The following is a 72,089-nucleotide window of genomic DNA, read 5'->3' as shown; positions in this document are numbered from 1 at the left end:
AACTGTCGACTATTTCTATAAACGATCAACTAATTTTCCCTAAAGGGAGAAATGATCAACTATTTAAGGAGTCAGTTGACCGTTTTCCCAAATAGCTGAGAAACGGTCAATAGCTCGGATCAAACGGTCAATCATTTTTGCCACCTTAGCTCAAATTAGTGGCTTATATGTGTTGTCTTGGTGGTTATCCTTTGGGTGGCACGTGGAGGTTGTTGGAGGTTTCAATAAGAGGCAAAAATTAAGGAGAATTGAGAGATGGACGAAGGTTGTCTTCTTCCTTTTGGTTTGTTCTTCTTTGCTCTATTGTTCCATGCTTTTGCTTCTGTTTTGGTTGCAAATTTCTCATTCGTTGAGTTGGGAATTTCCAAATAGTCCAAGAAAGACTAATGGGTGCAAGTGACTTAGCATATCCTTTGGCTAGCATGGGACAAGGATAACAAGTTGATATCGGAAGGCTTGCTAGGTGTGGACTGTAACATCCGAGAAATTATTAAAAGTATAAATGATATTTAATGAAGGGTATAACTGGAATTATCGAAAGAATAAGGCTATATGACACACACTAACATAGTTTTAGACAATCGAATCAGTCGAAGGGAGTAACCCGGACCTTAGATAGCCAAAGAAAATTGTACAGTACCGACAAGTGATTCGAATTATGATTTTTAGTGATGAAAGAAGTGGGATCGGGAACAGTTTTTGGTACAGCTGTCGACCGGGCTGAGAAAACCAAATCGACGTAAGAAACGTCCGACAAGTCAACGGAGTATATCAAAGACCTATATTCTATGTATAGAACAACCCTTAAGTGATTTCGGGTTGAAACGAATGGATTTGAGGTCAAATCGATCAGTCGGGCCTAAGTATAATTTTCTAATTTTGCCCGAGGGAGGTCAAAACAGTAATTTTTCAAAAGTTTCAAGGACCAAATGAAGAATACAAGTCTTGTGGGACTTAGTGGTATATTTGGATAGTTTAGGGCCTCAAGGAAAAGGGCAGAAATGTCAGTTGAAGAAGTTAGGGGGCTAAAATGCAAATTATCAAAAATTGGTGGTGTGAACGTAGCAAGCCAAAGTCGGCCGCCGCCTTCTGCCGCACGTGGAGCTGCCTCCGACGATGGGATGGCCGCGGTAGGACCTGGGGGAGGTGTTATACGGCGTGAGGTTGCTTGTAGGCCAAGTTGTGGTCGGTGATTGGCCGGATTTTGGCCGAATTTTGAGTATAAAATGAGGCCGAGGGTTTTGGTTTTTGACGTCAAGATTGGCCATTTTTTTGAATGATTTCAGGAGAGTGAATAAGGGGGTTTTCATCCCCGTGTCAAGGAGAAGAGAATGGGATCGTTTGGGAGAATTTTGGGTGAGTTTTATGGCCGATTCAAACTCGGCCGAGAGAGGGTGGCAGACCGCCACTGGCTGCCTGCAACTGCCTGTTAAAAGGCTTTTCTGGCGTCTTTTCGGCCGGAAAATGGCACATCTTGGATCGACTTTGAGAGGGCTTTCAGGGGGTACCCTCGGATCTGGAATCGGAGTCGTCGACGGCGGTCGAAAAATTGGAGAAGATGGTGGCGCGTGGTTGCACACGCCAGCCTTCACACGCAGTCACGCGCCGAGCGCATGAGGGCACATGCGATAGGGGTTTTTCTGGTATTTTCTTCCAGTATTTTTATTAATTTATTTTAGGATTTATTGTGTTGAAATATGTTGGAAAATAGTTGAAGAAATAATGATTTTGGAATTATCAAGGTGAAAATTGGGAGAAAATAGAGAAAATTATGGAAAATTTGGGGAAAATGGATTTTAATGCTTCCTTAATTAAATATGGTGTTTAGGAAGTATTGTGGCTCGAGGTTGAGTATAAGTTCAAGTATTTGGGATTTGGCACGCAAATCGAGGCATTGCACGAGGATCGAGGCGATCTGAATACATTCGAGGTGAGTGGTATGATCCTATCTTTATCTTATCTTGAAAATATGTTGGAAGCTGTATAGTGGGTTCAGGTGGGCGGTGTTACCCTCCCGAACTTAGGTTACACGCAAATGGGACCAGTTCTAGTGAGCGGTTTTACCCTCCAAAACTTGGGTTGTTCTGCAAAAGCGTTTTACTTATGTGTTTGTAGCATCATTTGCATATTGAACATGTGGTATATTATATGAACTATTTTTACTTATGAAAGAGTCGGTGCATGGCGTGTGATTTCATGTCATCGGGGTATTGATGTTCGTGTTGGTATTGTGTTCGTGTGGGACAGGATAGGGTCTACTTGAGAATGGGACAATGTTAAACCAGGTGAATGGGTGTCATACTGGGGCACTCGAGGGAATAATGTTAAACCAGGTGAACGGGTGTCACGACGGTGCACTCGAGGGATTAACGTTAAACCAGGTGAACGGGTGTCACAGTGGGGCATTCGAGGGATTAAGTATGTCAGGGAAATTTCTCAAGTTAGACGTGTCTTGCATGTTGTCGCTTGTCTGAGTATGCCATGCTCGTGTGTCTCTCATGCATTGTATAAATTGTTCAATACCGTCACTTAGATGTTTTATCATCTAACCTGGGCTATGCCCCTGGAACGTTTAATGTTCCAGCCAGGTACTGCTACGAGGGCAAGGATGTGGCCGGTTGAGATCCAATGGTACTTAGTTTGTTAAGTCGTCATAACGTTTGAGGCTTTAGTATGTATTTCAGGTTGCAAATGAACAGTCGTATAATAGCAATGTTCTCATTTGATCTATATTATGTATTTTGCTATGGAAACGCAATGTAAGAACTACAGTGTTTGATATTAATGTATCCGCTGCGTTGTATTAAGTCTCGTTTAGTTTAAGATTATTGATCTTGATAGTTAAACGGGCAAGGCTAGGGTTCGCAGGGTTTGTAACTGCATGTGAAGATTGTTCTTGATACACCGCGCGTGTTGAACTTGAAGAAAAAAAAAGAAATCCCGGGAATACCCTTATAGTGACACGCCTGGCGAGACGGGGTGTTACATGGACAGACTAGAGCCTCCACAAATTGAGAAGGATTCAGTCTCAATGTAGAAACAATTTCTACACCCACCTGACTAATCAACTAGGCCCTTCATAGATTGACATGCTTTTAGGTACGTTGTATATTGTACTACTTATGAAGTAATATCGTGTTGCATAAATATCCAAGCTACATATGGTTAGTGTAGAATCCTGCTTTCGTTGTGTATATTTGATACACACAATACCATATGACTATTCCAACACATACACTAGTAAAAGAGAAACCACACATAGAGCATTCTCATCCGTAATTGGACGATTTCGCTCAATGACAAATCCCTGACACTAGTATACAAGACAACCGTGTTATCTCAAGTGTGAGGATCAATTACATAATTTCAACTAATAACAAATCATTAATTCTCTCAAGCATGTGATCTATTATTTTTGTCACATTCAGTATATGTTCTCCAACACTCACCATCATGTTTACCATCTGTATCTTATGTTATATGATATGTGACTTACCATCTTTTATCATTAGTATCTCATAATAATTAAAATAGTAAATTATCAGTCAGCCCATAATTGACTAATCGAGATCCCCATTGACGAAGCTTAAGGACAAGGAATTGTTTAAGATTCTTGTACCAAAGAATCTCTCACATATTCTTAAAAACTTAAGAAAGTGAATCATTAACAAAACATATAGGGACTCAATCATAAGAACAAACAACATAAATGGAGAAATAACTATTTTATTAATAATATTAAAAATACATCATGACATCTTCTAAATCTAGTATTAGATTATATCACTAACAATAACATCAATATAGAGTGTCAAACTTAAGTGTTCAAATAAAATGATATAACTAACCTTCTATCTTTTATTTTTTTTTTGTCTTTTAGTGCATGAATAATTCCTCTCTAAAGTATTTAAGACCCATTTGAGTTTGAGTTTTGAAGTTAACTAGATCGGGATGGTTTAAAGTCAAACTTAGCAACTTATAATGCACTACCAATATTTTGGCCAACTCAATTGAGTTGGAATGATTTTAAGACTTCAAACTCAACTTGAGGAACTTATAATAATTTTTGAAAATTAATTAATATTGTGAAACAGGTTCACTAATTTTTAGTTGTTGTGGAAGAACACTTACCAAAACAGAGGGTTAGAAAAGATTATAAGCAAAACCAAAGAAATATCGAAACAACCAAGAACACAAAAGAGTAAAAAATAGTACTCCCTATAAAATAGCGTTTCAAGGCTCAGATTTGGATCTATCCAGTTTGTACCACCTAGGTAACTCCAAAGAATAGGGACACCAAGCCTCATGGAAGCCCACAAGAACCAAGCCACGAAAACCCCCAAATCGGACCCCAAACCCTCTCGGCCAGAACGCAAAATCTCTTACCCAAACCACACAGGTAATGCTCACAGCAAGATCCACCAAGGAACAAGAGCAATCACTAAGATATGGGACAAAGAGTAGTGACTGAAAGCTTACCTCTAAGGGATTTGCCGAAACGTATAAATAAAGGCTACTCATCGATCGACCAAGGGCTTCCAAAGGAAAGGAAAACCACTGCCATCAAAAGGGAGATCTGGCCGAAAGAAAAAGAACTAACTCACGAAGATCGACCATCAAAGGAAACTATCGGGTGAGCAAAGAGAAAGAGAGAGAGAGAGAAACTGCCGACAATAAAGGCAACCAAAAAAGGTAAGCGCCATTTTATATGACAAAGCTAGGGCATGGCTGGGGAGCAAATGGGCTTGGGCTTGGGCTTCCTTAAGCCTTAAGCAAATGGGCTCGACCCATTTCTCATCCAAAGGCTTAATAAAGGGCTTATGGCCCGATTTCTTTAATGGACTACCAATGAGTGGTACTTTTTGGACTATACTTCAATCCCGGGCTGAAGCCTATGAAGATAAACCCGAATCTTCATCATTAATTTTTTCAAATATGTAAAATTAATTTAGATGGAGTGTGTTCATACTAATTTAGTATATAGTGAAATAATAATATAATAATAATATAATTTTTTATTTTTTTTTACTTATATGTATATAATAATATTTTTTTATATTTTTTTATTCTTTTTACTTATATGTATATATAAGTCTCACAAATATTATTATTATATAATACCTGACATATCAAATCAATATGAACACACTTTTTTTTAAATCGATTTTATATATTGAATAAAATTATATTTAATTAAGTCAATTTGAATCTAATTATCAACGTATTCAATAAAATTATAAATTCATAAAAATGATTAAATTATTTTCATTATTAACCCATTAAAATTAGTCAAATCATTCCTTGAAAGGGCTTAGGATCAGTGGGTGTATTCATTGATTCAATGGGTGTTATGACTAATTTTGTAAAGTTGAATGACAAATTGAGCTATTTTTAAAATTCAAGGAGTGTGAAGCCAAATCACTAAGCTTCAGGAAACCTTGACTCAATTTATCATGTTTTTAGTTAAATAAGCTCAATTTCAAAAGATAGCTCAACATGATAATTTGAATTAGTTCAATCGAGTTGAAACTAAATCTTAAACCCTAAATTGCAAACGTGATTTACATATTCATGTAACACCCCTTCACTCAATCTACCCGAGACTATTCAAGAAGTTTACCAGACCCTTGTTAGGCTTCAATTGTAGTGCTGTACGTTGGCCTCCTCATCCCTTAAACCCAACTAATTAATAATGATGATAGAAGATTAATTGGAACTAATTGGAACAGTTATAAGCATCAAGTCAAGATGGAAATCAAGAGATAAATATATACTACTGGATGAAGATTAATTAATGTCACTGTGGAGATTGCATTAACGGAAATTTGGGTATTAAATTAAATAAGATGGATTTGGAGTAAGAAACAGATTAGAGGTAATATACATGTATACATATATATATATATATATGATTTTTTATTTTGCAGGTAGCGTGTGGCAATGTTAGCTTGAGTTTTGTATCTATTAATTAATCAGTGGGTAAGACAAAGAAATGTCAACATAATAGTATTACAACATAATAATCATATTATCAATAAAGTAATACTGTTACTAGAATTGTAATATTAGTAACATGGTAATGCTATTTGTATATGGAGTTTGTACATAATTTGACAACCCAAAATTAGTATTATATTTACTAATGTTGTTTTTTGTTTCCCAATGAGGCATACGGCAAATTAAATCAATTTGAATATAATTAAAAAAATTAAATAAAATTATAAATTTATAAAAAATAAATTATTTTCATGATTAACTCAATTTTAAAAAGTTCAGGCATATGCTTTGTTTGACCCAAAGTTCATAAGTGCACCATAATTTACCCACCCAAAAAAAAAAAAAAAATAGAAAAGACAGAAATTTGAATAGATGTTAAACAACACACACACACATATATATATTACCTGTGCTTTTTCCACATCTCTTTCATCTTCAACCTCACAAAAGAGACAAAACAATAGCCAAACTTGCGTAAATGCAATCTCTACACTTACCTTAATGTCTCTTTCATCTACTATCTCTTTGACTTCAATTTCATCTTGATATATACTTAAATATATACCGCTCTCGTTCATAATATCTTTATGATCGCTCACATTCAATGATCTCTCAGTCCCTTTGAAGATGGCATTGGCAGGACGCAAAGCTTCCCATAAAGGCCTCAAAATCTGCTTGGCCACGACCATCATCTTCCTGCTCCTCATCATTGCAGTTTCAGTCACCTTGTTCTTCACTGTCTTCAAGCCCAAGCAGCCCCAGGTTACAGCCCACCCCGCAAGCATCGACACCATTCAACTCCAAATCTACCCTACTTTCAGCCTCAACGCCACACTCGGCTTAGTCATCACCATCAACAACCGCAACTATGGCAGCTTTAAGTACAAGAACACCACGGCTTCCATCAGCTACCATGGAGCTTCAATTGCAGAAATTCCAATCGAGCATGATATGGTGCCTGCTCGAGGCCAGCTTAACATCACGACTTATGCGAATGTTACTGGAGAGAAGATGGTTTCTAGCCCTTATTTCTGGGACGATGTTCGTGGGGGCAGATTGGAGTTCTCGTCGGTGGCAACTTTGCATGGGAAAGTGAGTGTCATGAAGATATTCAAGCTGGGTGCAGAGGTGGTTAGTACCTGTGAGATTTCTATGGTTATTCAAACCCTAGCTTTGGAGTCCAAGTGCACTTCCAAGATCAAGCTGTGAAGATTTTGGTTTTGTATATATAAAAACATCTTCTTATTTTGCGTGTCCTATAGCTTAACCTTTCTCCTTTTAATTGAAACGAAATGGTCAGCTCAGTTTTTCTTTCTTTTTTTCTTTTCCTTTTTGGGAGAGATGGAGTTGATTGAAGTAGCGAAATGAATTGCCTTTAGGGCATAGGTCAAGCAGTCGGGTAAGTGATATGTAAATGTTAATACAGTGGATTAGAGTTCGATTTTGACCCTACACAGTGAGGCGAAATTTTATACCTGCAATTTATCTCCCTTGATATGATGAAGGGTACGAGTATCGAAAGCCGCACAAGGGTGGTCATCCCAAGTAACGAAGTGAATTATGTGTCGAAGCACAAATCATATTGTATTACAAACCGCTACTATAAAAAATTTGCCTACGATGATACAAAGCACGACTTCTAGGCATGTGTACTCACTTTCCTTAAAACTTAATTCACTCTAACCATAAAATGAATTGGTGGGCACAGGATATCTCGAAATTAATAATCTTTAGGATATAAAGAAATTTGTTTTGAATGTGTTTTGCGCAATAGGTACTCAAATCCTTGAGTAATCCACCAATGACAAGAAGACTATTCAACTCTTAAAGATTGTTTCTACAAGAAACAAGCTTTAAGAATGATTAAAAGTATGGGAAATAATTCCCTCCAGCTAACTTTTGAACCAAATGAAAACACTATTTATAGAGTTGTTTTTACCACTTGAAAAGTTAGAACTTTTCCGAACAGTCACAATCATAACTGTAAGACTCCGCTCCCAAGGGATGTCACAGCCTTGGAAAATTAAGTTTTTTTTTTTTATATATACCTAATTTTTCCAAAATAACAGCACCAAGTAAGAAAAGTGACTGATCAAAGCTAAATATTAATTAGGATTTTGCTAAATGACTAGAATCTATCGAGATAGAAAGTTATTTAATACTTGTTTTATATTATTTTATAATATTTTAACGATATTTAACAAAATAAAAAGATAATTTTAACCTTATAAAAAATTCAAAAGATATACTAAACCTTTTTCACTCATATGCTTCCCTCCTAAAACTACTCCCCAACACATTAAAGCTACACATTTCCAAAGCAAAAAAATTAGTTATGAAAATAATTGTAATCAATGTTCAACTTTATTCTTTTTGCATTCTCTTTTTATTCTATTTCATTCCACAAGTTGGCCGGAGAAGAGCTTCTTAACCAAAAAAAAAAAAATGAAAATGAGAGAAATTATATTGAGCATAGAAGTAATTTATTGGAAGAGCTCTTTGGTTTCAAAGAAGATGATAGTTTGATTGGCGAAAAATCATAAGGTGAAGAACAATCTGATTTTGTGGCAACTAATTCTATTAACAACCATTTAGAAGAATTTAATAACGTCAATGGGGAAGAATGACCTCTATTAGGTATGATATTTAACAATATTGAGAGTCTGATGAATGCTTATCAAGAATATGCAAGAGTTTTAGGTTTCTTCGGTGTTGCCAAGAGATCAACTCATAAAAACAGCGGTGAAAGTTACGAGTATGTTACAATTTGTTGTGACAGATGAAGGAAACAACAATGTGACAAGTCTACAAAGAGGATAAATTGTCTTGTATGAATAAATGCAATTAGGAGAGACAATCGAGTTTGGCAAGTTTCAAAAACAATATTAGGACACAGCCATGAATTGCAACCTAATATGTCTATTTTGATACTTGCTCATAGGAATCTGACAATTAACATGAAGAGACAATTAGAAGCCAATAATATTGCAGGCATAAGACCGTGTAAGAATGTTAGAATGCTAGAAGTTCAAGCTAGTGGGCCACAAAATTTAGAATGCTTGCCTAAAGACTGCAGAAATTTCATTGAGAGTAGGAGAAGGCTAAGACTAAGTGATTGAGATGCAAAAGCCATTCAGAAGTTGTTTGTAATTAAGGATGTAACAAAAAGATAGGGATTTTTTTCATTTGATGGACTTTAACAACAAAGGCAGGCTAACTAATGCATTGTGGGTCCATGCTTGTGCAAAAGCTGCTTATGAAGAATTTCATGACGTTGTCAGTTTTGACACAACATACCTTGTGAACAGGCATAGAATGCCTTTTGCTACAATTGTAGGTATAAATCATCACTGACAATCAATTCTTTTAGGCTGTGCACTGGTTACACATGAGGACACAAGATCATTCAAGTGGTTTTTTATGAATTAGCTCAAAGTAATGGAAAATATTCATCCTAATGCTATTTTAACTGATAAATGCAAAAACTTCAAGTTAGCTATCATTGATGTTATGCCTAACACTATTCATCAGTATTGCTTGTGGCATATCCTTTGCAAACTGCCTCAAAATTTTAGGAATGTTGTTGAATTTGACAAGGCAATTATCGAATTCAAAGATCTCATCTATGATAGCCTCACTATTGAACTGTTTGAGAGGAACTGGAATGAGTTATTGAGGAAGCAAGGATTGGAAAGGAATGATTGGCTAAAGGACCTTTTTAATCAAATGCAAAGTTGGGCACCAGTTTATCTGCATCACAATTTCTGGATTGGTACAGTTTCTACTCAAAGAAGTGAAGGAATACATGTATTTTTTTATGGTTATGTTCACTCTATGAGCAAGCTTAAACAATTTGTTGAACAATATGAGATTGCAATCGAGTAGAGTATCTCATCCTTCGAAATGTTGGTATTGACCAACTGTAAAGAAGGTACAGGAATTGTTCCATAATCCTCAAGTTGACGTTGTCACATTTTATGAGAATATTTTGAAGCATTATTCCATAATCCTCAAGTTGATGTTTTATCCAAAGAATTTGTGCACAACAACTTCCAACTGCTACATATTTAGCTTCGATGGATGATAGGAAAACTGTATTTTGTTTTCTACTAGACCAAAATACCAAAGAACTACCTAAAAATTGACATGAACTAATAGTGTTCTTCCTATCAATCTTACATCCATCATAATCAGCATCGGTGTAGGAAAATAAATCAAACCTATTTAACTTAGGATAGAATAATGCAAGATTGGATGATTCTTTTAAGTATCTAAAAATTCTTTTGACAGCTTTTAAATGAGACTCCTTGGGATTGGATTAGAATCTTCCGGCTTACTTGTAGTTAAATAAAGCAAAGATCCAATCATACTTTTATATATTTTTATATCAACTGACTTACCTATTTCATCCTTATCTAGGTGTGATGAGCTACCTATGGGAGTAGAAATAGGCTTGTTATCATGTATGTTAAATCTCTTAAGAATATCCTTTATATATTTTTGTTGAGATATAAAATGCCCTCATACCCTTATCTATTTTGTAAACCAAGAAAATACTTCAATTCTCCTATCATACTCATTTTTAATTCCCCTTGCATTAGTTTTCCAAATTCATCACATAGGGTTCCATTTGAGGCTCCAAAGATTATTTATGTCATCTACATAGATTTGAACCAATAAGATATCCTTGTCGTGTGTTTTAATGAAAATGGTTGTATCCATATTTCCTTTTTTAAAGTCTTTGTCTAATAATAATTTCCTAAGTCTTTCATACCAAACCGTAAGGGGTTGTTTCAAACCATATAAGGCCTTGATAAGTTGATAAGTTTGAACACATGATATTCGTGATGAGGATTTTCAAATCGAGAGGTTGTTCTACATAAACTTCCTCATTTATATATCCATTTAGGCAAGCATTTTTTACATCAATTTGAAAAATTTTAAAATTCTTATGATATTCAAATGCTAATAACATCCTAATTGCTTCTAATCTAGCTACAAGGGCATAAATTTCATCATAATTTATTCATTCTTCTTGACTATATCTTTGCACTACCAATCTTGCTTTGTTTCTAATTACATCTCCACTTTCATCCATTTTGTTTCTAAATACCCACTTAGTTCCTATTGTTGGGTGATCTTTAGGTCGTGGTATTAATTTACATACTTCATTTCTTTCAAATTGATTTAGCTCCTTTTGCCTGGCAATGATCTAACTTTCATCTTCTAGGGATTACTTTATGTTTTTAGGTTCCATTTGAGATAAGAAAGCAATGAACCTACATTCATTTCTAATGGAAGACCTAGTTCTTATGTCTTTACATGGATCTCCAATAATTTCATTGTTTTCTACATAATTTCTTTCTTTAGGAAATGTTGGTTCTCTTTGTTCTAGTTCCACATTTTCTCCAAAAGGATTTTCACTAGATGGTGATTCTTCCTTGTCTTCCAAAGATAATTTTTCAAAATTTTGATTCAAATCATCATTTGCTTCCTCATAAGACTTTGGTAGATATAATAGTTTGAATCATCAACACTACATGGATTGATTCTTCTATTATTATTGTTATTTTGTTAAATACCCTATAAGCCTTACTTTGAGAGGAATATTCTAGAAAAATGCCTTCATCATTTTTCGTATCAAACTTCCTTGAGGCATCTTTTCTATTATTTAGAATAAAACATTTTCTCTCAAATATATGGAAATAAGAAATATTTGGATTTTTTTTCTTTGAAAAGTTCATAAGAGGTTTTCTTTAAGATAGGTCTTATGGAAATCCTATTCAAAATATAGTAAGAAGTGTTTACGGTTTCGACCCAAACGTTTTAGGTAGGTTTTTGTCTACAAGCATGGTTCTTGCCATTTCTTGCAATGTCTTATTCTTTCTTTCAACAACCTTATTTTGTTGAGGTGTTCTAGCATAAAATTGTGCTCAAAACCATTTTCATTACAAAAGTTTTTGAAATATTCATTTTCAAATTCTCGCTCATGGTCACTTCTAATTTTTGAAATAGCAAAACCTTTTTCATTTTGGATTCTTTTGCAAAACTTTTCAAATGCTTTAATAGTTTCATTTTTAGAAGCAAGGAACATCACCTAAGTGAATCTAGAATAATCATCTACAACTACAAATGCATATTGCTTTTCTCCTAAAATTTGAGTTCTCATAGGACCAAAGAGATCTAAATGAAGCAAAGTTAATGGTCTAGATGTTGAAATTAACCTCATTTTTAGGCTTGAATGATTCACTTATTTGTTTCCCTTTATACATGCATTACAAATGTTATCTCTTTCATATTTTAATTTTTTCAATCCTTTAACAATATTATTTTTGGATAGTTTAGCAAGAACACTCATGCTAGCATGTCCTAACCTATTGTGCCATAACCATGTATTTTGGGTAATATAAGCTACTAGGCAACTTTCTATGTTTGATGATGATAAGTCTAAGTACACAATGTAAATATTTTCTATCCTATTGCCTATTAACTTTGATTCATTTGATTTTAAACACGTAACTTCACAATAATTTGAACCAAAACAAATTTTATGTCATTTGTCATATAATTGGCGTATACTAATCAAATTGTGTTTTAGACCTTCTACCAAGAACACATTTTCTAAAATGAGGTTGGGGAAAGAGATTCTACCTATACCAAGGATCTTACCCTTGGAATTGTCTCCATAGATGACATTTCCTCCACTTTTGTAAGTGATGTTGTTGAAGAGATATTCATCCCCCATCATGTGCTTGGAGCAACTACTAACAAGGAACCATTTGCTCCTTACTTGATTCGATACCAATGCGACCTATCAAAGAACAAATTATGTTGCTCCCTTTGGTACCCATACCTTCTTGGGTCATTTTTGGCTAGCATAAATATCCTTCTTGGGAACCCAAATTTGTTTAAATCTTGTGGGATTGTTTCTAATGAAACATTTGTTAATTGAATCACCAGTTTCCCACAATAATGACAAACTACATTTCTTTTTGTGAAATATCTTTTTGATAAGAATCTTTGATTTGTAGCTCTAATCAATGTAGTTTTTCCAACCTTATTTTGAAATAGATCAAATTCTTTTTTTTTTCCAAAATTTCTTTTATTGCCTAAAATCATCTCAAGTTTCTTTTTACCCTCAACTAGTTTTTCTAGAGACTTTTTCAAATCTATATCTTGTTTTTGAAGGCTTTCCTTTTCATTGCTTAAAATTTCCTTTTCATTATGCCATGAGTCTTTGTTTTTTTTCAAAGAAATAATTTCCTCTTCAAGAGATTCAATTTTCTTTTTAAACAAGTTGTTTTTCAAACTTACTCTTTCAAAATCATCTATTAGTTCATGAAATGCATCATATAACTCATTTAAGGTAAATTTTGAATTAGAGAGATTTGATACACTTGATGATACCTCACCCTCTTCCTTGGCCATGAGACATAAATTTGCCACTTCTTGATCACTTGCCTTCTCACTTCATGAATCTTCATCACTCAATGCGACAAGTGCTTTCTTTGTCCCTTTCTTTTAACTTTTCTTCAAGGAAGGACATTCGGTCCTTATATGGTCTGGTTTCTTACACTCATAACATTGAATTTCATTTGTGGTATCCTCTCTATGAGCTTTATCTTTCTTGAAATTTTTCTTTTGGTTAAATCTACTTCTTTTGAGAAACTTATTGAATTTCCTAACTAATAAAGTCATATCCTCATTATCACTATCAAGATTTTCATCTTGATCTTTATGTACTTTAAAAGCTACATTTTTCATTTTTTTTGAATCTTCTCTTACATCTCTTTTCATCATAATTTCATGAGTCATTAATGAGCCTAGTGAATTATCAAAAGATAAAGTATCTAAGTCTGTAGCTTCGATTATAGAAGTTACTCTAGGATCCCAAACCCTTGGAAGGCTTCTCTAGCTGTTTAGGATTTTTCTTACGTTTTCACCATTGGAGTAGACTTTTCCTAATGACTCCATTTTGGTAACAATGTCATTGAATTGGGTGAACATTTCTTCTATTGTCTCATCCTCATTCATGGAAAACAATTCATAATCATGAGTTAGTAAATTGATTTTGGTTTCTTTTTCCTATTTTGTACCTTCATGTGTCACTTCTAACTTATCCCAAATTTCTTTGGCAGTTTTGCATGTTGACACACAATTAAATTCTTTGGGGCTTTAAGAACAAAACAATGTGTTCATTGCTTTGGTATTCATCTCCACTGCCCTTCTTTCCTCATCAATCCAATCTTTAATTCTTTCAACTAATGGTAGATATACTCCTTTCATTATAACCTGCAAAATGTTAGTACCTTGCATAAGAAAACACATAATTCTCTTTTACTAATACCAGTAGTTTGATCCATTAAAAAATGAAGGTTGAGAGGTACTTTGGCCTTCAACCTGCAATGACCCAAAGTGATGTGTCATTTTTGTAAAACTTTCCTTAGGTGAGTAAACTTGAATTGCAAGGCAGCTTGCTCTAATACCAATTGTTAGGTTGTGTAAATAATAACACCGCACACCTAAGAGAAGGGTAAATTGGATGTTTTTAAAAATTGTTGAAGCTTAAAAAAAATTGCTTATTAATGAGGTTTTAGTGCAATAATATAACGAGTATAAGATGATGCTTGTAAAGATTGAATAAATGAATGATAAATATGAAATGACACAGACAATATATAGTGGTTTGTCTCAACCAACCCAATCTACTATCTTAATTCCTCACTAAGGATTTTTTTAAAATCACTAAAACCTCCTACTTAATCCCAAGTAGGCCCTCTAGTACAACCACTAGGATTAAAACCTTTTACTTAATTATGCAAAGTAGGACCTCTAGCAATGTAACATCCCATCCCCCAAGTTATCCCATTCCAAGGCAACCTGGAATAGGGGGTGCTAGGGAACATAGACAAAACAACACTTAGCCACAAGCACGCATACACCTGTCATCCATCAAACTCAAACCCAAAATAAATACTTCCAAGTGTTACAGGCACCATTTTTCTTTAAGTTACATTACACACAAAATAAAGTCTACACATCTACCAACACAACTTCCCAAGACCATTTAAATCAAGAGGGGACCCGCACTCACGCATGTCTACCCATCTTTCTTGCTTGACTAACCACCTGCCACCTCTTTACCTTTACCTGGAATGGAGGAGAGTACAACGTGAGCTACAAAGCTTAGCAAGCATAAGAAATAAGAAGGAAGAGTGTGGCAAATAATAATAGGATACAGGTGTGGTGAACATGAATATCGACGGAAATGACAGGTGATAACTCAAGAGTTACACACACACCCATAATGATAATGTCATGCATAACACACATATAAGTCTATCAACATATAAATGGCGAGTGGCCTCACATAGCAAATAAAATGTATCATAATACATACCAGTCTGTAGCTGAGTTCGGCAACCATAAGTCATATTTGATACACTTGGCTATATCCATACGTACATATATATAAATATATATAATCTCACCCATGGTTGTCACCACTAGGTGCGCCCCTCAATCGTCACCGCAGGAGCGTAACCCCAGTCAGGCTAATGTCTATTGGTTTTGGGGGATATTTCCCAATGGTACACAACCGTAGCGCACATAATCATCTTTGTCTATGCCTTTTCCAATGCACATGAAACACATAAAGTGGCCACATACAAATTGCACATGCTAGAAATAAGAACTGATGCTTGTAAACACTCATGAGATGTTATGCAGGAGGTCAAGCCAAGACATGCTCATGATGCACAATTACCATTCTTTCAGAACATGCCATGACAGTACATATATAAGCAATCTAAAGTTATTCTCTATTCATAAACATGTTCAACACAGTTAGCCAATAACATTGAGTCATGGATTTCTTGTTTAAGCTCAAGTTCACAGTGAGATATATAAAGTAGGGTATGGAGAAGAAACAAGTCTCCCATGCAAATTTCCACTTAAAACTCCATTCCTTAGGATTAGTGGGGAGAAACAAGCCCCACATGGTTGTTAGAAACTTTCCCTCAAGCTTAAATACCCTAACCCCAGTCAAGCTCTCAAGACACGTAACCAACCCATAACACAATAAAATCCAAGAGAAAAGAGGAAAGAAGAGAGAACTGGCCTTTTACTTCACCTATCAACCCATAAGAACTCCTTGGATAGTAAGATTTAGCTTACTGTGAGAAAAATAATGAGGGTTTGAAGAAGAACAAAGAACTTTCGAGAAAGAGAAAAGAGAGTGCTCTGTTCCAGTGAGATTTTTCTCACAAATTTCTCTTTTATATTTTCTTTATAAGTCATCTTTATCCATCTAATTATTTCCCAAATTCTTTATATATTTATTATATTTTTTTGATATTTCAGTTCTAGAATTTTCTATGTGTTTCCAGAATTAATGAGGTATCAGGCGATATATATATATATGAATCACTGAGGGAGGCATTCGAATATAATTTAAGGCATTCAGATGATATTTACATATATATGTAGCTATTTGAAAGTTATCCGAATGATCTGGCGTGTATTCGAATGAGTTAGAGAAAGATTTCAAGTTATGAGAGTGACATTCAAATGAGGCAGGGGGACATTCAAATGAATTTTAAATAGTAACTTGAATTACTGAAGGAATTGAAAGCTCATTTGAACGCAATAGTGCCCTCATTCGAATGAATTTTGCAATTTTTGCTGGGCTCATTCGAATGTAAAGGCTCAAATGGATTCTGGACAACTTTGACACCCTTTCGAATTTTGAGTATAACTCTCGTATACAAACTCTGATTGAGGTCTTTCAAGATGTTATAGAACGACAAGAGAAAGATATACAACTTTCATGTTTTATGTTTTGAAAGATTCGGGCTAAAACACAGTCAAAATTGGGTTACAATGAAGAATCACCACTCAGCAAAATAGACCATTTGAATGGATCACCCCCATTCAAATGACTCACACCCCATTCGAATGGGGTTGCTCTCATTCGAATGATACTTCCACCATTCGAATATCTAGCCTCCCAATGCCCACACATTTAGATGCCTCTTCATAAACCCTTCTAACTCTTAACCACTCATCTTAAACCTCCGAAACACTTACGTACACACTCACACCGCACCAAAACCCAATTTAACGAATGATTCTACCCACAAATCATAAAATAATATCGTGTTATTCATTGATATGAACACCCCATCTTCGGGTCGTTACAAATCCTCCCCCCCCCCCCCCCAGGAAATTTGGTCCTCCAAATTCGGGTTTGGTAAATTTGAAAAGCTAAAGGATATACAAATATATTATCTTGTTGAACATATAAGTCCACTTACCGCTTTTGAATAATACTGCTTTCCTCGTTCCCATCATAATCTGTCATATGGGTTTCGTTCCTGTCAATGAGTACAAAATGCCATTAGATTCAAGTTATTTAAGAGTCAACTTTACCCTATTCAACATACCTGGAAACCTAATATATTCTTAGGTTCCTTTTGTCTTTAAGAACAAACTAGACGTACCTGTTTGCTCAAATAAATGGGGATAAAAGCGTCTCATTTCATTCTCCAGCTCCCAAGTTGCTTCTTCGAAGTCATGTTGTTGCCACAACACTTTCACATAGGGAATGACTCGATTCCTTAACACCTTCTCCTTACGATCGAGGATGCAACTTGGAAATTCTTCGTATGTTAAATCTTTTCTTAACTCAAGAGGTTGGAAGTCAATCACATGCTGAGGGTCGGGAACATATTTGCGTAACATGGAGACATGGAATACATTATGCACACTGGCTAACTGGGGAGGCAAAGCTAGCCGGTACGCTAATGCCCCAACACACTCTAAAATCTCAAATGGACTCACATAGCGTGGACCAAGCTTCCCTGAAACTGCGAACCTCTGAATTCCTCATACTGGCATAACCTTCAAAAATACATGATCACCAATAGAAAATTCCAAAGCTCACCTCCGACAATCTGCATAACTTTTTTGCCTGTCTTGAGCAGCTTTCATTCTGGCCTTAATAATCCTAATCTTCTCGGTCGTTTGCTCCACTATCTCTGGTCTGACAATAGCCTTATCCCCCATTTCCTCCCAACATAATGGAGACCGACAAGGTCGCCCATAGAGTGCCTCGTAAGGTGCCAAACCGATACTGGAATGATGACTATTATTATATGCAAACTCAATCAATGGCAGGTGGTCATCCCAGTTACCATGGAAGTCAAGCACACACGCCCTCAACATATCCTCCATGGTCTGAATCGTGCGCTCTGTCTGGCCGTCTGTCTGAGGATGGAACGGTGTACTAAATTTCAATCTAGTACCCAAAGCCGCCTACAAAGCATCCCAAAAGTGAGAAGTAAATCTGGAATCACAGTTAGACACTATACTGAAAGGCACTCCGTGCAGCCTAACAATCTCCCCAATATAAAGTTGAGCCAATCGGTTCAAAGGAAATGTCTTCTTAATGGGTAGAAAATGGGCAGACTTAGTAAGTCTGTCTACAATCACCCAAATAGTATCATGTCCCCGTGAAGTCCTCCGCAATCCAGTAACAAAATCCATTGAAATATCATCCCACTTCCAAACAAGAATGGGTAGGGACTGAATCAATCCAACGGGTCGTTGATGCTCTGCCTTCACTTGCTGACAAACCAAACATCTAGAAATAAACTCTGCTACATCCTTCTTCATACTAAGCCACCAAAATAACTGTCGTAAGTTTTGATACATCTTTGTCGTGCCCGGATGAACAGTATAGCGTGCATTGTGCGCCTCAGATAGAATCTCCTGCTTCATCTCCCAATCATCTGGCACACAAATACAACTCTGGAGCAGCAACAATCCATCTCCCCGCTAACTGTATCCCAAGGAAACATAGTCCTCTATCTGCTCCAACACTTTTCCCAACTCTACATCATAGGGTTGTTGGGCTCAGATCCGCTATATCAAATCTGACTGGATTCCCAAATATGCACAATACAACCCTAGGGTCTCTTCATCGACCGTAATGGTCAGGTCATCCAGTTGTTCCAACAACTGCCACTCATGTATCATCATCATGGCTATAGAAGCTCATTTTCGGCTCAAAGCATCTGCCACCACATTCGCCTTCCCAGGATGAAATAAGATCTCACAATCGAAATCCTTAAAGAATTCAATCCACCTACGTTGTCTCATATTTAACTCTTTTGGGGAGAACAGATACTCAAGGCTCTTATGATCTGTATAAATTTTTATCTTCTCACCATATAGATAATGTTCCATATCTTCAAAGCAAAATCAACAGCCGCTAATTCTAAATCATCAATAGGGTAATTTACCTCATGTTTCTTCAGTTATCTAGAAGCGTAAGCAATCACACGGCCTTCTTGCATCAATACACACCCTAGGCCCGTATATGAAGCATCACTGAAAATAATAAACTTCTCCCCGCTTCTAGGAATAGCCAACACAGGAGTGGTAGTTAGCTTCCTCTTCAGCTCTTGAAATGCAGTCTCACAATCATCAGTCCAATCAAATCGGGCATCCTTACGAGTTAACTTCGTCATAGGAGAAGACAACTTAGCAAAACCCTCGATAAATCTCCTATAATAGCCAGCCAATCCCAAGAAACTCTAGATTTCAGTCACTGTAGTAGGCCTAGGACAATCCACAATGGCTCTAATCTTCTTAGGATCCACTGCTATATCATCTCCTGAAACGATATGACCCAGGAACCTTATCTGATGGAGCCAAAATTCACATTTGCTTAGCTTTGCAAACAACTGCTCCTCTCTGAGCTTCTGCAGCACCATGGAGAGATGCACAGCATGATCCTCAGGACTGGGAGAATACACCAAAATGCCATCTATAAAAACAATCACAAACCGATCTAGGTACTCCTGAAATACCCGATTCATCAAGTCCATAAACACTGCAGGGGCCTTCGTCAATCCGAATGGCATCACAACAAATTCATAATGACCATAACGGGTCCAAAATGCTGTCTTCTGAATGTCCTCATCCCTGACTCTCACCTGGTGATACCCCGATCTCAAATCAATCTGGGAGAAAATCCTTGCTCCACGTAACTGGTCAAGCAAATCATCAACTCTGGGAGGGGATATTTATTTTTCACTGTTACCTGATTCAATTGGCGATAATCTATACACAGTCTCAAAGATCCGTCTTTCTTCCTCACAAATAACACTGGGGCACCCCATGGTGAAGTACTAGGGCGGATAAATCCCTTCTCCATCAACTCTTGCAATTGGACCTTCAATTCTCTCAGTTCATTAGGCGCCATCCGATATGGAGTCTTGGAAATAGGTTGGGTACCTGGCATCAATTCCACTAAAAACTCTACTTACCTGTGAAGTGGTAACCCTGGAAGTTCATCCGAAAATACATCAAGAAAATCACATACAACCGGTACCTCTGTCAGTGGTGTACTGCTCCCGCCTTCAATTGTCACAAATGCCAAATAAGCTTCACAACCCTGACACATTAACTTCTCAACTTTCATAACTGAAATCATGGGAGTCACTAACATGGGCTGAACGCCTCTATACACAAGGGTAGACTGTAAGGGAGGCTCAAGATGAATGATCTTTTAACGGCAATCAACCTTAGCATAATGATTTGACAACCAATCCATTCCCAGTATAAGGTAAAAGTCTCTAAGATCCAAAATCACTAAGTCTCCTAGTAATTTCCTATCATGGACTTCAATTTCACAGTCAAAAAGTACCTCTCTACCCCATAACTGATTACCTCCCGGAATGGATACAATCAAATGGAAAGGTAATACAATCCGTGGATGAGGTACATGACTCACAGCATGCAATGCAATAAATGAATGCGAGGATCCTGTGTCAAAAAGAGCACGCAATCATGATTATATAATGAAATGATACCTTGGATGGTACTGGTCCCCTTCTCCGCCTCGGCTGCTGTGAGAGCAAACACTCGGCCCTGTACCTGAGGACTCTCCATAGCAATGGAATGCTGAGTAACCGGTGAAGATCCTCGTGGGCCTGCTCCTAAAGCTCTGGAGACTGCTAGCTTATGACTACCCCTCTGACTCAACCTTCCTGATCTCTGGTCTTGACCTGACATCGCTCTAGAACAAGTATTTGCCATTTGCCCCTACTGCCCACATCTATAGCAAGTCACCTCGGGGGTAGATGAGACCTCTAAGTTACGTGGACAATCCCTGCGCACATGCCCTACCTGGCCACATAGATAGCAAACCAACTGCCCGAAGAGACAAGGCCCCCGGTGTTTCTTTTCGCAACGAGTATAGGATGGAAGCCTCACAGTCTCACTGCCCGAACCAGCTTCCACTCTCCTCTTCTTACCACTAGTAGATCCCTAGGAAGCTTTGGATCCTCTGAACAAGGCTTGGGCTGCTCTCCACTCTCCACGATCACGCTCAATAGCATAAGCCCTTTGCACCACTATGGGGTAATTTGTAACTCTCGCACCACCATATGCATGTCGGATCTTGGGGCTCAACCCTCGCTAGAACTTAGAAGCCTTCTTCTCCTCTACAGAAATTAGATTAGGGGCACCTGGCTAAAGCTGTAAACTCAGCTTCATACTGGGCCATTGTCTTGCCGCCCTGCACCAACTCTATAAATTCATACACTTTCTGCTCTTTATACCAGGCTGGACAATAAGCTTCATTAAATGCATTCTGAAATTCTACCCAAGTAGGATACCTAGGCCCATACCTCTGACGGACTGTCTCCCACCATCTCTCTGCATCATCCCTAGGGAGAAATATGCCCAACTGCACGTTTTGGGCATCTGCACAACCCATAAAGCGAAGGTGCTTTTCTATGGAAAGCATCCAGTTTTTTGCCACTACTACATCTGTCCCTCCAGTAAACTCTGGTGGTCGAAGCGCCATGAAGTTCTTCAACAGCTGACCCCCTGTCACTACTTCTTGCTCCTTGTACTCCAAGATTTACCACGGGTTCCTCCACTTCCTTGTGCTCCTGTCTAGGCTGATAATCTGCCAACCTATTAATAGCTTGCAAAATCCCCGCTAGAGTTCCATGCATCCCCGCCATCCCCTGACGTAAATCACTACTAGACCCTTTTGAAGCCTCAGGCGCGGCCTCAGATGCTGCATCAAGGATAGCTGCAGCTCGTCCACATCCTCGAGTCTGTGGTCGTCCTCAACGAGCACTCATATCCCTTAACACACACTAGAGTTAGGATCTAATTCACAATTATCAAACTTTGCTAAAAGCACATATCAAAGACTGACACACACTCCTAACTCTACCCGACATCCTATGTGCGCTGGTCATCTCTCGACTGCTCTGATACCAACTTTGTAACACCCCCCTCCCCCAAGTTATCCCATTCCAAGGCAACCTGGAAGAGCCGGTGCTAGGGAACATAGACAAAACAACACTTAGCCACAAGCACGCATACACCTGCCATCCATCAAACTCAAACCCAAAATAAATACTTCCAAGGGTTACAGGCACCATTTTTCTTTAAGTTACATTACACACAAAATAAAGTCTACAAATCTACCAACACAGCTTCCCAAGACCATTTAAATCAAGAGGGGACTCGCACACGCACATGTCTACCCATCCTTCTTTCTTGACTCACCACCTGCCACCTCTTTACCTTTACCTGGAATTGAGGAGAGTACAACGTGAGCTACAAAGCTCAGCAGGCATAAGAAATAAGAAGGAAGAGCGTGGAAGATAATAATAGGATACAGGTGTGGTGAACATGCATATCGACAGAAATGACAGGTGATAACTCAAGAGTTACACACACACCCGTAATGATAATGTCATGCATAACACACATATAAGTCTATCAACATATAAATGGCTAGTGGCCTCACATAGCAAATAAAATGCATCATAATACATACCAGTCCGTAGCTGAGTCTGGCAAACATAAATATATCTGATACACTTGGCTATAGCCATACGTATATATATAAAAATATATATAATCTCACCCATGGTCGTCACCACTAGGCGTGCCCCTCAGTCGTCACTGTAGGAGCATAACCCCAGTCAGGCTAATGCCTACTGGTTTTGGGGGATATATCCCAGTGGTACACAACCGCAACGCACATAATCATCTTTGTCCATGCCTTTTCCAATGCACATGCAACACATAAAGTGGCCACATACAAATTGCACGTGCTAGAAATAAGAACTGATGCTCGTGCATACTCATGAGATGTTATGCAGGAGGTCAAGCCAAGACATGCTCATGATGCACAATTACCATTCTTTCAGAACATGCCATGACAGTACATATATAAGCAATCTAAAGTTATTCTCTATTCATAAACATGTTCAACACAGTTAGCTAATGACACTAAGTCATGAATTTCTTGTTTAAGCTCAAGTTCATAGTGAGATATATAAAATAGGGCATGGAGAAGAAACAAGTCTCCCATGCAAATTTTCACTTAAAACTCCATTCCTTAGGATTAGTGGGGAGAAACAAGCCCCACATGGCTGTTAGAAACTTTTCCTCAAGCTTAAATACCCTAACCCCAGTTAAGCTCTCAAGACACGTAACCAACCCATAACACAATAAAATCCAAGAGAAAGGAGGAAGAAAGAGAGAACTTTCCTTTGACTTCACCTATCAACCCGTAAGAACTCCTTGGATAGCAAGATCTAGCTTGTTGTGAGAAAAAGAATGAGGGTTTGAAAAAGAATAGAGAACTTTCGAGAAAGAGAAAAGAGAGTGCTCTATTCCAGTAAGATTTTTCTCACAAATTTATCTTTTATATTTTCTTTATAATTCATCTTTATCCATCTAATTATTTCCCAAATTCTCTATATATTTATTATATTTTTTTGATATTTCAGTTCTAGAATTTTCTGTGTTTCCAGAATTAATAAGGTATCGGGCGATATATATATATATATATGAATCGCTGGGGAGGCATTCGAATATAATTTAAGGCATTCAGATGATATTTTCATATATATGTAGCTATTTGAAAGTCATTCGGATGATCTGGCGTGTATTCGAATGAGTTAGAGAAAGATTTCAAGTTATGAGAGTGACATTCGAATAAGGCAGGGGGACATTCAAATGAATTTTAAATAGTAACTTGAATTACTAAAGGAATTGGAAGCTCATTCGAATGCAATAGTGCCCTCATTCGGATGAATTTTGCAATTTTTGCTGGGCTCATTCGAATGTAAAGGCAACTCATTCGAATGTAAAGGCTCAAATGGACTCTGGACAGCTTTGACACCCTTTCGAATTTTGAGTATAACTCTCTTATACGAACTCCGATTGAGGTGTTTTAAGATGTTATAGAACGAAAAGAGAAAGATATACAACTTTCATGTTTTAAGTTTTGAAAGATTCGGGCTAGAACACAGTCAAAATTTGGTTACAATGAAGAATCACCACTCAGCAAAACAGACCATTCGAATGGATCACCCCCCATTCAAATGACTCACACCCCATTCGAATGGGGTTGCTCTCATTCGAATGATACTTCCACCATTCGAATATCTAGCCTCTCAAAGCCCCACACATTTGGATGCCTCTTCATAAACCCTCCTAACTCTTAACCACTCATCTTAAACCTTCCAAAACACTTACCTACACACTCACACAGCACCAAAACCCAATTTAACGAATAATTCTACCCACAAATCATAAAATAATACCGTGTTATTCATTGATATCAACACCCCATCTTCGGGTTGTTACAAGCAAAGATCTTGCCAGGCAATATATAATGAATTTTTGAAGAAGAGATGAATCTCCCAATTATAATTTCTCTCAAAATTATACACAAAGGTTTAATCTAAATAATACAAACGATATACAAAGCCTCTTGAGAGAAAAGATTGAAAACATAAGTGTACTTAAAGAGAATAATATGACTTGAAGATTGTAATAATTTCTCTAACCCTTTAATTGCACAATCTTGTTGGTGTTTCTAGGTTTCTCCCGGCCTTTGAATTTATTAGCCGTTGGATGCATTTAAAGCCTACAAAACTAGCCGTTTAATATTGTCAGGGAAGGAACTGTCGATAGATATGTAATTCGGTTGACAATTTTCATTGATATATTTGAAATAACACAAGGCTTTTGAAAAAAAATTGACATTCTTGAGAGAAAAGTCAACTTCTTTGAATAAACAGTTGACAATATTGAACAATAAGTTGACAATTTTTGACAAATGTTGACACTATACAATCACTGTTGACTGATTTTGAACTAAAATTATTTGGACCTAGAGCATCAATTTTGGTTGTCGACAAATCATGGGAACTGTCAATTGTTTTTTACCAAAGACCAAAAATGATTGATTGCTTCTTTAATTAAGAAAGTCGACAGTTGCTAAACTTATGCTACCCAAAACTTTTAAAGGCATAAACCAGTCAACTACTCTTTCAAACAAGTCGATAATTATTACTTTGAAAAAGAAGATATACATTATTCTTAAGGATTTTCCTTGGATTTTGTCATGCATCATTCCAAAGAGACTATGATGAGCTTCAAAATACTAAATGGTCATATGATAATATAATATATTTTTTGCAACACTGTGATTTATTTTCATTTTGAATTTTCAAAGATAAATGAACTTACAAATGTTTTATTTTTTATTTTTCATTTTGTATAAGCATATATGCTTGATTGTTATTTTTGAAGTAAATATATGTCATGAAACTATTTTTATCAAAATAACAATTATGAAGTTGTTCATCATCAAAATAACTTTATTTTGCATAACATGTATCGTCTAAGAGTAATGGTACCCTTCCAAGCAAAGATAATATAGTTGTGAAAACAGAAAATATGAGTCACTCAACACAAAAAAGAGAAAGATGGTGTAAGTCAAGCGATAAACCAAGGGTCCAGCAACATTTTATTGTTTAGTACGCTAACTGCAGTAGGTGATGATAACAAGAGTGAGTGGGAGAACTCAAGTCAACAACAAGAAGATGCTCTTGAGTCTCTGCGGGAGCACTGTGCAGGATTGCTGAAGCAGGACAAACTTGAAGAGCTTTCCAGGGTATTAAAACCATTTGGGCAAGAAGTTGTATCATCCCAAGAAACAACAATATGGCTAACAAAAAGCCTCATGAGTGTTCAAAAGTTTGTTGAAGGTTCTTGATGTTTGAGCAGAGGTTTAGAATGACTCTCTCTCTTTTGTTACATCACTATTGGATTGGTGTCTTGTCAGGCTTGTTTGATATAAAATGTGTTGTGGTGTTTTTAGGAGCTTGTTTGGTTGAAGGCAAAATGTACTGGGCTTCAATGTCATTTAGAATGTCATTAACATATTACATAAAGGAATCCATGTTTGTGCTTGAACTTGAGTTCATTGTGGACTAATGATGTTATTTTGCTCATATGTGGGATGCAAAAATGTGGGGAAAAAGATGGGTATTAGGGTTAAAGGGACGTCACCCAAAACTATGGAATTTGTGCTAAAGAAGAACCATCAATTCAACTAGTAACCTTTTAAGTTCTTGAATTTTCTCACAACTCTTGAATAATTTACCTAGGTATGGACGTTACTGAACATAAAAATGGTTGAAACAATTGAAATTCAAATTTAAAAGTACATTGAGTCAATAACATCTATCATGGATTTAAAAATCACGCAATTCACAATCTAAGCTAACTTTGTAAAAAATATATCAAACTATTTTTTGTAGCGGCTAGGGTTTCATTCTCCTTCTTGGGGTTATGGGTGCAATTCAGAAGGTGCAAGTGATCATTTACTTTGAAATGTCCCTTAAACTTGATATTCAATTGCGAATCAATAGGATATAGGCATGTCGGATGAATAAATTGGTCGCATTGAACATAATAATAGAACTAAGACATTAAGTCAATGTTATCCCCACAAATTTCACAATAATCTTGATCTGCTTGGTCTTTGATGAGGTGATAGGTAAGAGTAAATGGGTATTTGGCATATCTATGCCTAATTGTAAATGGAAGAAGAGCACATCTAATCCATAGCTTGAGACAACAAGCTTCACATACAAAAATGAAATAAGAGGCAATCACTATGTAACTTTGATTTTTACATGAGTTGCAATAATTTGAGCATACTTTGCTTAGGGCAAGAATGTGAACATGAGCTTAGTATTTTATTACTCGTAAAAGTGAAGCATGTTGGGAGAAAAATACGTCAAATCAACAACTTATAAGAATGCCTAAGTATTTTGTTCTCCCTTCTTGTGTGAATCTAATAGGAGTTAAATCAAGTAGACATTGAATAATATGAAATAAGTGCAGCAATCACTCAAACACAAGAATACCAAAATTTTACGTGAAAAACCCTTTCAATGTGAGGAGTAAAAACCACGGGACTGAAGTCTACTCAAAATTTTTACTATCAAACAAATAATGGGAATACACAAAAGTCTTCTTTAGTTATCAATAACTAGAGGCAAATAACAATATATCTTCAAAAATAATTACTCTTGAAACCAAATAACTACAACAAGAAATATGAAAGATCTCACCGAGTAAAAACTCAAAAATTGCTACAAAAACCTAACAACAAAGAACTCCAAAATTGATCTCCACCGTTTAGATTATAGCCAAATCAGACCACAAATCGAACCCCAAACATTCTCTTGATCAAAATTGGATTGCAACGATAACTACTGCAGAAACCTATTAGCAGAGAGCTCCAAGATTGATCTCCATCACTCAGATTGAAGAGCCGTGCGTCGTGAACACGCTGACCAAATTTCAACCAAATCAGACCACAGATCAAATCCCAAACAATTTCTTGATCAAAACTGGACTATACCTCTTTTCTCAATTTTCTGCACTTTTCTTCTCTCTTTTTTCTTCTTGTATGGCTACAACTTAAAAGGGTTTAAATCCCTTTTATACTTGATAATTTTAGAAAAAAAAATACCCCTAATTTTTCACATATAAACCCTAAACTCATATAAGTTTTAAAATAATGGGTCATCTCCACAAAGAAGGAAAACCCAACCCAACAAAGAACACCTAACATCAAGGTAGAATTTACATGTGGAGCACCCAAAGATTAACTTGTTGCTAAACAACCCACAACAGGCACACTTGGTAGATGAAAATTTGTGTAGTGTTGTGTCAATAAGATTTGAATTTATAATCTCTAAATAATAATTGATTATGCCAACGCTCTTGATTTGACAAGTTATTTCTTTTCTCATTTTGTTATTTTTACATATTATTTGAAAATTTATAGAATTTTTTAAATAATTAATTGTGTTTTTTGTACATTATTAATTATTTTTAAAAATTATAAATATTTTTAGTATATGTAAAATTTCTAAATTTTTGAAGGCTATGAGATGAATAATTAATTATTAATATTTGAATATAATTTAAAAATTTTACTAATAGTATTTTTTAAATGAATAAATGACACTAGAACGTGGATAGGCTACTCAATCTGATCTTGGTGAGATTGAAATCCCATTATAAATGAACAAAATTAATGCATATGAACAGTCAAATGACCATTTTGGTAGGTCTCGTTAAAAATACAGTCACACCCTAATTTTTAAAAATTCACTATTAGGAAAAAGAAAAAGTAAAAGAAATCTTTCTATAAAAATGACTTATTATTCTATTCTAGTTAATTGATGATAAAACTACTATATAGCATTCTATTTATACAAGGAAATCTTAAACTAAAGAGAAAAATAGCTATAATAAGAAAAGGAATCCAACTCTTAATAAGAATAAGAATCCAAAACAAAAAGAAAATAAGAATATTAAATCAAAAAGGAAAAACAAAATATATTCTCAAACAATTAAAGCTACGTTCTCTTTGCTTTTCAATTTTCAGTTTTGAGTTTTGAATTTATTTTTAGTTTTCTGTTTTGGTAGTCTATTTTTAGAAAATTAAAAACACATTCACTTTATCATTTTGAAAAACTATTTCTCAAAACAGAAATTTAGAAAACGCGTTCTCTTTAAAATTTTGAAAATAATTTTTTAATAATATTTTATTCAATAAATTTGATTATTCAGTAAATTAAAAATATTTAATATTTATAAATTATTAAAAAATATCTATATTTTAAAGTTAATGAATTTTGTAATATTTTTTATTATAATAATAAAATATAAATAAATAAATGTGTTTTGAGTTTTGAGTTTGTTTTGGATGAAAACACTCAAAACAACTTTTTGTTGTTTTGAGTTTTCTTTATAATTTTTTTTTTGTTTTCAAAAATATATTTTTAAAAACAGTAAAGAGAATGCGTTTTCATTATTTTAGAAAATTAAAAACTAAAAATGATTTGAAAACAACAAAGAGAACGCAGTCTAAAGCGTTCTCTTTTCTATTTTCAAGTCATTTTTAATTTTTAATTTTTTAAAATAATAAAAACATATTTTTTCTATTATTTTTAAAAATACATTTTTGAAAAAAAAATTATAAAGAAAACTCAAAATAACCACACAAAAAAAATTTAGTGTTTTCATCCAAAACAAATTCTAAATTCAAAACACATTTATTTATTTATTTATTCATATTTTATTATTATAATGAAAAAAGTATTACAAAATTCATTAATTTTAAAATGTATATATTTTTTTAATAATATATTAACATTAAATATTTTTAATTTACTAAATATTCAAATTTATTGAATAAAATATCATTAAAAAATTATTTTCAAAAATTTCAAAAACAACGTGTTTTCTAATTTTCTGTTTTAAGAAATAGTTTTTCAAAATGACAAAGAGAACATGTTTTCAATTTTCTAAAAACAGACTACCAAAACAGAAAACTGAAAATGAATTCAAAACTCAAAATTAAAAATTGAAAAGTAAAGAGAATGCAGCATTAGAAATTTTAAATCATAGCAATAAATTTAAAAGTTTTATAGTTGAATTATGCTATGCTATTATATATAGATAGATAGACACTTTTATCGGCTTAATTAATAATTATTTTGATATATCAAAATTATTTATTCTCAATAAAAATCGTGCTTATACGAGGTAAACACAACAAACCTTATGTTTGAATTTTAGTTATAATGTGATAACTATAATCGCTTATCATCGGTCGAACCTATAGAAATTATTACGAATTTAGTTAAGAACAAAAAAAAAGAAAAAGAAATTGTCCATTACTTAATATAATTACTTGTGAAAATGGGCTTTGATTTTAACAATTGGAACAATAAGTGTTGAAAAAACTTTCTCTTCCATGAAAATAATTAAGATAATTGAATGAATGAAAGATACTTTGGTGATATTGTTTGATTATGTATTGAAAGACATGTATTTAACATTTTGATATTTATACAATTAAAAAATAATTTTCAAATAATAAAAAAAATCCATCACGAACAATTGCGATAGTATATTTGTAAATTTAAAATGTTATTTTAAGAGTTTTTCTTTTGGTTATTGATGGTTGGCTTAATTGTATTTGTAAAATTAGTACTATTTTTTATATTAATATTTTAAATTTTAATATAATTACCCTACTATCCTTAAGTCCGAGATGCACAATTGTTTATAGATTGTCTATATTTTTTCGTTACCCAAACTCTTCAACGTGTGCGAAGAATTATCTATGCTGCACCAAAGGATTCTTCAACCGTAAAATTTTAACAATAATGATAATTGTTATTGTAAGAGTAATGGTTGTAATGATTAAGTCCATTGTTGTTAAAATCTTGATTTTACATTTATGTTTCGAAGACTCCCAAATTATTCAAATCTCATGTAAAATTAAATTTAGGATAAAATTTTATAAAATCTCGATTTTACATATACGATTTTACGCTTCAGAAACCCCCAAAAGATTTTACGATTCAGAGACCTCCATTGATTTAAGTTGCAATTTAGAGGATGCTTCCAACGTCTGAATGTCGTATAGCATCTGATATTGGAACTTATACAACAAATTGCTATATTTTGCCTCTAAATTAGAAGTTGATTTAACATTGATCGCATAAATTCCAATATCACGGAGCATTTAACATTGATTGTATAAGTTCTAATCTACTTAATTTAAATTGTAATTTTTACTTGAGTTAACATTGTTATATAAGTAAATCAAAACAAATATATAATTAATTAATGGACCACCCAACCCCAAATTGGGATTTTACTTGATTTAATCAATATTGAATCAAGTAAAAATTATAACTTAAATTTGATGGAAGATGTTGGAAGTATCTTTTAAAGAATTTTAAGCTATATTTTATCTTTAAATTATATATATTTTGCTTTTAAATTGCATATACCAACTTGTTAGGTTCCGTTCTCTTTATTGTTTTCAAATCATTTTTAGTTTTCGATTTTCTAAAATAATGAAAACGAGTTCTCTTTATTATTTTTAAAAATACATTTTTGAAAAAAAAATTATAAAGAAAACTCAAAACAACAAAAAGTTGTTTTGAGTATTTTTCTCCAAAACAAACTCTAAACTCAAAATACATTAATTTATTTATTCATATTTCTTATTATAATGGAAAAAAATATTACAAAGTTCATTAAGTTTAAAAAATATATATTTTTTAATAATATATTAACATTCAATATTTCTAATTTATTGAATAAAATTTATTGAATAAAATATTATTAAAAAAATATTTTCAAAATTTCAAAAAGAACGCGTTTTTTAATTTTCTATTTTAAAAAATAATTTTTTAAAATGACAAAGAGAATACGTTTTTAATTTTCTAAAAATAGACTACTAAAACAGAAAACTGAAAATGAATTCAAAACTCAAAATTGAAAATTAAAAAGCAAAGAGAATATAGCCTTATTTTTTAGGGGTGTCAAAAAATATCTGAAAACCGGTGAACTGGACCAAACCGAACTGAACCGTGGCTTTTGGATTGATTCTATGGTTCAACGATTAGGTTCTGGTTCTAAAAAATTAAGAACCGATATATTTGGTTTGGTTATTGGTTTTCCTTTTCAAATCGTGGTTCGAACCAAAACGGAATCGATATTATACTTGTATATATATTATAATTTTTTGGGTATATATATATACGCATAAATATATTATTACTTGTAATTTTAATCTGTTAGTTTTTATTTATTTCTTTTTTGTTGTTGGCTATTATTATTCATAAACTCTTTTATTTTTGGACTTTTATGTGCTATTGCTATACTAAATAATCGATGTAATCTCATTTGATGAGGTAGTTTATGAATTATTTTATTCTACTTTTACTTCAAGATTTGAAGCATTAATGAAGTTAAGAGTTTATTTTAATTAATAAATTTGTTTGTAATTTCATATTTAGCGAAAATGTTTGGAAGTTAAATGTTAATTGGATAGAATTGAAATCAAACTAAAACCGGTCCAATACGACGGATTGATTATGGTTTGGTTTTATATATGTAATGGTTCAGTTACGGTTCTTATTTTTTTTGAACCGTTAAAAATGGTTCGGTAACTGAATTCTAATAGAATCGGACTAATCCGAACCGTTGACACCCCTATTATTTTTTGAACTATATTTTGGAAACATCATCTTTTGAACTATAAGAAGAAATAATCAGATTATTAAATGATATTAATTTATTTTCTATAAATTTATGTTATTATAAATATATATTTACAAAAATTAAAAAATATTTTTAATTATCTCTAAAATCTTATAATTTTACAATTCGATTTTATAAATTTCTTTTTGAATCTCATTTAAAATCTCAATTTTAACTCCATTGATTAAGTCAATACTTAAATTGAATTAAATATATTTTATATTTAGGCAAATTATATTTACGACACATTATTTTTGGCTCCAAAACAATTATGTTAATTGATAATAAATCTAATTTATTTTAAAATATTTTATAATTAAAAAATATAATAAATATATATCTTATTTATAAAGTAAAATAATAAATCTAATAAATATAAATCGACAGCGAATTAAATCATCAAATTAATTAATTATTTGGCCATCAGACAAGTGGACAAATTGTGAATCTGGAGGTTGAACCTGTTGTTGAGGTTGAATTATTTGGCCATCGAATGTGGCACAAGGAGAAGAAGAGGCGAAGGAACCCTTAAGAGCAGCTTCCGATGAGATCCATGGAGCATTCCGAAGAGGCGAAGGAACCCTTAAGAGTTAGAGCAGCTTCCGATGAGATCCATGGAGCAATCCGAAGAGCGGAGAAGCTTCCGATGAGATACATGGAGCAATTCTTAGACAGCAAGCATTAGCTCCCCTTGCGACTTCATAAAAAGCCTTTAGGTTGTTGGTTTCTCTTTCTATACGCTAATTCTTTATTTCTAACATTTTTGGATTGACAGGAAACTTTCTTGGAGGAGCAGTTAGTCCAACTTCTTGAGCAGCCGAGCCATTTCTTATTTCATCCAACAAGGGATTGAAAAAGCGGGCTTATATATATATATATATTGAGGAGATAAGCGTGAATTCCACATACTCTGTGCTTCAATGGATGGGGTTGATGAGAACCACACAATTCATCAACACTCGTTGATTCGTCAAAACAGAGAGATTGATGGAAGTAGAAGATTAAAGGGAAGAGAAACAAAACCAACAGATTGAGTGATTGACACAACGGATGGAGAGACTAATGGAATTTGAAGGAGAAATGGGGGGGAAAGATCTGCGAAAAATTAAGCACCGGATGCATGATCACCCGCTGGTTCTCAGAGAATCACTCCAAGGCGGCGGCGGCGGCTGCTATAACGGTGGAAGTGACGAAGTTTACTGCAATGGATGCGAGGAGCCAATCTCTTCTTCATCATCAGGAGCAGGGGGAGGAGGAGGCGCTTTCTATGCTTGCCCCAACTCCGATTGCAGGTTTTTGCTTCACAAACGGAGTGCAGAATTGTCCCCTGAAATAAAGCATCCCTCTCACCCGGAGCACGCCCTCACTTTGCCTCTCTCTCCGTTATGGGGTAACACATGCGATGTCTATCATTCCACCATCGACGGATTACATTACCGTTGTTCCGACTGCGACTTCGATGTCCACGTACGCTGCGCTTCAATGGCGCTCCATATCCAGGACAGGGTCGATGAGAATCTTTTGGGTAATTTGGAGGGGAAAGAGCTGCTAATAATTAAACACCCAAGCCATGATCACCCACTGGGTCTCAAAGAATCACTCCAAGGCAGCGGCGGCTATGGTGGTGGAGGTGTCCAAGTTTACTGCGATGGATGCAGGGAACCAATCTTCTCTTCTTCTTCTTCTTCTTCTTCTTCTTCTTCATCATCATCATCATCAGGAGCAGGGGGAGGAGGAGGAGCTTTCTATGCTTGCCCCAACTCCGATTGCTGGTTTTTGCTGCACAAACGGTGTGCAGAATTGCCCACTAAAATCGAGCATCCCTCTCACCCGGAGCACGCCCTCACTCTTTCTCCCTTTCTCTTATATGGTCGTGAATGCGATGTCTGTCATTCAGAAATCGACGGATTCCTATATCGCTGTTCCAGCTGCCCCTTCGGTGTCCACGTACGCTGCGCTTCAATGGCGGTCCGTATCCAGGATAGGGTGGATGAGAACAACGAGATTCACCAACACGCGTTGATTCCCCTCGAGAAGAAGGCGCAGTTCCTGTGCGATGCTTGTGGTAGTGAACATAAAGGTAAATCCTATCTCTGTCCCACTTGTGGCTTCTGGGCCAATCAGATTTGTGCTTCTGCTCCAACCACCATTAGCCTCCGCAGCCACCCTTACCCCCTCACTCTCTTCCGTTCTTCTCGCTACTCTATACGGAACTGTAAAATCTGCAATAAGAGAATGAACATAGCGTATTGGGGCTATCGTTGCTCGGAGGAATGCAAGTATTTGGTCCATCTGGGTTGCTTGTCGTTGGAGGAGGCTGAGAATTCCAACAAGTAGGCTCTTCTTTTCTGTACCTCCTGCTAGCTAGATGTTCTTTTATTTTGATTAATTTGAATGAATATTTCTCTCTGCTCAAGCAAGTTTCACCCTTTTCCCTTTTTCTGTGCTTTCAGGGATATCCAAACAAACCTTCGTTCAGAATCAACGAGCCATCAAATTAAGATACCCAAGTGAGCATTTTCCCCCTTTAATTGGAATTTTCAATTGGCTACATCCTCTTATCACATTGTGGTTTTAGGGATCCTAAGGAAGCGATTATTTCCATCACTTGGCCAATGCCGAATGAATCTACTGAATTAATAACCCAGTTGATCAAGAATCTCAGCTTACAAGGAACGCATAAAAGAGCCACCAATCTCCTCCGTTGCAGAGAAGGCCACCAGTTGATTTTTGTCAACAAGAAAATTGATGAATCGAATGATGACCAACTATGTGACGGTTGTGCACAGACCATCTCATCTCAATTCTACCATTGCGCTCAATGCAACTTTTCTCTTCACGAGTGGTGTATTGCGTTACCTAATAAACTACAACACATATCTCACCCAGAACACTCAATGCAACTTTGTTCCCTGTTTGTCGTAACTGTCAATTGCCCAGCAACGGGTTCGTCTTTGGCTGCTTCACTTGTGACTTCTACCTTGATCTCAAATGTGCTTCACTTCCGCGATTAATCAAACACCAAGCTCATGACCACAGTCTTGCCTTGAAGAGGATAAAATACGCAGGTTTCTGCAATGCATGTGGAGCAGATTGCTTTGCATTCTCTACTTGTTTTCGATGTGAAGCTTGCGATTTTAGGTTGTTCTTCAAATGCGCTCTTCTACCATTTTCAATTAGGCATAAATATGACAAACACTCATTTACTCTTACTTATTCCCCCATCAAAGGCCAGCTTGATGAGTATTACTGCGAAATCTGTGAGGTGAATATTAACTTGAAGCACTGGTTCTATCATTGTATCGAATGCGACCAATCTCTAGATCCAAAATGCATCTATCCCATCGAGCGAAATTTGAATATCAAGTTTAGTGCACGCATTGAAGTGAATTTTCATTCCCACCCTCTTATTACTTGCATCCGCTGCCCCAAGGTGGGGGTCGAAACCCGTTGCCATGGCTGTGGCACTGGTTTCACAAGATCATATTACATGGCCTATGAATGTAAGCAATGTAATTTTTGGATGCACCCTGACTGTTTATTGTTCTTTCATTAAAGAAGCTCACGTCAATGACTCCACCAAACTGAGGATTTTCTTCGTCTGTGGTTGGTTGCTTATAAGTAGGAGATTCTTTTGATAATTTTGCGATGTCATATTATATTATTATTTTCATCATTCATGGTTACAGAATTTGGGTGTGATTCGAACTCTTTGACAATTGTAATGTCACATTGAATCATGTAAATAAGAAAACAACGAAGTTAAGAGATTAGGGAAGGAGATTGAATCCAAAGAAGAAATTGTTTTATGTTCTCGCTGACTTATCATAATAATTAAATAATAATAATAATAAATATATTTTATTTTTAACATTTAAATAATTTTATTAATTGATCAAATTGTATAAAATACGATGCATTTATCATTAGTTAAAATTATTTGGATTTTGAAAATAAGATACTAAGTATATTTTATTTGAAAATAATATGGATTTGCTGTTGCTTAACTATTTAATACTATTTTCTTTTTGTTAAGGATAATGGTTAGTATTATCATTTACTTAAATAAATATTATAACTAGGAACATATTAATATTATATTTATTTTGAGTTAAAACATGGTTAATATTACACACTTAGTATTGAATTAAAAAAATAAGTATTATATACAATCATAAACAATACATTTATATAACAAAAATCAATATAAACAAATAATATATATACATACAAAATACAATACAAAACTGAAATAAATATAGAGAGAGAGAAGCATGATGGTAGCCGCCAATCACTGGTAGTCGTCGGTCGCTGATGGAAGAGCCAACTTAGCTCCTTTTGTGTTTGTGAATCAACAACGACACTAAGCATCGAAGTTGTGAGTCGATTCGTGTTGTACGAAAATAGCAACGCTAAGCATATTGAAGAAAATGTCATAGTTACTATAATTTGAGACATTCTTAGTTTGTTTATTTAAAACTAATTTTGATGAAATTTTTGTAAAGGAGATTAGATGCAATATGTAAAGTTTTAAGAAAATTTGAAAAATAGGAGATGGTGATTTTTCTAAAAGATAGTAGCTTGAGCGGATAATTTAACTTATACTCTTAAGATATTTTGGTAATTGTTGAAATTAGAAAAGAGAAATTCTATTTGCAATCACACTTTTTGCTCTTCGCAACAACATAATTAAAATTTTAGTTTTTGCTATTTGCAACCAAATTAATTACTTTTTACAACTATTTATAGTCCAAACACCCATCCCTCAAAAGACACCCCCCATGCGCGCCCAGCAAACCCTTTTCATCTTCAGACCACTCCTCACATCAAACCCTATTCAGACCACCGCCCTCCCGTCGTCGCCCTCTTCGCTAGAGTCGCTTGGCTCACCCACCTAAAGTCTCTCGTTTTCTCGCCGAAATCGTATAAGCCAGGTAAGTAAATTTGAAGATTTAATTTGATAATGACAAAGGAGTTCAACTGCCAGCGTTTGGAGGCATAGAATGACTCCAAACCTCGGCATTCGGAGGCGATCAGCCTCCCCAAACCTTGGGGTTCAGAGAGAGTGCCACCGACCAAACCTCGAGGTTCGGACGATTAGGGGTTCCTTGAACCCCGGGGTTGGGGTTCGGGGCTTGGGGAGGTATGAGGGTGGGGAACTGGTTCTAGGCACCCCCGAAGCCCAGGGTTTGGGGTTCGAGGTGTCCCCGAACCCCAGCTTTTAGGGGTTCCATGTACCCCTAAACCACAAGGTTATGGGGTATTTTTATTTTTTTTTTAATTAATCCGTAGTGTATGTAAATTATGTGATTGAGGTGTAAATTATGTTATTCTTAAATGTAAATTGTATAGATACATGTGATCAAGATTTGATAGAGATGGTGAAGATATAGCTAGTTTTATTAAAACAGTAAGATTTCAAGTTTATATTTAAGTTATTATTGAATATAGTTTATTTAAATTGAACAAAAAATTGATATAATTATTTTTTTTTTAGTGTAATCAACTGGCGTTATATACTCTCGATCGCACCATATCAACTGCAGAGCCCGTATCTCCTAATGCATGGAGAGAGACATGTCTTACGGTAAATGTTATTCTATCCTTTCCTAGTGGCTTCAATCCATCGACATCAACTACCAAGACTAGCTCTACAATAAAGAGAAACTAGAATTATTTGTTGTTATTAGTTGTTATTTGATGTATTACCAGAATTATAACTTTTGAACGTGCATTAAATTATTTGTAATAATATTTCATTTTAGTATTTGCTGTTAAATTTTATTTAATTTAACTTATGACAAAATGTCATAAATTTAATATAGATTTTTAAGAAATAAAAATAAAAATAATTTTATTACGATTTACATTTAACTCAAAAGAAAAACTAAAATTAAAGCAACATTAATTCAAGAAAAAATAAAACTAAAAAAATTAAAATTAAAGAAATATAAATTGATGATGTGTGTTTTAATTAGTTAATGAGCATATATGTTACATTTAGAAAAGGGAAAAGAAAGAACATGGTGATGGTGGTTGTTTATAACTATAATATATAACTAGTTAGTTAATCACCATTTTGTGAATTGAATTCAGATATATATATATATATATATATGAAGTTAGTAGTTATGATGAATGAAGATGTGCTAGATGGTGACGAGTAGGAATCGGCAAAATCATTTGTTCACAAATAGCTGCAACGTGGCATATGTGTTGAAACCAACCTTGGCATATGTGTATGTACTGGAAGGGATGGAGAGAATTAATTTGAACCCCAGGGTTTGCACCCTAGGGTTCGGGAAAGCTGAATGCGCCAAAACCTCAGAGTTCGGGCAAATCCAAACCCCCCCGAATCTCGTGATTCGGAAGTTCGGGAAACTCGAATCTCGGGATTTGAGGCATCGTTGAAAATTCGAATTTCAAAATTCAGGACCCCCAAATCCTGGGTTTCGAGGCATCCCAAGACTCAAATACTGGGATACGGAGCATCCGTGAATCCCAAACCCCGAGATTCGGGGTTTTGGGCATATCGAACCCCATTTGAAGGCTCAAGGAGTTCCCAAATCCAACAATTCCGTACATATCGACTCCCTTGAATCCAAGGATTTGGGACAGGATGATTCCCCTGAATCCAAGGATTCGGGCGACTCAAAATGCCCCGACACTTAACCTACCTCACTCGTTGATTCAGTGTGATTAGATTAAAAAACATAGAGATACAAAAAAAAATTAAATACCTCAGAGACTTCATTTTCAATTGATTTGTGTTATTTCTCGCCAGAAGAGGAATACTTGTTATCTTCTTTGTAAAATTTCGGCGTAAACATTTGCATATAATAATCTTCCATGGTTGACAATAACTGGTAATTGGCTATGGCGAGGAGAACTAAACTGAACAATGTTCGATTTTGAATAATAGTAGCTGCGCAATGCTCGGTGTTAAATAATAGTGGTTGTGTGATGTTTAATTGTGGGTGAGTAGAGTAGCTATAGCGATAGTGGGTGAAAAAGTGGGTGCATGCGTTTGAAGAGTAATGGTGGGTGGTTGAGCGTCAAAGATTTAAATAAAGGGTAAATATGAATTCTTATTTTAGGATATTTTAAGAATATTAAAAGTGGATTGTGAAAAGCAAAAAGTGTGATTGTAAATAGAATTTCCCATTAGAGAATTAACGTAATTGATCAAAAGTTGATGAGAGGGCTTGAGGAGAAAGCCCTAGGAGAAATTAAGAAAGATTAGGGGGCCACATTGCAATTTCAGAGAAATTGGAGTGTGAACGTGGAAAGCAAACGACAACTTATGTTGCACAAAAATACCTCATAGGTGTCGTTTCCTCGTTTTCGAAACGTTTCCTATTCCCGTTTCGGACCTTATTTATGCCTATTTTTTTAGAAAAACGTTCGCTTCCACGTTTCCGTTTCCTATCGGAAACGTTTCCCGTTTCCGTGCAACATAGACAACAACCATACTCTCTGGTCGTCTTCCTTGATAGGCCTGAAATAGCTACCACAGTAGGCCATTGAAAGCCAATGGTTTCCAAGTCAACAAGGATGGTTAGATATTGGTTAAATTTGTGGCAATAGGCGATAGAGATTGCATAGAAAAAGTAATATGCTTTGAAGAATTTTGAAACACAAATCAAACATTGTAGGATCCATTTAGAGTGAGAGGTTTTTGTTGTGGAGACTTTGATAAACGATTTGCTTCAAAAATTTAGGCTCTATTTTCTTTATTATTTTCAGTTTGTTTTAAATTTTTAATTTTTTAAAATACTAAAAATGTGTTTATTTTGTTATTTTCAAAAATGTTGTTATTTTGAGTGTTTTTGAGTCAAAATATGCTAAAAATATCAAAATGCGAAAAACACATCACTCCCCTACCCCCAATCTCAACAGATCTCTCGTCTCTCTTTCTCTTCTTTTTTCTTTCTCTCATTCCTTCTCAAGCTACTGTCGACTGTGCCTGCCATCGTTGTCACCGCTAACTCTTCTTTTCCTCTTCATCCTCTATCGCCGATAACCACATGAAGTCGACGATGATGGCTTGATGATGTCAATGGCCAAACAACATCCATTGCCATGGCGAGGGTAAGAAACAACGACCATGGTAGAGCAATAAAGACCAACAACCATGGCGATGCATAAGGCCATGGTTGCCATGCTCGGTTGAGCATGGCAAAGGCGTTCAAGAGGTCGTGATGGAAAATGACGTGTCGAAGGAGAAAATCGATGACTAGTAACAATAGAAGACAACATTCACGGCCATGGATCATTCGGTTTCCAAAGATGTGTTATCGGCCATGGCAATGACCTTGATCCCCTTATCAGTGACGTGATAGAGACCTCTGATCGTCGAAAACCACTAGCCACTATGGTCGGTGGTGACTAACAGTGAGTTTTCTAGTTTTGGATAAAAATTAAAAATTAGATTTATGAAAATCCAACTGTTAAATTTGACCTATTTTTGTGTATGTTAATCTCTTTGACTTGGTGTTTCTAATGATAGGCTCTAATTGTGTGAATCTTCAACTGGTGATGGTCGCTAGCGACGAAGAATATATAGCGGCGGAGAGAATAGAGGAAGAAAAAGAAAAAAAGGAAAAGAAAAGAAAAAGAAGGAAAAAAAAGAAAAATTTATTCTTAAATTTTGAAAATAAAATTACATATTTATTTAAAATTTTAAAAATGTAGTATATCTATATTATAATTAAAAATATAGGATAATATATAGTATATTATTAAGTGTATTACATATATTATGTAAAATAATATTTAATATAAAATTTTATATTAAAAATAGTTAATTTTATTATTTAATAATCAAATTCATTGAATAAAATATCATAAAATATTTTTTTTTTTCAAAATTTCAAAGTAAACGCATTTTTAATTTTTCTATTTTAAGAAATAATTTGTTAGAATGATAAAAAAAATATGTTTTCAAAAATTTCAAAATAAACACTCAAAACATAAAATTAAAAATGAATTTAAAATTCAAAACTCAAAACTAAAAGACGAAGAGAACACCACCTTGGTATTTTCATTGACTTTTGAAGAGTTTCAAAGTTCTTGCTTAGATTGTACAGAAACAAAAATATAAAACATATACGATACAAAGTGAAAACAGAAAAACGATATTTTTTAAAAAAAGTAAAAAAATAAACGCATAAATAAAAAATATCTGGGACTTTTATTGAATATAATTTTTAATATAAAAAATAATTATTTAATTTAAAAATAAACATAAATTTCATAATGCATTCAAATATCAAAAAAAATTAAAATTTTTTAATTAGAGACAAAAATTCTCTCTAACCTAGTTAGAGAGAGAATTTTATCATTTCGTGGATGGAAACATGTTTTCCTAATATTATGAAATTGCCTCAAAATATTTTTAAAATTACAAAAATAGCCTAAAAATATTTTTTGGCGTTTTGAAAATGTAAGGTTGCGTTCTCTTTATTATTTTCAAGTCATTTTTAGTTTTCAGTTTTCTAAAATAAAGAAAACTCGTTCTCTTTACTGTTTTTAAAAATGTATTTTTGAAAACAAAAAAAAAAAATTACAAAGAAAACTCAAAACAACAAAAAGTTATTTTGAGTGTTTTCATCCAAAACAAACTCAAAACTCAAAACACATTTATTTATTTATATTTTATTATTATAATAGGAAAAAATATTACAAAATTCATTAACTTTAAAATGTATATATTTTTTAATAATATATTAACATTAAATATTTTTAATTTACTAAATAATCAAATTTATTGAATAAAATATTATTAAAAAATTATTTTCAAAAGTTCAAAGAGAACGCATTTTCTAATTTTCTGTTTTGAGAAATAATTTTTCAAAATGACAAAGAGAATGCGTTTTCAATTTTTTAAAAATAGACTATCAAAACAGAAAACTGAAAATGAATTCAAAACTCAAAATTAAAAATTGAAAAGTAAAGAGAACGCAACCTAAACGTTTCAAAAATGTCAAAACGACACCCCCGAGACATTTTCGTGCATCATAGGTGCTTGCCAAACGTTCACGAAGTTGTCGAAATTCTAGTATAACGACAGGTTGGGACAGTTTGAGGTCAAGAAAAAAGGAGAAAAGGAAGAGAAGAAGGAAAGAAAAATAAAAAGGAAAAAAAGAAGAATGGAGTAAAATACGACGACTACCAATTGCCAACGACAAGGAAAAAGTCGAAAAAGATTATTGATTTTTATGAACGCCTGTATCACATAAGCTAGGCTAAGGTGCACGTTGGCTAGCTTGTGTGGCGTGTGTAGTGCACGCATTGAGAGAAAAAAAATAAATAAATAAAAAATTCTATAAAAATACAAAATTTATATAAAATTACAATTAAAGAAATTCTAAATTTCAAAAATAATAACACCCCCAAAGGTGGTGTATTAAAGGAAGGATGCCCAATGCTTTTTTTTTAATTAAAATTTTATACCTTTTATGTTAGCATAAATAATTAAATTGCGATAAAGTATAGGCAAACGTCAAAGACAAGAATGAGAGGCCACCAACTCACATTCATGATTTTTTTTAATTACTTATAGGGCCCCAAAAATAACTTTTTATGATGTGATCCCAAAATAATTGAAGCAGAGGTTTTGACAGTTTAATTGACATGGGATTTAAAGTGCAATAAATATATTTGTTACTTAAAAGTGTAATAAATATATTAGGTGTTAACAGTTTTATTATTTTAATTTGCTATATGAGGTTATTATTTTGTCTTTCATTATATATTATTTCATGAGAGTGACTTGTAATCACATTAAACATATTATTATAATATTATTTTGATAATATTTTTTATATTAAATTTTATAAAAATACATTAATTTCATTGAGTTTTACATGAATCTAAAATTTGAAAACTATTTTTTCTTTTGCAATTAAGGTTCTAATTTTTGTTTTAAGAGTAGAGAAAAAATCAAGAGCAATTCTGAATTTAGAACAAGTTTATTAAAATGGAAGTGCGATACCCTTGTTATTAGATATTGATATTTCAAATAACGTAAAGAGTGTTAAAACTTAGTGATATTTTTGTAAAATAATTATATATTTTGATTAATTATAAGGCTGTTCTAGTGTGGTTTAGACTATTTTCAATTCACTAAATTGCATGTGCGATTTTTTGTTAAACCAAACTGCATTGTCTGGTCTGGTTCGCAAAAAGCGCATCAGACCACTATGTAGTTTGGTCTAGTGCGGTTTCCATGGTCTGGTGCTTCCTTTATTGCCTTTCTGTTATTCTTATTGAACTAGACACAACAAGGTCCAACATTTGCACACGAAACTTCACATCTAAAGACACGAAAAGCACACGCCAGATCTTAAGAATAGATTACTTTCAGCACACAAGCAATTCTATGACAAATATCCACCAACAAATTGAAAAAGAAAGTAAGGGATCCGAGATAGATCAGATTAATCAAATTTGTTTGCCCACAAATAGAATAAATGAAAGGAGCAATGTTACTATTTAAAAAATAAAAGCCAAAATGAGAATCTAATGATGTTTTTCTTTTGATATAGTTTTGATGATAAAAAACCATTGTATTTTGATGATGTTTATTATCTTAATGCTCCAAATTAAATGATACTTTAAGCAATCTCAAATGTTTGTGGTCAAAGTATTTTCCAATATGTATGTGTTGTTTGAGATTCAAGAGATTGAAAAATGAAGTTAAAAGCATTTTTGTAGCATTTGTCGTCTAAGTGTTAAGTTTTTCTAAGAGTATAGTCGACTATGTGCCTTGCATCTATCGACTATGCCTTGAATAGTCGACTATATGCCTTACATCTATCGATCGACTATGCCTTGAATAGTCGACTATGTTTTTTGATATGTCGACTATCTTCATGGTTCTATCGACTATGAAAATTATTCTGTTAACTATATGTGTGTATAATGTTATAAGTTTTCTTCATATTTCTATTCTGTCGACTATCTTTTTTCGTAGAAATTTGTAACGACTAGTTTTTTCAAATCTCCAACAGCTTAAAAACGGATAGTTCGGGCAAAGCTCTTGCGATACATATAAATACAAGTCATGGATGAACTTGAGATGGCTAATGGACATAAATGAGTTGATCTAGAGATTACAAATAAGTTTATTCAAGCTTTACAAGAGTCCGTATTTTCATTGTTATATTTTTCTCTCCAAGGTTTTGTTCTATCATTGTAAATTTATTCTTAAGCCTTGTTTTCATTGTGAGAGAACTTGTAACTAAGAGTGTTAACTCTTAGCTTCTCTCTTTCATTTGTATCACTTTTATTTTTCTAGCTTGATGTGGTAGAGGACTTGCTCATTGAAGCAAGGGGTTGAAATTCCTAGCTAGGTGCTAGAGCGCTTGCTTGTATAAGCAAGAGGTTGTAATTCCTAGTCTTGGACTAGAAGAGCTACTTGGTTTAAGTAGGGGGTTTTAGTGGATTATTTTGAAAATCCTTAATGATGAGCTAAGGTAGTGGATTAGGTTTGGGTTAAGCTGAACCGCTATATATCTTGGTGTTCTTGTGTGCTTGTGTTCTTTGATCTATTTATCTTTTCAAGCATGTCATTATTCCTCACTTGATTCATATATTTAGCCTATCATTGAAAAAGATTTCATATTTTTCAATCTTGTGTTCTCCATAGTCAAAACAAGATTGTCTTTATATGGTTGATACCTCATGGTGCCATTTCAAGGTCTTGAGGTTTAACAAAGTCGTGGTCTTCATAGACGGCATCTCTTTTTTATCAAAATAAATTTTTATTATACCAATTCACCCCCCTCTTGGTGTGTACCATTGCATTTCAATTCTATCACTAACATGTAATATTTGCATAATGGAATGTTTTCTCTCTAATTATCCATAAGAAAATAAGTTGGCTCTACTAATTGCTATTTAGCAATGAACTAAAAAGTCATACACCTAAAAGTGAAGTGACAAAATAAGTAATGTTGAACTTGTATTATGTTCTTAAATATCCTTAAAAGTTAATGGAGGACCCATATGCAATAAAGCATGGCTTGTAGCATAAAATATAAAAGGTGGGCTGATTTTTCCAAAGCTAAAACAAACTATCAACTACTTCCTAAAATTGGGAGAAGCTGTCGACTGCATATGGTAATTGGTTAACAATTTTTGTTTGGAAGATTATGTAAAATAATATGGAGTTAGTGGAAAATCCATTAACTCTTCATGCCATGTGTTTGTTAGATTACATGTATACCGATGCAGGTAAATTTAAAAAAAAATTGCATATTAGATATATGTAGCAGAATACATTAACACACATCATACATAGCTTGGGTACTTAAGTAACATGATATTTCATCTTATGAAATACAATAAATGGCATATCTATAGTCCGATCGATGTCAGGTTGAGTACAAAAACAGTTTCTGTACTGAGACAGTATTCACCTCAAGCTGTGGTGGGCCTAATTTGTCCACTCCTAACCAGCTACCTGGTACCAATATGTGACTCTATAACAACCCATTATTGGGTCTAAGCTATCTTAACGTTTTTATTGTGCGACATATTTGGCATTGCTTGAGTTATATGTTAGACATATTTAACGTGTTGTTGAGAAGCCTAAAATAAAGGGAATTTATGTGTATGGAATAGTCAAAGGGAAGTAAATTTATTAGATAGTTGACAATTCAAAGCAATGGAAATATAAGTTTGGAGAGTCAATGAGAGAGGAAATGAGTAGAAAAGCTAATTTTTATGTAAAGAATTGTTAAAGCAAGAGTAAAGTGAGAAAAGTCTAATGAGTTGATTTGGATTGGTCAAAATGCATAGGCTAAGGAAGAGTTAAAGTTAATTAAAGTTGAAAAACCCAAGTCAAATGAAATATGTTATGATGAGGTTGAAAAATCAAAAGTGCATAATGGTTGAAAAGTCAAAGGGAATGGTGTAGAAAAGTAAAAAATGTGAGGCTTAATTGAGAGAAGTGGATTGCCAGCGGGTGTGTGTGCATTTTTTTGTATTTGTGGGGCCAAATTAAAGAAGAAAATAAATGGAAAAAAAAGAAAAGAAAGAGGGGCAAGTAAGCTTGGCGTGCAAGTCACTCCACCCCATGCTTTACTTTTCTCTTTCTTCTTGGCTCTTGATTGCTTTTCCTCTCGTTCTCTATTTTCTTCTTCTTCCATTTCCTTCTTAGCTTGGAGCTCCAAGGGTTGGGATTCCAGATTTGTGTAACAAGTTCTTTGATTCCACCAAGTAAGGCAAGTTCTTATTCTTCTTTTATATAGCAAGATCCTTTCCTTCTTTGATTCATGTGTAAGCTCTTATACTTCTCCTATCCTTTGTAATTTCATAGCTTGATTCTTCTCTTGACGTGGTATCATTTGATTGTCTATTTTTAGACTTTTGATTCTTGAATTTATGATCTCTTTGATAAAGAGGGTTTCCACTCATTTGTTTGTATCTCGTATAAACTTTCTTAAAATCTTGGATAAAACTTTTTAAATATCCGAATGGAGTTTTGGTTCACTCCCTGTTTCTAAGGAATGATGAGTTTGTTGTTAGAATTAAGTTGTATGCAAGAGTTTGGATTTCTTGCACTCATTTTTGCTTTGTTCTTGGCATTTTTGTTGCTATCTGTCGATTGATTTGGCTCTACTTGTCAATTGTTTGGGAAATTGTATTTTGTCAGTCTATAGATTCCCCTTATTTGTCGACCGATTGTTGTTTTGTATTCTATTGGTTGACAGATTCTTTTTATTTGTCGATCAATCTTTGTGTTTGGCTCTGTTAGTCAACAGATTTTTCATATCTGTCAACTTATGGTTGAATTAAGTTTTTGTCGGTCGACAAATTGGGGTTCATCTATAGACCGATGGCCTGTGCTGGATTCTGGCTGTCGACAAATCCCTTCTATTTGTCGACCAATTGATACCTTTAGTTGCTTGTTTCTTCTTTTGATGCTCTTAATCCACCTCCAAATCACCATGTGAGTTTTAAATAATCTACCTCATCCTCATATGATCTTAATTGTTATTTTTGGAGGGTGGGAAACCTAATATGTGGGCATCTATGCAAAATTGTTGGGTTTTATGTTATAAATGATTAATGAATGAGGATGGCTATGTTGTGTAAGACAAAATGAGTAATTCCAAGCATGATAATGGGTGTTTATTTTGATCATAACCAATACATGTGGTTTATGGTGTATGGCATTTTTATATATATGAAGGGTAGCGCACCTAATGAGGGAAAGGATATCCTAACAAGTTGGTAGGCACTTGCCTACTGTGGTAGTTTTAGCTCACAAGGCATGCCCAGTGTAAGACTAGAGCATGGGTGGACAATGGTACATAATATGATGGTATGATATTATTATTGTTGCATTGGCATATGATACGAGTAATGGTGAGGCATGATGAAATGATATGTAAGTCGTGAGAATGTATGAATTGTTGTGAGAAAGCTCTATTCCATTTTGTCATAGTTATTCATACCACAATTCTTTTCACTCATTGTTTGCTATATATTTATATACTTTTTGAGCCTTGTGGCTCACCATTTTCTTATTTTGTCATCATTCCAGATAAAGGTAAGGCCAAGGAAGGGGCTGGATTGAGCAGGGCTTGAGTATAGGCAAGTATAAGGCTTTTCCAACCAAAAGGTCTTAGGTGTTTTGAGGGAAAAGATAGAATAATTTATGATGTATTTTTAAAATTCTTACCCTTTTATTTTATAATGTATGGGTTGTTTAACCCTAAGGAGTTGTTAAAAGAATGATGTATTTCTAAGAAATGTATTTTTGTGATCATGTTATTTATGGCATTAGGAGTGGATGTTTTTAAATTGAGTTTTCATTTGTACCTATACTTTTAACGACCTCTTTTCGAACGTCCTATGCTAGAGAGATCTCTGGGAGAGGGCCCGTTTTAGACCCTCGTCTCGTGCTAGTCGAAAGGCTTCAATTCACAGGCACCTGTGTATCTTTGGATTTTTTGCATGTAACACTCACGCTTTTCCAATTAATCAAAAACAAAAGTAAAAGAGAATAGAAGAGCAAAGGAAGTAGAAGCCAAGCACCTTGTAATTTTTTCTCTTCTTCTCCCATCCAAATTCTACCTCTAAAAGCCCCACCCCCACCCTAATTCATGCCATGTGTAATCAACTATTTTTGGCTAAGGCGGTGCGAGAGTCAACTGGCAGCCTTAGGGAGTTGATTGCTATAATAATCAACTCTGTTGCTATTTCTAAAAGAAACTATTCCCCGATCCACTAACAATTAGCGAACCAAAATTGGCTCATTAACATTTAACGAGACGACGTCATTAATAATTAATGATGATAAAATTGTTAGCTTAAGAGGGGTGAATTAAGCTTTTTTACCATTTTCAAGAAATAAACTTCATTGAAAGAAATCAAAGAAGTAATGTTGTAAATAAATTAAAGAAAGTAGTACACAAGATGTAGAGTGGTTCAGCCTCAACCGCTTAGTCCGCTACCTTGATCCACGACCAAGGATTTTTCAAGCACACCCATTAATGTATTATATTATCTTGTAATTTTAATAGCCTCACTCCAAACCTTTACACTTGGCTTTTACAAAGGGCTCGACCACAACCACAACCACAACCTTTTCACAGGACAAGATTTAACCTTTACACTTGGCTTTTCAAATAGGCTAAGCCAAAACCATTACCTTTTAAAAGCTAAGGCGTAACCTTTATACAAGTTCACAAAAGATTATGATTGGATAACGCAAGAGAATGATGATTGAAATAGTAAGCACATATGCTCTTTTCTTGACTGAAAGAGTTACAAGATTTGGAATAAAGCATACTCTCAATAAATTTCTCACAGAAAGATATATTTGGAATGAAAAGCTCGTGAGAAGCATGATTAAAAAGTAGGAAGAACTTACAAAGCTCATTTAGTATATGCGCATGAATATATTGGGTTTTTTGTTTTTCTTTAAGCAACTCCTTCTCCTATTTATAGATTTTCTGCATTGAATGTTAGCTGACATGACAAATTTCAAAATGAATGATCCATTTTGTCTCACAACTGGCACTTTTTGTCTCTGACAATTTTAAACAACATTTATTAATCCATACAAGAAAGCTCATGTCGTCTGATCAGCATTTAATGAACTAAAAAGTGCAAATTGTCAAACATTGTGTGCGCCTAGCAACTATAATTTTCAAATTCGGATGACAGATACTTGACTAATGAAAAATATTCCAATCGATTGAATAAAACAGGTAATTAATTATGTAGAGTTTACTCGAGTATGACCATACTCGATTAACTCATATGCCATAGAAAGCACATAATAAATACTTGACTACCAAGCTAGACTTACTCGATTAATTTTGAAGCACAGAAACTAAGCCAAATTCAGTCAAAGGCTTACTCAACTATCTCATGAAAACACTCGACTAAGTTTAAAAGATATAGAGAGAATGCATAACTCACTTGATTGATAGACCCTTAATAGTTGATTGAAATATATCTTTAGAAAAAACTATATTCGACTAACTTGAAAATCATATAGAAAAACACTCAAATGATTTTTAAAAAAATAAAAACAATTGTGTAAAGCTCTTAACCAACAGATACTCGATTTGATTCAAGTATATTATAGTAACAACTTTACATTATTCAATATATGCTCAAACTTTGATGCTCTTGTGGATACAAAGTTAATCTCAAGGCATACTTGAGTATAAGAAGGATTTCTTTATGATTATATGAAGTACCAAACTTGATTGAAACATTTAGAAGAGTACTCATGTATATCACGTACTCAAGTCAAAACTTTGCAATATTAGCTGAATCACTTCAACACTTGATTAAGACAACATTAAGCAATATTTTTGAGAAGGCTTTTATACATAGCCATTTTTCAAAAGATCTTTTCTCAAAAGCTTATCATGCTTAATTGATATATATATATATATGAACATATTTTTCCATTTTTTGGAAGTACATAAGTATGTGAGCATAAATTTTTCAATACAAAAATATTTAGAGTAAAAATATTTTGGAGATCATCACTAAACCAAATTTACAAAAAATAGATTTTTCAAAAGTATTTTCTCCATAAATCGAAACACAAATTTCTCAACAAATGACATAACCAAAACCATAATTAACAATTAATGATGTCTAAGACACAACAAGTGTATAGTGTCGATACCAGATGTCATGCTATATAGTGTGTGACTTTCTAGGTTCATTGCCTGCTAGCAAACAAATAGCACGAAAATCCATTTGGCACCTGTCAAAACATCTCGACCCATCACAAGAATCTCTTCATGTTCCGGTGACGATCTGAAAGACCCTAGGAAACGTCTAGCAGTGGTCTAAGATAATATAAAAGACAATGAAGTCTAACTTCAAGTGAGCCTATTACAATTGACGATTATTGTGTACTATAATCATTCTGTCACTCAATATCCCAACCAAGCGAGAGTTATGGAATGATAAACTCACAAACTCAGTAATTATGTGTCGATCTTATCAGCATGACTAAATTACACCTCAGAAAACACTTTTCTGATTAATCATACTACCTTGGCTAAGGACTTTCTCGCCACACTAACAATAGACCACATAGGACATTCACCTTATCAATGACAACGAGGGTGACAGATCCTATCCTTGAACACCTGTGTCCATATACTAGCAATACAAAATCACATAGATGAATGTCCCCACCTCGCTATTGGATTGTTCAGCGCATTAGCAAATCCTACACACTAATATGCAAGACGACCGTGTAAGTTCAAGTCTAAGAACCAACACACAATCGCAACTTGATGACAAGATCATTATCCACAATGTCATGTGATCACTCATCTGAATCACCACCCCTAACCATTAGTAACTCATACTAATGAAGGTAGTAAACACCGTGCCAGTCCATAATCGACTAATCAGAGTCTTCATTCGATTAATTTAAGGACCATGAATATTTAAGAAATCTCGTTACTAGAGAATCTCATCACATATTCTTAATATCCTAAAAATAAGACTGTCAAATAGGAGATCCAGATACTCATTCATAAAACAAAATGTAGATTTTATAAATGAAGATAAACTTGCCTTTTATTAATTAATATACAAAGATACATCACATGTATTAATTATATACGCTATACGCCATCTAATCTAGCATTATGGAACATCACTAATAGTGTTAAGCCCATTTGTTGCATGATTTGTTAAGTGGATTCCATATAATTCCACTTAATTATCTCTAGTGATGTCATATAAATAGAGATATGGAAAAAGAGATGAAGAACTCTCTCTAAATTGTTATCGATAGCTTCTTATTTTCTTTTCTTCTTATCTCTTGCTCATGTGTTGAGCTTATTCTTTTTCAATTGAGAACAGAAATCAAGCGCTAGCATAAGGAAGCATCCAAGGTATTTGCTAGCTCACTTGGTGTGGACAACCTAGACCCTCTTTATTTGAGGAGGAGTTAGTTAAGATTGTAAAGCAAACACCAAGAGGTGATTCATTAGGAGGTAACAACATTTAACATGTTTATTTTTGTTAAATTTGTTATGCATATTGCTACATAAACTAAGCTATATGGGATTTCATGTTCTTCTGATTCACATTTGAATATATGCATGTTTTAAAATCACATTAATCCCACATGTGAACCCCCAACAATTTTAACCTTAGTATTATTAGACTCATCTAAAAATATTTACTTTCAAAAGCAAAGTTGAAAAATAATGAGGATGAGGTAAGACAAGCATATATTATATTTGGTATTCATTTATATTTTATATCTAATTGAGACTCAAATTCAAGTCTCTTTGTTCATGGAATAAAACCATATGTTGTTAGACTTTAAATGAATTAGTACTCACCAAATCTAATAGGATAACTAATATTATTTATGTAAGGATTGTAACCAAGGGAAATCTTGCTTCCAATCTCCATCTGGTCCGAACCATTCATCCAACTCTGCAAGTACCTTTGAAACATGGCCCTCTTCCGGTGCATAAATTGGGAAATTTTGCTCCTCATCTGGCATAAATGTTGGAATATATGGGTCCTCCTCTGCCACAAATGTCGTAGTATATGGTTCTTTCTCTGACTTCTTTTCTGGGACATGTAACTCCTCAAGAGCCTTGGTTGCATCTGCTTCATTCTTATCTTGTATTTGTTCTGGATTTGGAGATTCAAGGATCATTTGAATATCCCTCACAAGTGAGATCCAAGAAGACTCCATTGTTGTTTCCTTATGCTCCACTGTTTCCTCATGCTCCACTGTTTCCTCATGCTCTACTGTTTCCTCATGCTCCAGTATTGTTTCCTCGTGCTCCTTCATTCCCTCTTGTTCATCCAAATGAGAAAACTCTTCAGCGATTCTTTGTATCTCTTCAACCGTCAAGGAACCCACGGGCTTATTAACCAAATCTGGTCTTCGATTGTTGGGGAAGTTAAAGAACCCTTGTTCTCTTTTAAGGCAATATGTGGCAGCATCATATGCTCGAGCTGCCTTTTCTGCAGAGTCATGAGAACCCAACCATATCCTTGTGCTGGTTCCTGGGATACGTATTTCTGATATCCATTTGGTTCCCCTAAATCGCACACCTACATAAGGACCTTTCCCTTTTCTCCCTCTAGTGTTTCGCCGGATTGGAGTTAACCTTGGGTCCATGAAATGGAGGTATTTCACAAGAAATATATAACTGTTTCAAGGATTCAAAGGGTAGTCGCAGTGGTGATGCCATTTAAGAATGAAAACAATGATCAAATTCAGTAAACAAGGTATGAATACAACTAATATAATTAAGGAAAGAAGAACATGACACAAAAGAATACTTAGCATGCAATTTCTTCATTCAATATGTAGTGGAAATTTAAATATAATGTTTATTATGAAAGAAAAAAAGTTCATGGCAATACAAGCTTGTTGTGACCTGCAAGATGTTACAACTAATTAATTTCAATTTTCCTAAGAAAAATCCATGTGAATTTGCTAGTAACATTTATTCCTTTACCTCACTTTAACCCTCCAAGAGTGTACTTAAAATTAACTTGTTTAATCTTATAGGATGAACCTAATTTCTCATGGCAATTGTTTATCTATCGGTCCATGCTTCAATCTATGTCACTAAATTTCTCTTAGATAGTGTGACTTGATTCTGTTCTCAATCCCATTTGATTTCATTTAGAAACCATTTAATTTTCTATGAGTTTGCTTTCATCCAAACCTACACAAATTCTTTCTAATTATTCCCAAATATCTCTAAATTAAACACTCAAATATCCCTTTCTAATCCATTGTACTCTTCCAGAAACCACTATTTCTAGCCAAAACATATATTCATTTAGATAGAAATTTACAAGCATGGGCGGATGTAGGGGGGCCAGCCCCAGCTAAATAGCAGTAATATATATATATATATATATTATATATATATGTAAAAGTCTAGGCAGAGCCCCAACTAAATATTAATATAGCTCAGTCCTAGGGCTCCCCCTACATCCGCCCCTGTTTACAAGGATCATTCCCTCCAATACAATCATCCACCCTAACTACATTAAAAGAACCATTATGTGCAACATTATAAATAATCCATACTAAGAGATTATAACAACAACAACAAAAAAAAAAAAATGAGACCCATAATACACAACAAAGCCTCCATAAAAATGCCCATTCAAGCATGATTTTTCCAAGGATCAAAAATAGCATTTTCTTCATAAAAAAAAAAGAAAAAGAAAAAACCATTAGAATGCTAGAGCTTCAAGTATATACCTTTCCTTTACATTTTGATGTACCTACAACATCATCTACATGTGGAATGTGTTTGCATGATGTCGCAAGTTAATGATGGATTTCCCAAAAAACAAAATTCTTTTTGACAAGAAGAATACAAAGTTCTACAATGCAATTCAACTTTAATTCCATGGATTGCCTTTACATCACATTCAACCAACACAAGCTTATTTCTATATGAAAGCCTCACATAAAGCACAAAATTTCCTTGTACCTACTATCCAAGCTAGATCCCTAACCTCAAAATGAAACCCATTATCTCACTAATGTACATCTCTCAAGGACACCCATATACCATACATATGCATGGTTAGGAATGTAAATGGGCCCCAATTAACCCCATTTGCATGCTTGTTTTGATAAATTTTCAAATGAGCCTTATACTTATACCTCATTTTTATATTTATTTTCACTTTAAAAGGGTTTAATTGTAAGACTCATTGGGGACCCATTTGCATTTCTATGCATGCTTATAATTTGTGAATCAAGCTCAAATGCACATGTTTTTAGGCATTTCCTCATGATAAATATCGCATGAACCAATTATTCGTATAATACATGCTTTAGAACTTTAATCATGTTCCCTTACCTTACCTTAGAAGGTTGATTCGTAGCTTGAATCTTCCTCTCCCTTAGCTTTAGATCTTGCCCTTTTGCTATAGCTTCCTCCTTTCCTCAAGCATTTTGTCTTGTCATCCCTTAAGATCTCGCCTAAATACTTTTTGTAAAAGGGGGGAGCAACGAATCACAACAATTGATCTAAGTCTTGGCCCTCGATCTTGCTCTTTTCTTCAAGCTCTTCCTCTGCTCCACGAACCTTCTTTCCATCTTTTTTCTTTACCCTAGCAAGAAAATTAGAGAAGTTTTCTTCTATTGTTTTATGCCTTCTATTTCCCCTTATTGCAATATTAGATCTATGCCGTTGATCCATTTTAATCTAAGGGTTTAAAGGGTCCCAATTGGACTACCTTACTAGGAATTTCCTATCTCTCTACTTGCAAGATTAAATCCCAACCATTCATCAAATTTAAATTCGACGGAGTAAGATGTTAGCTTCTCCTAGAAGCTTGGTAAAAATATTTCCACATTTTTCAAATGGGTTAATCACACTAACCTCCCCTAAGGTTAGGCTAAATTTAGGGGACCTCTTTTTCCTTTTGAAAATTACAAAGACATCCCCTACAATAAAAAGTGCAGCAAATTGACCATTTTATCCTTATATTTTTCTATCTCTTTCTTTCTCATCTCTTTCCATTTATGACTCTTCTTTATGCCAATTTGAAGAAATTAAAAAATACTAATAGTGGTTTGTCAATGGCCACTACCAATGGCCATTGAAACCTTTGTATTTCATTGGGGGTTAGGTCAAACCCCAACAATTGTTGGGCAATGAATCAAACAATAAAAACCCAACAATGATTTGAAAAAAAAAAAAAGAAAAAGAAAAAAGAAGGTATCATTTCTTTCCCCTTGCTTTTATCTATTGGTAAATGAATCAATGGCTAGGACTTATGGGTTTAAGATTAGGATCTTAAAAGAGATTTGCATTAATCTCACAAGCTAATAAGGAACAATTTCCTTTGTACCAAATTTCTTAAGTAGAAATTTTAGTTTTAGTTGTTTTGAAATGGACTAATTGGGTAGAAGATTGTGATAATTTTTGCTCGAACTTCCTTTTTGTGACACACACACAAAAAAAGATTTTCTTCTTCTAAAAATTTGAGAAATCTTGAAACAGTCCTTTTCCTTTTATAGTTGCTATTAAAGATCAATGGAAACTACTTGCCTTCGAATCTGGGTTTGATGCTTATAATATTGTTGAGAATAATAAAAACAAAAAAACAAAGCAAGAATAAGAAAAGAACACAAGATTTATGCATTTCAATCACAAGATGTGATCTACTCCACCAAGGAAAGCAAAGAAATTTTTTTATTATGGAGAGAATTGGAATATAAAGTTTCCATAGATCTAATTAACTTCCCATAAACCCAAACACACCTTTCTTTTCCCATATTCTCTAAAGAAAAAAGTAACCAAATATATGAAAATCTGAAAACTAAATTAAGGGTACTCCATACTACAGGGGCTTCCAAGCCTTCCACTTCTACCATAACTCCCCAAGAAAAATCTCATCGGGTTATCTTCGAAAGATATTCATGTCAGGTCAAACTTCGATGATGGGTTCTAAATTGAAAATCAAGACATATTTTAACAATATCTCAACCTTAACTTGAATTCCCATAAACAACCAAATCAACAAACAAAACTTCACCTCTTGCCAACTAACTTGCCCCTTAGGGCTCATCAATGCTTACAAAAATTGACGAAGTTCAAACTGAGATTGAACTTGGTAAAAATGAGTGCCTTAGTCAACTTGTCTATTGGGTTTTCTACTATGGCTATCTTCTCAATTTGAAACACCTTTTCCTCAATTATATTATGGAGGAAGTTGAGTTAAATGCCCATGTGCTTGGTTCTCTCATGATAAATTGGATTTTTGGCCAAGTCAAATGCACTTTCACTACCACAATATATAACATGCTCTTGTAATTCTAAACCTGAACTATCAACCATACCATGCAACCAAATGCACTCTTTTACACCTTTTGTTAAGTGACATGGACTTTACTTTAGGCATACAAAGCAATTGTAGACAGTAGTGTTTCCTTCCAACAAATACAATCTCCAAAGAGAGTAAAGATGTAACAAGTCATTGACTTGCATTTGTCAAGATCACCACCAAAATCAAAATCTACTTAGCCATCATCTTCTCTAGTAGAACTAGTACTTTTTATAAGCCAAACAAACATTACGAGTTCTACACAAATACCTTAAGATCAACTTTGTAGCTTCTCAATGTGTCTTCTTAGGATTACTCATAAACCTACTCAAAATACTAACTACATAAGTAAGATCCAACCTAGGGAAAACCATTGGGTACATAAGACTCAACCTGCTCAAAATAGTAACTACATGACCAAGATCCGTCCTACTGAAAACCATTGTGTACATAAGGCTCACCACTATACTCGAATATGGAACTTAGCACTTATACTCCTAATCTTTCGTAGTCTCTAATGAATCATTATTAAATAACTTAAAATGGATAACCAATGGAGTACTAACTCATTTGGACCTCTCAATACAAAAAATATACAAGACTTTCTCAAGTACTAACTCTTTATATATCTCTATCCCTAAAATCTTCCTCATTGCACCCAAGTTTTTCATCTCAAATTCACCATTCAACTAAGCCTGTTTGTCAATTTACATTTTTTTTTAAAGTAACCAATATGTCCTCAACATGCAGGAGTAAACAAATAAATTAACCATTTGGAAGCTTCCTTGAATATACACAATTATTATACCTAATGCATAATCATAAAAGCATCAAACCTCTCACTACAAAAAAAAAAATGGAGTATTAACCACAAAGGCTAACGATGAGTATCAATTTTCGTGGTTACAACAATATTATTAACGATAAAATAAAATTTCCTTCACTGTAATTTAACTTTTAACAATGGGTTAAAAAAACCATCGTTAATAGTCTATTTTTCTTGTCATTATTAAATAAACTTATTAAAAGAATCATAAAAGAATACAAGAAAACTATTAAATTTAACTAATAAAAATAAAAAATAAAAATTATGAAGAGTTAATGGGAAAGAATCCTAAATATTTATTGTCAAATCAATCCCAAAAATCCAAAATAAATCAAAAATTAAGCTAAACAATCCAAAAGCTATCAAAATTAGAGCTTGATTTTCATCCTTCATAGTTGATCCAAGCCCTTCCAAATCTAGGAGAATGTTATTGGGTTCATCAATACTAGTGTTGTGTCCCAGACAACATTCTACAGAACCAGTATGATCACTATGTCGTACAATGGGCTATAACAAACTTGCGTGGAGTCTCGCAAGACTTGTCCAGCAAGGTTCTAATACCTTATGCGAGACAACACCTTGTGCTGAGCAATGTCCCAACACCAATAACTGGATTTTGGTTTTTCACAAGCATAACCCCATTGGTTCGACACCAAGTACGGAACCACGACCTTCTTGGCACAATGGGCTTCTTGTCCAGCACAAAATGCCAAGTTGTGGTCTTCCGTGTGCCATATTCTATGGCTTCTCTTGGCATGAGTATACTCCCTAGGACAAACTGTTTATTGGTGATAACTAAGAAAATAAAAGTAAAACACAGCAAAGGGAATTCACAAAATGGAGGCAAATCACATATACATTTTTATTGAGTCTCTAGGATTGCTTAAATACATCAAACCTTAATAAACCATAATAAAATCAACAACTCATTTCAATACTAGCAACGGAAACTAAATTAAGATTCGATTACATTTTTAATATCTCATTAAACTAGGCTCGAAGGCCATACAAAATAAATAAGAGACTCTAGTGACTTAACAAAATAAAATTATTTCTCTTCCAACCTCACTGAAATGCTACTAAGGATCTTCAAGTTAGGACACGTCGCCGTACACCACTATCCCTGGGCTATAATCCTACTGGACTCGCCCCCCCAATAACAGACTTTCCTTTACCTAGAATAACAAAGAAGATCAAGTAAGCCACAAGGCTTAGCAAGTTCGAGAAACAATAAATAATGAATATGATTCAAGAACATAATGACACCAAAAGGAGTAATCAAGGACTCCGCAATTATGTACAAGATTCATAATTTATGAATTTATCAATTCAAACTAAAATATATCATGTCACCATGTACCACTATGCACATGTGCATAAAATTTCAATGTCAATATCAAATCTCGCAGGCTCTCAAGCCATCAATCAACACATGCAAAAATGTATCATTTTAATAGAATCCCACAAATAAATATGGAGCCAACATGTCAGGCTATGGCCACCTCGTTTTGCGCCAGGTGCTTTAGGGTACTCTTTCCCTCCGCGCAAAATAGCAAGTGTGCAAGATATAAATTTATATATATATATATAACATGTACGTGTATACATCATGTATGTATTTTCCAACCACATGCATTTAAATTCTCGTTTCCTCTACATTCATAATTTCAACACCATTTACTCATATCGGGTATTTTACCATCATCAAATAATTTAACATATCTTACTTCATAACATTTACCACGATCAAGATGTAAATTATAACACATAAATAATTTTGGGAGATGCTATTTAAGGTTAAATATTGATTCACTATTTGAGGAGTAAGATAGATTTAATATGCTATTTTTCTCATCATAATAATCTCCGATGATTCATTTAATAACTATGCTAAATTGACATTGATATGTATTTTGGAAAAATTAAATAGGGTATTCAGATTTTAGCATGTATATTCGGATATGGGAAAGTGCATTCGGATGGTTTATGGTCTATTCGGATATGTTGGAGGAGCAATGAGTGATATCTGGATGGTTGGAGGCATATTCTAATGTCTATAGGAGTTTTTGAAAGTGATATCTGAATATGGGGTGAGACATCCAGATATTCGAAGTCAAGTATGTGAGTGATATCCGGATGCTATAGTAGTGCATCCGGATGGATATCCGGATATGGGCTAAGTCATTCGAATGCCCTATGTTTCAGAAATTCAGTTTCGATGAGGTTTCGTATTTTGAGCATAACTTTCTTGTCCAAACTTCGATGAAGATTATTCAAGATTATATGGAAATCCAAGAAAAATATCTACAACTTTTGTGTTTTAAGTTTTCAGAGATTCGAATTTAATTGAGGTTGAAATTAGCTTGAAGTTTGTTACTATTGCGACACATTTGAATGTAAATAAACAGTTCAATAGCGTTTGGTATTCTGGGAATATCTCTCTCGCCCGAACTCCGATTGAGATGATTCAAGATGATATGGAAAGAAAAGAAAAATATCTACAATTTTGGTGTTTTGAGTTTTCAGAGATTCAGGTTTAATGAAGGTCAAAATTGGGCTTAAAGTTTGCTTCTATGGTGATCTATCTGGATATGGCTATCTTTGAAGGGTAGCATTCGGATGGGTTGATATATATATCCGGATGAGACACACACTCACCCGGATGTTACTCACATAACTTCCCAAGACTCATTCGGATAAGCCATTGCCTATTCGGATGATTGCAAAATGATTTTGCAACTCACTTACGATGACAATGATTTATATATATATATATAGCACAAGCAATACTTATGGCTACACCATTCCGAAAGAAGATTGGGGAAAACAATCCCAATTGAAAATAATGAAAATCTGGGATGATCAAACGCTAGATTAGAAGGGAATATATAACTGGGTGTATATATGTATATATTTATGTGAACATTATATTTACAGAGAAGGAAGAAGAAGAATAGTTCAACTGAACATCCAAATGCATAACTCTTATGATCAAAGAACTCTCGAATGGAAGAATGAAATGAAAGTAAAAGAGTGGTACGAGAAAGAGAACTTGCCTAATGAGACTCCTCCGTTGAAGCTCCAATCACGAACAGACAGTGGGATGAAGAAGAAGATGAAGGGCAATGGAATAGTGGGGGGACAAAGGGAGATATGCAAATCGGCCCTGAAATGGAACAAACCACAGTGCGCAGAAGAAAAAGGGCTATGGCACCAGGTTTGTATGCTAGCCTTCAAAACACTCAATTGCCCATATTTTTTCTGATAACAAACAAACTTTTTAGGGCATTTCTAACATTTGACACTTAGGGTGCATTTGATTGGAGAGTGGAAAGTGGGATGAAATTCTAATTCCATAGAGTTTCAATTCTCACCCCACCCTCTAGGAATTCCAATTCATTGATTTTAAGAAAAATCTTCACTTTTTGAATTAAGATGGAATTCGAATTCCATGGAAAAAAAAAAAAGTTGTTTGATAGAAATTCCTGAAATTTGGATGGAAAATGAATTTCACCCTCATTTTTCACCCCTATCAAACGCACCATTATTTTTATTTTCATTCTTCTTTTTCTTATTTCGCATAATTAAAAGCTAAATTTCCTTTACTAGGCCCAAGCCCAACCCAACAATTTATTGGCTCACCTATAAACCCTTGAACTCATTAACTAATTAATGTGGCCCATTTCATTATTTCCCAATTTCTTAAAAATTAGCCCATACACTTATTTTTTTCACGATCACATGAACCATAAAATAAAATTGTTCAATCTAAATTATTTCCATGCCATCAAAGCAATTTATCATTAAATACTAAAATACTTAGACCCACATTTAAAATTCCTTTAAACTGGCGTTAAGTATTAAAACACCTAGAATCACTTTAGGGTCCTTACAAAATTGTTACATAATTCATCCATAATCTCCTAAAGTATAGGAACTAATTAACTGAAGAACTTCAACTACAACTAAACCAAAAATAAATCATAACAAAAGCCTTAAACTTAGGACTGTAACTAACTCTTTTATCAACTAAGTTAGCTACTTCTGCTCCTATTTTTCCTCTCCCAAAGCCAGTTATAAGATATATTTCCAGATTATCTTCAATTCTGTTTCAACGTTATAACAGTTGTTGAGGTATTTTCAACACTCCTCCTTACATCAGTAGCTAAACACATTCCTAAATTCGATCTTAGTTGTTCAAACTTGGTTTTAGGTAAAGCCTTTGTAAATATGTCAGCCAACTAGTCTTCTATTTTGCAATACAGAAGCTTAACATCACCATTCTGTTGCACTTCTTTGAGAAAATACAACTTGATGTTGAAATGCTTAGTTTTTCCATGGAAAACTGGATTGTTGGAGACAGCTATAGCTACTTGGTTGTTCACATAAATTGGTGTACTTTTTTGTTGCACCAAATATAGATCAAATAGAATTTTTCTCAGCCGAAGAGCTTGATTCACAACTGCAGCTACTACTATAAATTCTGCTTTTGTAGTTGATTGGGCTACAACTTCTTGCTTCTTTGAACTCCAAGAGAACACTCCAGAACCCAAAGTAAAACAGTATCCAGATGTGCTTTTCATATCATCTAAAGATCCTCCCCAATCTGAAACAGAATAACCTTCCAACTTGAACACTTGATTAGGTTTAAACTGAACACCATAATCAAGAGTTCCCTTAATGTATCTGAGGACTCTTTTTACAGCCTTGTAATGCTTTACACTAGCACATTGTAAGAACCTTGAAAGGACACTTACAACCTGAAAGATGTCAGGTATTGTTGCAGTCAAATACATGAGACAACCAACAAGACTTCTGTAGATTCCTTCTTCAGCTTTCTCAACACCATTGTCCTTACTTAGCTTTTCCTTTTGATTCATCAGAGTGGCGATTTCTTTGCATTTTTCCATATAAAACCTTCTTAGTATTTCCTTTGCATACCTCTTCTGACATATGCAAATTCCTTGTTGATCTTGCTTTATCTCCATTCCCAAAAAGTAAGCCATAGCTCCAAGGTCTATCATTTCAAAAACTTTCAACATTTCTTGCTTAAATTGATCAACCTACTTAACATCACTCCTTGTCACCAAGAGGTCATTTACATACAAAGACACAATCAATATATCAGCATGTGAGTGCTTAATGTACAATGTTGATTCACTTAAGCTCCTTGTGAAGTCAAGACTCTGCAAATGCTCATCTATCCTGTTGTACCAGGCCCTAGGAACCTGTTTAACCCATACAAAGCTTTTTTCAACAAATAAACTTTATCTTCTTGTCCTTGAATAACAAACCCTTCTAGTTGTTCCACAAAATCCTCATCTTCTAGGTAGCCATTGAGAAAGGCTGACTTGACATCAAGTTGAAATATAATCCACCCTTTCTAACTTGTTATTTCAAGAATTAATCTAATGGTATCTAGGCATGCAACAGGTGCAAAAGTGTTTGAGAAATCTACTCCATACACCTATGCATAGCCCTTATCCACCAACCTTGCCCTGTGTTTATTGATAGAACCATCAACATTCAATTTTGTTTTGAACACACACTTCACTCCTATGACTTTCTTGTGCTGTGGTCTATTAACCAAGTCTCAGGTCTGATTCTTCTCAATTATCTTCAACTCCTCCTGCATTGCTTCTATCCATTTGGGATTTGTTGCTGCTTCATTGAAATATCCAGGTTCCACCATAGAAAGATTGCATCTTTGATATACATCATATAACAATCTTGTACCTCTGATTGGCGAATCATCAACGGTCTTATCCTTAACTAATGGTGGAGCTGCAAATGATGGTGAGACACCTACTGATATGCCTTTTTTATCCTCCCAATGCCACTTTTGCTCTTCTGCAAAATAGACATCTCGACTGATCACAATTTTTCCAGACTATGGCTAAAACACTCTATAGGCTTCGGAGAAATTGTTATAGCCTATAAAGATGCCTGGATCAGCTCTTTTATCCAACTTGTCTCTTTTTACCTATCGCACAAGAGGCTTGTAACCATACCATGCTACAACCAAACACCTTTAAGTTCTTTACTAGAGGCTTGTAACCATACCATGCTTCAAAAAGTGTTTTCCCTTACACTGCTTTTGTAGGCAATCTATTTTGTAAAAACACAGCTGTGTTAGTCGCTTCAGCCCAAAACTTCTTGGGAAGATCTTTCTCATAAAGCATGCAGCAAGACATCTCCATAATAGTCCTGTTCTTCCTTTCACTCAATCCATTTTGTTGTGGAGTGTAGGGAGTTGAAAATTGGTGCTCAATTCCAGCCTCTTCACGGAATTTGGTAAACTGTTCTGAGGTGTACTTCATCCCTTTATCTGATCTAATAACTTGAATCTTGCAGCCACTTTGATTCTCAATCCATGCCTTGAATCTCCAAAATAATCCGCAACTTCAGTTTTGAATCTCAAGAAATAGATCCAACACATTCTAGTTAGATCATCTATAAATGTAATATAATAATGACTTCGCTTTAAAGATGACTCTGGCTTTGGTACACTAAGGTTAGTATGAACCAACTGCAGCTTTTGGGTAGCTCACCAAATTGTTTGAGTAAAGGGCAACCTAGTTTGCTTCCCAAACTGGCAGGCTTTACAAACTGACTTAAGATCTTCCAATAGAGGTAATCCTTGCACCATATTCCTTTTCCTGAGATCCTGCAAAACAACCTGATTGCAATGGCCTAATCTTTTGTGCCATAGTTCAGTTGCACTATCAATTACAACATAAGTTGTTTGTTCATTTTTTTTCAGGTCTAAAGGAAAGCATTTACATTTCATGCTAACCCTAAACACCTGCTGACCATTAGCATCCTTAATCATGCACATGCTATCCTCAAGCAACAGTATAAAGCCTTTTTCAAGCAACTGGCCAACATTAAGCAAATTTTGATCAACTTCAAGCACAAAAAGAACATTCAAAATCATCTAAGTACCTGAAGAAGTTTCCAATGCAATGGATCCTCTGGCCTTGACCTCCATGCAATCTCCATTGCCTATCTTCACCTTCATGCCCCCAACGTCTTCAAGCTCCTTAAATAACTTTGGATTATTGGTCATATGATTGGAGCAGGCACTGTCTACCAGCCACATTTCCTTTGAACAATTGGCTGAAAGACAATTTGCAGCAAACAATTGCTCATCCCGGTGATCAGCAACCTGAGCTTCTGTAGCTTGATAAGATTTATTTTTTCATATCTTAGCAATATGTCCTAGTTGCTTGTATTTGTTGCACCTAACATCTGTAAGGTGGATGGCCCTTATTTTTGCAGTGTTCACATGGAGGAAAGTTTGGCTTGCCACTACCTCCTGCCTTGTTGTCAGAACGATCCACTTCCTCCTTCTTCCCTTTCTTCTTTTCTTTACCACCTTGACTAACCTGCAACTTAGCTTGCAATGCTCCCTCAATTGACCCTTCCTGCCTTATAAACCTTCTTTGTTCCTATGCTTGCAAGGCATTCAAAAGTTCTGCCAAAGTGATGATTGACAGGTCTTTTGAATTCTCCAAGGCTAAGATTGTTGTCTCAGGAACTGTCACAACTAGCTTCTACACTATCCTTGAATCAGCAAATTCACCTCCCAGCAATCTCACCTTGTTTGCAATTCCTAGAGTTTATCTGAGTATTCTTGAACTCTCTCAGATTCCTTCATCTTCTGCAACTCGAATTCCCTTATTAGATTTAGCTTTTGCATCCCCTTGATCCTCTCATCTCCTTCATACTCTTTCTTGAGAAAATCCCAGATCTCTTTAGCTGTCTTTAGGGTCATAATTCTGGTGAATATTGCTGGAGAAACAACAGAGAACAAATAAGACTTGGCCTTCGACTTTCTCTGCTTCTTTTCTTTGTGATTCCTTAGTTGAACTATAGTTGGATTCTCAAGCAAAGGAGGGATGTTATAATCCTCCTCAACAACTTCCTAGAGGTCATTGGCATCTAGAAAAACTTCCATTCTTACTACCCAAACTTGGTAGTTTAGACCATCAAACACTGGAGGAGCTATAGCAGTAAAAGAAGTTTCAACTTGCATGATGTTTCTCTAAAAAATTGCTCACAGGTCCCATAAGAAAAGTGGCTCTGACACTAATTTCTTGGTGATAACTAAGAAAACAAAAGTAAAACACAGCAAAGGGAATTTACAAAATGGAGGCAAATCACAGATACATTTTTATTGAGTCTCTAGGATTGTTTAAATACATCAAACCTTAACTGAATTGCTACATAATTCATCCATAATCTCTTGAAGAGGAACTAATTAACTGAAGAAATTCAACTACAGCTAAACAAAAAATAAATCATAACAGACGCCTTAAACTTAGGACTGTAACTAACTCTTTTATCAACTAAGTTAGCTACTTCTGCTCCTATTTTTCCTCTCCTAAAGCCAGCTATAAGATAGATTTTCAGATTATCTTCAATTATGCTTCAACGTTATAACAGTTACTGAGGAATTTTCAACACTATCGAAAGGTTATTCCCTAGGATAACTTTTGTTCTATCAAAACAATGCCTCAACGTGCAGTTTTGGCCTAATCCATGCTTAACCCACTAGGTTGAATCACTCTCTATGCCTAGCCAAGGAGGTAGTGCTGTGTGCCTAACCACTTATACTTGTCCCCCTTAGCATGGGGTATAAATAGGAATCAACCCCCTTTATTTTGGGGATCTAACCTTTTAACGTAAATCTAAACACAACTAACTCACACAATTGCTTGCATGGGACAATTCCCTACATGCCTTCTAACCAAGTTTTTGTCTTACAAAGTATTTGTTTATTCAAAGACTTTCTCTTTGGCAAAGACATAACCTATCTTGGATAAAGATTAGCACCCCACACAAGGATCGAAAGTGTCCCACATAACAACACCTATTTTTTCAAGGTCTTAAAGCTACTTATTCAAAGTCTCAAGTCTCATTACACCTTTTAATAGTCCTCCAAGACGTCCTCCCTCTTTCCTCTCACACAGCATTAATCTTCGACATGTTATAACCATGCGTTAGCTCCACTAAGTCTTGATCCCATAGGTATAAATTTTAATTTTGTATTTCACTAACAACAATTTGGCTCCACCTATGCAAAATAGACAAAAAGTGTAATGGATCGAACCAAATCAACTATCAAAAACTTCTTAAAAAAGGGAACAGCCCTTGGGGCAAGTGCCCCGCATAAGTGATTTTCACTCCCCCCAGATAGTGACATGGTTTTCCCACACGATGCTTAGGACAATATTTAGCCTCCACCGCACAACAAGATCCTTCCCTCAAATAATGACGAGCTTCTACTCCCATATCAAGTTTCCCCAAACAACTTGTGGGTCAATTCCCTAGGGAACCTAAGATGTTATCCCCTAATAATTCTTCTGTCTCGAGTATGGTGCTACATCATATTCCTCACACCATAGTGGTAAGAGCTTCAGGGAGTGCACCCCCTATAGTGTTGCTAGCAAAATATGAAGATTTGAAGATGAATTATGAAAATTTGAGAATGAGCTATGATGAAAATGCTTAGAGCCTAACAGAATTGATTGGCTTCATTCATAATTTTCTACCAACCATTGAGTTGTAAGATTCGATGAGACAATTGGCACCAAAGGGGTCGAAACAACTAGTGGAACACTTTCTCCTTAGAATATTCATTCCCCTGGCGACACTCATGCTAAGCACCAAGACGCTTACCCACCTAATCCTCTCTCATGGAAATTGTCATCTAAAAGACATCAACGCACACGAAAAAATATTATTCGTGAGAGGTACAATGAAATGGTAGAAATTACTACTTTAGGGGATAACAGTAACCAATTGAAGAATCTCCTCAAAAAATCCCTTGAAAGAAGTCTTGCCTCACATGATCCTTATGGGGTTACTCATGTATAGAAGATTATTGGAAACATATTGGAATAGAAAGGGATGATGATATCTTCAGGGGAACCACATCAATGATGAGTATCATATGCTCCTGAACTATTAGGAAAACCCCTTCCTCAAAAGTTTAAGATGCCACAATTGCCAATATATTTAGGGAGAGAGAATCTAATCCACTATGTCTAGAGCTAGGAGTCTCTTACATGCCTACACGGATGGGATGATACTATCATGTGTTGGGCTTTTCCTCTAACCCTCTCTAATTATGGTCATTCCTAATTTAATAAAATGCCTGATAGGTCCATCTCATGATGTAAACAGTTGTGAAAAGAGTTTATCAATGCCTTTGTTATTAATGTTTCAAGGAAGAAAGACGCCACTTATCTATTAAGTATTTCACAAGACCCAAAAGAGACTCTTTGATAGTATATAGACTGTTTTTGTAAAGCCACCTTGAAGGTACATGATAGACAAGTGGAGATAGTGGTGGCAACCTTGTTGCAAGGGTCCAAATTTTCCCCATTAAAGGATCACTATCAATTGATCAACCAACTACCCTTGCAAACCTCTTAGCCCAAGCCAACAAAAGTGTTGAATATGTATGGAGAAGTTGGTAAAAGAATAAAAAAAAAATGCAAGAGAGAGAGAGAGAGAGAATTGGATGAAGGGCTTAGGAAAGTCGATGTAAAGGACTGTAAAGTTGAAGACTTCACCCGCATGCAATTCAAAATATACAGTCCATTAACTAATCCTCGCTTTACTATCTTATCGTTAATGGAGTATACAACTTGATTAGTTTTCCTCCACCTTCCAATAGGCCTTTGGGGAGAAATATATACGGATGCCTTCTGTAAATATCATGAAACTTCGGAACACACAACTAAGAAAATCCATGAACTCCAGAATCAAATTGAAGAAGGAAAACTAGATCAATTTGTGCAAAGAATGCCTAGGGAGCAAAATCCATGGTAAATACAAGAAAAACCAACCCTAAGGAAGAATCAAGACTGAAGCCAAAATCGAAGGGATGATAATGATGATGATAGAAAAAGAGAAGCACCAGCAATACCTATTGACAATGAGGCTACATATTAGGCGATTCAGGTTATATTAAGGAGAGAAACATGAGTGGGAGACTCCTTATCTACACAGAAGGCACCTACCAAGTCTTTGATGTTGATTATGTGGCTTAAGTCCAACAAGATAAAGAGCCTATTTTTTCACTCTCATAGATCAGGGTGATACCATAATGCCACATGATAATCCCATGGGGATTTCTACAGTCATTACTAAGCACCATGTAGGGAGAACTCTTGTTGATAATGGCAACTCAATAAATTTGATTTATTGGAATTGCTTTGAGCAAATGCAAATAGCCCACAATTGCTGAAAGCCTATTTCTTCTCTTTGGTGCAGTTTTACCAGGGAAGTTGTGCCAATGGTCAAGTTTATACAACTCCTAATAACTTTGGGAAGATCTCTTATTAACAATATGAGGGCTATCATTTCACCTGACTACTTTCTTATGAAATTCCCAAATCCTCATGGGATTGGACAAGTTCGCAGGGACCAAAAGAAGTCTTATGTTTGTTACGTATCTTTTACCAAGAGCTCAAAAAGAAAAGAAACATCATGAACACTAACTATTTCTGAACAAACCATTCTTAAGCCACAACTAGTAGAGACTCTAGAAGCAATAAAGTTTTATGAAGATAATGAAGACAAACTAGTATATGTTAATTATCACTAAGGGAAAAAGAGAGTATGATCCTATGTTTATGAATCAATGCCAATATCTTTACTTGGACACCCATAGATATGCCTATGATAAGCCTAGAGGTTATCTCCCACCATCTGAATATCCACCCTTATGCCAAGCCTATGAAGCAAAAGAAGCAGAATATTGCTCTTGATAGACAGAAGGCTTTGAAGGATGAGATTAATAAATTCCTTTAAGTTTATTATCCCAATTAGTTGGCCAATGTTGTAATGGTGAAGAAAAACAACAGAATGTGGCGAGTTTATGTAGACTTCACAAACTTAAATAAAGGATGCCCAAAAGATTCATATATATCCACTACCCTAAATTGACCAGCTAATCATCTTTTTCATTACCAAAAATGGAACTTATTGCTACAAAGCCATGCATTTCAATTTGAAGAATGCAAGGGCCATCTATCAACAAATGGTTAATAAAGTCTTTTAGACCTGTTGGGGAATACAATAGAGGTTTATGTTGATGATACGATTGTCAAGAGCCATCATAACGAGTTACATATTGATAAGTTGTCCCATATGTTTGCTAAGTTACGAAAATACAACATGAGGCTCAACCCTAGCAAATGCTCCTTTGGTTACATGATCAATCAATGTTGGGTAAAGGCCAACCATGAGAAGATTCAAGCCATTTTTGATATAAAGACTCCCTCATTTATTAAAGTTTAAAGGCTTACTAGTCAATCAGTAGCATTGAACCTATTCCTTTCTAAGTCAGCAAAGGAAAGTCTTCATTTCTTCTAGATTTTAAATGGGGGAAATTTTTAGTGGACCAATGACTGTTAAAAAGCTTTTAAAGATCTAAAGGAATATCTTAGAAAGGTCCCACTATTGACTCAACCTAATACTAGTGAGCCTTTGCATGTTTATTTGGGAGTCAGAAATACCACCATCATTAAAGAAAACTAATTAGGTGGGTCAACCTATCTTTTACATCAACAAAGTTTTGCAAGGGGTCACGGCACACTACCCTTACATCGAAAAATGGCCTTGACAATTGTTATAGTGATGTTCGAGTTAAGACCGTACTTTCAAGATCACACCATTATTGTCTTGACCAATCAACCATTGTGCCAATTCCTCCAAAGGCTAGAATACTTAGGAACTCATTATGGGCCATTGAGCAAGGTGAGTATGACATCCACTTCGAGCCCCAATGTGCCATCAAGGGGCTAGCCCTAGCAGGTATTACCCATGGACCACAAAACTTCATAAAGATCACATAATGGTCTAGTAATTTAAGGTAATTACATTCAACATCAATTAAAGTAATTATACCATAATAACCCCATAATACTTCCAACTATCACACTTGGGTTTTCAAACTTTTATGAAAATTGCATTAAGGCCCAAAATTTTCATAAAATCACATATATGCCTTAAGACCTCAAGACATTGCATATAGCCAAAATAGTCCCAATTCATCATAATCAAGGGAGTCAAGCTCACCAAACACCTAGTTTTCTTGTATAACTTAGTCATTGTGGTTACTTTCTCTAATTTTACTCCAATCTTCACAATACTAACAAATGAAAAGGCATATACATGCTTATTAGCTCACCAGTAAACCAGTTATGTCACTAAAATTAACATGCAAGGTAAGTTAACCAACCCATACTCACCTTGGAAACTAGTTTGGTTTACCATGTACTTAGAGTTGTAAAAATTTGTAAGGAAATTACCTAGAATCTTGAATTTCAATAGGCTAAAAATTGGCAATCTAAGTTACAAACAGCAACAATCTGACTGAGGTGTGCATAGCATTGTCCTTAAGAGTGATTTCTACCCTTCAAAGATAATATCTCAGTGTAAAAAGTCTAACAATTTCACCCTCTAAGATTCAATAGTCTTATCTCCTTATTTGTGCACTAAAAGTAAGGAGGCCATAAGAACAACCTTGAGTATATTCTTTCAAGAAAGAAAAAGAAAAAGAAAAATTGCTAGAAGACAACCACAATTCCATAATATTGTTCACTTTTGAAGAATGTTGTTAGCCTTCTATAAAGTTGAAAACCTTAATTAAAAGAACAATCCAAATTAAGAAAGAAGAAGGATTGTAGCACTTGAAGTCAAATTGCAATTTGATTTTAGTTGCAATTTGGAGGAATGGATGCAACTTGTAGTGAGATTAAATTTGTTTCCTTTATCGTGAGATTAACCACTGATAAAATTTATAAATAAGAGAAATTGATCTCATAACAAATTAGGAGTAGAAGATAAAGAACAATTTTAATTTCAATAAAACTTCAATTATCGCAATGGCTCTACCCCTAATCCATTTCCATAAGTATTTTATTTAAATTTAAGGTGATATATGTTTTACACAAATGAAAGTGATATAGACTAGTAATGTGGAACAAAGTTCCCAATCTTGACTTTAAAATACCCAATCTCGAAGTTCAAGATACAAAACTTAACACCCTTGAGCTCTGATTCTGTAAGGGTAGGAATCAGGCCTTGATAACAACCAAATTCCCAATTACAACAGCAAAAGCAAAATAAGCATTAAAATCATAAGTTCTCTTAATACAAATTTTAGGGGCTTCACTTCCATAATTCTCAAAAGATATTTCAAGTCTAACATAACAAAACATGACAAACATGCCCCTGCCCTCGACATATCCCCAAAATATCTTATCAGTCAAGATTGCTTCGTACACACAAGTACCCAAAATGAATCAAAATGCCATAGGGATCAACCTCGAATTTTGCTTCCCTACCTAGAATGATGCAAGCAAGAATGATCCGCAAAGCCCAGCAAGTATAATTTACAAAGAACGTGAGGCAATAAGAATCTAGC

At 34.6% G+C, this 72,089-nt stretch overlaps 3 protein-coding genes across 3 annotated transcripts; 2 read left to right on the top strand and 1 right to left on the bottom strand.

Moving 5' to 3' along the window:
* The first annotated feature begins 6,624 nt into the window (after window positions 1–6,624).
* Window positions 6,625–7,206, top strand: LOC127811057 (uncharacterized). The gene has a single exon (XM_052350773.1). It carries the CDS (start codon window positions 6,625–6,627, stop codon window positions 7,204–7,206), a length of 582 nt encoding a protein of 193 aa, XP_052206733.1.
* Window positions 7,207–32,941: 25,735 nt separating this feature from the next.
* On the top strand, window positions 32,942–35,637 carry LOC127810965 (uncharacterized). The gene is made up of 3 exons (XM_052350610.1): window positions 32,942–34,814; window positions 34,935–34,991; window positions 35,060–35,637. Exons 1-3 carry the CDS (start codon window positions 33,532–33,534, stop codon window positions 35,493–35,495), a joined length of 1,776 nt encoding a protein of 591 aa, XP_052206570.1. The 5' UTR covers window positions 32,942–33,531; the 3' UTR covers window positions 35,496–35,637.
* Window positions 35,638–52,357: 16,720 nt separating this feature from the next.
* LOC127811056 (ethylene-responsive transcription factor ERF027-like) lies at window positions 52,358–53,131 on the bottom strand. The gene has a single exon (XM_052350772.1). The coding sequence runs from the start codon at window positions 53,129–53,131 to the stop codon at window positions 52,358–52,360; it is 774 nt and encodes a 257-aa protein (XP_052206732.1).
* Between the last annotated feature and the right edge of the window lie 18,958 nt (window positions 53,132–72,089).

The sequence above is a fragment of the Diospyros lotus genome, chromosome 10 (assembly GCF_014633365.1).
Source record: "Diospyros lotus cultivar Yz01 chromosome 10, ASM1463336v1, whole genome shotgun sequence".
In the NCBI taxonomy this organism is placed as follows: domain Eukaryota; kingdom Viridiplantae; phylum Streptophyta; class Magnoliopsida; order Ericales; family Ebenaceae; genus Diospyros; species Diospyros lotus.
Note: the sequence above shows the minus strand (reverse complement) of the source record. Positions and strands in the feature narration are given on the sequence as shown.

What these genes read in the sequence shown, in the direction of transcription:
- LOC127811057 (XM_052350773.1), top strand. Translation starts at nt 6,625, where the DNA reads ATGGCATTGGCAGGACGCAAAGCTTCCCATAAAGGCCTCAAAATCTGC.
- LOC127810965 (XM_052350610.1), top strand. Translation starts at nt 33,532, where the DNA reads ATGGAGAGACTAATGGAATTTGAAGGAGAAATGGGGGGGAAAGATCTG. An exon ending in GAGGCTGAGAATTCCAACAA is followed by an intron (nt 34,815 to 34,934) that starts GTAGGCTCTTCT and finishes CTGTGCTTTCAG; the next exon opens with GGATATCCAAACAAACCTTC. An exon ending in CATCAAATTAAGATACCCAA is followed by an intron (nt 34,992 to 35,059) that starts GTGAGCATTTTC and finishes TTGTGGTTTTAG; the next exon opens with GGATCCTAAGGAAGCGATTA.
- LOC127811056 (XM_052350772.1), bottom strand. Translation starts at nt 53,131, where the DNA reads ATGGACCCAAGGTTAACTCCAATCCGGCGAAACACTAGAGGGAGAAAA.